This window comes from Punica granatum, chromosome 4, assembly GCF_007655135.1.
Source record: "Punica granatum isolate Tunisia-2019 chromosome 4, ASM765513v2, whole genome shotgun sequence".
Taxonomy (NCBI): Eukaryota; Viridiplantae; Streptophyta; class Magnoliopsida; order Myrtales; family Lythraceae; genus Punica; species Punica granatum.
In genome coordinates, this window is record NC_045130.1 from 7,606,630 (window position 1) to 7,678,718 (window position 72,089).

The 72,089-nt window shown below is 34.5% G+C and overlaps 4 protein-coding genes and 1 long non-coding RNA gene across 7 annotated transcripts; 4 read left to right on the forward strand and 1 right to left on the reverse strand.

The window, feature by feature from the left end:
- The first annotated feature begins 3,303 nt into the window (after positions 1-3,303).
- Positions 3,304-8,451, forward strand: LOC116205522 (polyadenylate-binding protein-interacting protein 11). 3 transcript variants are annotated; one of them, XM_031538152.1, is made up of 11 exons: positions 3,304-3,666; positions 3,782-4,267; positions 5,629-5,730; positions 5,844-5,888; positions 5,966-6,038; positions 6,146-6,258; positions 6,344-6,403; positions 6,500-6,547; positions 7,165-7,233; positions 7,882-7,943; positions 8,040-8,451. In XM_031538152.1, the coding sequence occupies exons 2-11, from the start codon at positions 3,830-3,832 to the stop codon at positions 8,095-8,097; spliced, it is 1,068 nt and encodes a 355-aa protein (XP_031394012.1). In that variant the 5' UTR covers positions 3,304-3,666; positions 3,782-3,829; the 3' UTR covers positions 8,098-8,451. The 3 variants fall into 3 exon arrangements, with proteins under 3 accessions (XP_031394012.1, XP_031394010.1, XP_031394011.1); XM_031538150.1 differs by having other exon boundaries at positions 3,305-3,666; positions 5,626-5,730; XM_031538151.1 differs by having other exon boundaries at positions 3,358-3,666; positions 3,813-4,267; positions 5,626-5,730.
- Positions 8,452-10,337: 1,886 nt separating this feature from the next.
- LOC116203069 (alcohol dehydrogenase-like 4) lies at positions 10,338-18,786 on the reverse strand. Its single transcript, XM_031534735.1, has 10 exons — positions 18,667-18,786; positions 18,385-18,521; positions 18,256-18,305; positions 17,810-18,141; positions 17,580-17,662; positions 16,018-16,093; positions 14,752-14,813; positions 14,287-14,382; positions 10,944-11,105; positions 10,338-10,659 (listed from the first exon to the last, which is right to left on the reverse strand). Exons 1-10 carry the CDS (start codon positions 18,689-18,691, stop codon positions 10,549-10,551), a joined length of 1,134 nt encoding a protein of 377 aa, XP_031390595.1. The 5' UTR covers positions 18,692-18,786; the 3' UTR covers positions 10,338-10,548.
- Positions 18,787-27,319: 8,533 nt separating this feature from the next.
- On the forward strand, positions 27,320-28,447 carry LOC116202797. The gene has a single exon (XM_031534411.1). It carries the CDS (start codon positions 27,547-27,549, stop codon positions 28,219-28,221), a length of 675 nt encoding a protein of 224 aa, XP_031390271.1. The 5' UTR covers positions 27,320-27,546; the 3' UTR covers positions 28,222-28,447.
- Positions 28,448-41,081: 12,634 nt separating this feature from the next.
- LOC116206100 lies at positions 41,082-42,160 on the forward strand. Its single transcript, XR_004156636.1, has 3 exons — positions 41,082-41,199; positions 41,269-41,651; positions 41,999-42,160. It is a non-coding gene; the product is annotated as an uncharacterized LOC116206100 (long non-coding RNA).
- Positions 42,161-54,999: 12,839 nt separating this feature from the next.
- On the forward strand, positions 55,000-57,698 carry LOC116202604 (NAC domain-containing protein 12-like). The gene is made up of 3 exons (XM_031534205.1): positions 55,000-55,611; positions 55,735-56,003; positions 56,637-57,698. The coding sequence occupies exons 1-3, from the start codon at positions 55,440-55,442 to the stop codon at positions 57,438-57,440; spliced, it is 1,245 nt and encodes a 414-aa protein (XP_031390065.1). The 5' UTR covers positions 55,000-55,439; the 3' UTR covers positions 57,441-57,698.
- The last annotated feature ends 14,391 nt before the right edge of the window (positions 57,699-72,089 follow it).

Below are 72,089 nucleotides of genomic sequence, written 5' to 3' on the forward strand. Positions count from 1 at the left end.
TTGCCCCAAGAACATCCTAAACACCATAGGAGACCTATATGGGAGGAAATAGGTAAGAGCCTTGCCCTTCTCCATCAACACATAACTCTACTCTAGGGTTGATCCACCAGATTGGCTCGAAACCTTTAGGATACGTTTGGTCGTCGAGTTTAGGATAGGGATTGGAATGGGATGAGAGAAGATTTTAAATCATATAGGTTTATATTATCTTGATTAAGTGTTTGAAATATATCATGGTTTACTATTGAAACATACCATGGTTTGAGATCGAGATAAATAAGAGAAATGATCTTTTTATCCTATAATTTAATATTTTTGAATTTTTTAAATAAAAAATCAAAAAAAAAAAAAAGCTCAGTTCAATCCTACCTTATACCAAATCCAAGCCCAATCGTAGTGTGTCCAAACATATGATAGGGATTTTCAAAATCCCATCCCACTTGTCATCCCGACCACCAAACATGGCCTCAGTGTTAGTAATATGTCTTAGAGCCTGATTTATGTATTTGGATAATTCCTTTTATGACAATAAAATTTATTCTATTATTCGTACATTGTCTATATTTATTAGAATAAAGTCCTTAAGATATTTTGAATACTTCATTATTAAGAGTTAAGAATATGAATGACAAAATAATTCGGTAAGAATATCTTTAAACTATTCACGATCGTATGAGACTTAACTGAACATTATTTCTCCAGATAGATCGTCACATTTGTCTGTTTTTATGATTAGTATACAAATACTAATGAAGATGGAGTAGTGAGTCTCATGCTATCTGATAACTGTTATCATGACAGATATGCGGATACTTAAATGATAAGTAATCGAACGTGACGTGCATATAATATTCATACGGTAATTTACTAATGTCAATGAATGTTATCTGGATCGTATTAGTGTATATAGTCCCTTAGACCTGAGATAGAATGCTATCTCAAGTATAGGTGATTAGGATTTGCTACTGCTAATATATTTGTGCTAAGCATGAGTATTCGGCAGATAGTTGTGCCAGTTAGTTATACTCGGAGTTAGGTATCCGATCAAGACGGGATTCGCTAATTTGAATAACAGGAAAAATGTCATATGGATATGGGTTTTGTTCTGGATCGAGAAATCCTCGCCTGGGGTAGATAGATTCGAATAGAAAAGAGTTTCTGTTCAAGTACTACAGATCTAAGAATGAAATTAAAGAGTCCATATAATCGGCTATAGAGTTTGGCATTTAGCGTAACTTTGGTTAGATCGGGATCTTGTAGTGAAATGGCATATACGATCAGAGGTTCATCAGAATGTTTCAATTATACATTCGTCATCATTTGGATTGTCACGATATGCTGATAGGTGTCACTCGTGAACTTTGGGAACCAATGACATTTGGGAATTATACGTTTGGTTACAGAAAGATTTCTGGTAGTGTCAAATGAATTGATACTATAATCCCATTGCCATTTGATGATGAACCTAATTAGTCACACACATTGAGCGTGTTTAAACCGAGAAAAGAATTAATTATAATTAAGGAAGTTAATTAGGAATTGATTATCAAACGAGGCTTGCAATGTGGTTGCAAGAGAGCTAGCACATCCTGAAGCCAAGTTTAATATCAAGGATAAATCTAAATACGATAGTTTCCTTATTTGAAGAGTTTTTATAAATAAATTGTCTATTGATGGAAATTTGTATCAAGAACTTGTTTGCTCTGTCTTTCTTACAACAAGGGCAAGTCATTGGATGACTTAAGTGTGAGGACTCATTTATGATTTATTAATTAATGTGAATTAATTAATAATTGCATTTTAGTCCCTAAAGTAAAGATATATATATATAGATATGTTCTTATGGATAACCCCATTAATGCAATCGATCATCAACCGATATTAGAGAGAAAGAGAAAAGGTTTCGACTGAGGCAATCAACAAGCAATTCAGTCGCACAAATCCCAAGGCCGATCGAAGTTCTTTTCGGTTCCGGTTCGGCGTTTTGGTGTTGTCTTTGACATCCTTGAAGAGATCATTTTCATTCTGTGACAATCCATTCGAGATCGATGACCTAAATCGGAGTGTACGGGTCGAGAAGAGTCTAATCTCGGTGGAGACGTGCTCGTGTGGATGAACTAGAGACCGGACATTTGGACGGTTAGTTTGATTGACTCGAATCAATAAGGTTAGTATAAAAGTCTAAACTTTTATTGTAGATTCGATATGTGATGTTGTCTATTCGTTTACAAGGTGATTCTTATGTCAAGATATGACCTTGAAGTTTTCGATTAAAACGAGCACTCGATAAAAATTTGATTTTTACTGTAATTAACTTTTTCGCTGCGCACGTGTTCGGTTTTCTAACACTCAGACGATGAGGAAAGACATGCCAAATTCGACTCGAAAATTATAGATTATTGAGGGTTGGAATTTTTATAGGAATATTAAATATAGTGCAAGTTATATATGGTAATTGGACCCATCATCTTATCAATTCGTGTTTTTGTGTTAGTTATCAACCCAAGTTACCCAACTACTCGTAAGTTGAATGAAAATTGTACAGTGATCAACTCATTAGATCCCATTTGCCAAAGAGAGTGAAGAGACGTGCTCAATCGCACCTGAGAGAAGGTAAAAAGGAAGACAATAGCAAGGAGGAGGAAACGAGGCACTTGATGCGCCAGTTAGAAGCTGGTCGCGCCGATGCAAAAGGCATAGGTGAAAAAATAAGAGTAAATTATACTGAGCATCACGAATTTTTAATTTTTTTTCACGAAACAGTACATTATGTTTCAATTTCACCAAATAATGCGAATTTTTTGAACTTTATATAATGTAACGTCAACCTTCCGTAAAAAATTATAATAGAAAAATGACTTGACACCAATTGTGTAACACCCTTTCATATGTGGAAGGCAAAATCGTGTTAGGCAATGTCAACTTTAAAATCTTATATCTGAACATGCAAAAATGGTTAGAAAACGTGCTATTTGCTGCTATATTCGCGATAGGAGTGACATTTGCAATTGGTCACTTCCTACACGAATAAGGTGTCGTATCGGATTTTCGTATCATACTTTACGGGAGGTTGCCATTATGCTAAATATGGTTTTAAAAAAAATTGAAATCTTCGTACTGTTTAATAAGATGAAGACACATTGCAATATCACATAAAAAAAGGTTAAAAAATAGAAGAAGAAGTGCTTTACGAGGTAATTTGCCCGAAGTAAGACCCTTTAGTTGCCGAAAATGCCCTCACTAAATTTGGCAGAAGTACTGCCAGTTATTAGGTGCCACGTGGAGAGTGGCGCATGCGTATCTCTGGTCCGCAGGAGTACGTGGTGATTTCCACGTACAGTGGCAGGGCAGAGGTAGCTGTTTGGTCTGGGGTTTTACAGTGATAGAAGAAGTGGCCAGATTCGAATTCGACGTCGACGACGACGACCGCCACTGCTTCCCCCATTACCATATACGGCAAGTGACAGACACACTCTTCATAGAGAGAGAGAGAGAGAGAGAGCGAAGTCCAAAGACGCAGGAAGAGAGAAGAGCTGAGCAGCAGAACCCAACCCACCCCTCTAATTTTCGACCCTTTTCCGGTACTGTCGACATGTGAAAAAATCTCCCAAGATTCATCCTTTCCTGCTCCTCTCTCCATTACTCTGAAAGCCCAGAAAGGAAGAAGTGAGAATCTCCCTCCTCTACCTCGTTCCTGTTCTTGTTGATTTCTCTTTGTTGGGGAAATGCTAAATTTTTTTATTTTTTTGTTGGGGGGTGTCTTGTGTTTTCGTTGATTCAGCCGCCTGCTGACTTCCGCTGTCGATCGGTAGTTCAAGGTCGCCGAGCCATGGCCATTGTCGAGAACTCCGTGGTGGATTTGGGCAGGGGCTTCGAGAAGGCTCCTCCACCGCAGCTTGACCCGCCCGATCAGGACCAGGCCGCTTACCTCCCGCCGCGCCTGGATCAGCAGCCGCCGCCGCTTTACGGCAACCACCACTCTCTCCAGGCTGGGTCCAACGGCCACCACAACAACCACCACGTTTCTGCCGGTGGCGGAGGGGACAAGGAGAGCAATGGGGGGCAGCTCATGGGCGAGAAGCTGAATGGGGACATGAGGGAGCTGCAGGACCTCTTCTCTAAGCTCAATCCCTGGGCTGAGGAATTCGTTCCCCCCTCGCTCTCCAACAGTAATGGCGTCAACGGGCAGCACTACTCTAGCAACGGCTCCAGTTTGTCTAATGGTGGTCGGAATGGGCAGTTTAATGGTGGAGCCGGAGGGCGTCGGGTATGCGGGTTTTTTATCATCTGCTCGCCTTCTTTTCTTAAGACAAAGCTGTAATCATGTTATATATGCTGTGGTTTAAGTTCGTTTTGTGATTAATAAACCTTAGATCATGTTAGCTTCATAGCAGCTTGTTCTGAGTCAGAGAAAAATGTATTCTTGAGGGACTAACATTTGGGTGTTTGAGTGCCGATGCTGACGACGGGTCTCGTAGCCAGATAATGATGAAACTTTGAGTGTTACTGTTGGGTTTTCTCAAAATGATAAGCCATGTTTGCACTTGATGGGTCTTGGGCGCATGGAGATTCAGAGGAAACTGTTATCAATCAGTACTTATGTGGAAAAAATCTCTAGATAAAGCTTTAAGTGCCGCGTCATTGAAGTGGTAGTTCAGTCTTTAGTAGTTGTGGCTCTATTCTGGGAAATACAAGCTGATACATATGTCTTCCACATTCATTCGTTTGTCTCTTTTATTTATTTCACATGTACTTGTCTTAGCTGTCTAGTCTATCCTGACTGCATTTGGTCCGATCAACTTTGTGAAAGTGAGGTCTTTGGGTAGATGTAAGTTCGGGTTCCAAAAAATTGAGAATGAAATGATCTTTTGAGAGTTCCAAAAATAGCACAATATCAATTTCATCAACTGAGTTTTGTGCTAATTTAATAAAATAATCTAGAAGCCCTCGAGGGGGAGTAATGGTCTTGAGCATATAATGTTGCTATTATATTAACTCCGCATGTTCTTCATCAACACATTTGTGGAGGTGGATAGCAATATATTTCTGAAAGAGATTCAAGTTAGGAAGTCGTGGGTGGCATGACGTATGTTTATATTGATACTGAACATTGCGAAATGTGCTTCTACTGAAACAAATTATCATTTAGCAACTGCACTTGCATTTTTAATCTCAAGAGGGTCATAGTGGATGTGACAACAAAGAGAGATAAATGGGTAAAAGTTAATTAGAGTCACTGATGGAAGATGTTGATAAAAAGAGGTTCTTAAATGTACTTGTGCAAGCTGGTGTAGGAAATATTAATGCTTAATTAATCAAAACGCTCCAAAAATAGGATATTAATATTTGGCAGTCTCCTCTTTTCAGAGATGACACCACAAGAGGAAGAGGTTGATGGAAATCGAAGTTTGGAGAGCAAGAAGACATGATTTAAAATTAATTGATAGAACAACAAATAGATTTTTTTAGCATTGGCTGATTGTGCTCATTTTCCAAGCAGTGACAACAGTTTGGTAACTTTTGAGAGTCTGATTGTTCTCGAAGCATCTGTGATTGCATCCTGTCCATCTTATTGTGATGGCTGCCAATTTTCTGAGACAACATTTGGTGGTTGTCGTGTTGTAGAAGAACTACAATCAAGGGAAACGGAGGGTTAATAGTCGGACAAGTGTGGCCCAGCGAGAAGAAATTATTCGCAGGACAGTATATGTATCTGATATAGATCAACAGGTTTAGATTCAGAACCTATTCTCCGTTACAGGGCTTCCTTCTCTGATATTATTTTTGCGTTTTTCCCTTTGCATTCCAGTCGTGGACTAATACTTATGTCGTGTGGGACATAGGTCACTGAGGAGCAGCTTGCTGCGCTCTTTGTCAATTGTGGTCAGGTAAGTCTCTGCTGATTCTATTAGATGTGTTCAGTTGTTTGAATCCTTATTCTCAAATAATCATTTTTTTTGTGAAGGTCGTTGATTGTCGTATTTGTGGTGACCCTAATTCTGTTCTTCGCTTTGCCTTCATTGAGTTCACTGATGAAGGTTAGTTGGGGCTATATAGGAATCATTGCTGTCATTGTGCATTTGAATTATTCTTTGAAATTAGGTGGTTATTAGCCCCATTGCTTGTTTCTTTTTTCATTGTCCAGATGGTGCAAGGGCTGCTTTAAACTTGTCAGGGACAATGCTCGGGTTCTATCCTGTGAGGGTGCTGCCCTCAAAAACTGCTATTGCTCCAGTTAATCCAACCTTCTTGCCTCGGGTACGAAATTGATACTATTGTATTATGTTAACTTCTCGTTAGTTCTTAGACTCATCTGCACGTGGCCTTGTGTCTTATCTTCCAGAATGAAGATGAGCGGGAAATGTGCACAAGAACCATATACTGTACGAATATTGATAAGAAGGTAAACAAGAATGTTATATAGGAGGGATCTAAAGTCAGGAACACCCTATTGAAGAGTACAATTTCTTACATCCTGCTTCTTGTGCGCTTGGTTCAGGTTACCCTGGCAGATGTCAAGCTTTTCTTTGAATCTCTTTGTGGAGAGGTTTGTTGACTTTACTGGCTCAAATTGTTAATATTCTGTGTCCATCTTATTGCATGTGTGTTTTCTTACTATATATTCCAAAATAGCAAAGGCCCTTCTGAAATTAGTGAAGATAGATAGAAGCAGAAAGTGTTTGGTAAACCTGTTGATCATATGACACCTGAAAAATGTAAAGTTGCTGTCTCACTGATGTTTGTAAAACAATTTTATGCTTGGTATATTTGCAAGGGAAATGAAAAACCTGCTTGAAGTTCTTTCCAGTTGACTAACTGATCGCCATTTTTTTTTTGCCTTTATTTTCTTGCTTAACCGACAAAGGTGAACTATAAAATTTAATGAGCTTTTCTAAAAGGTGTACGGTGTACCTGTAACTGTTTTAACTTTTAAGTATTGCCTGTAGAGATGAAATTAACTTCGAAATTAGGGGGAAAGAAGTATATTTGCTATATGTTTGGCATATTAGGTTGGACAATCTTTGCTAAAACTTTTTCATTCTGTAAATCTGAATATTGTTGGCTAGAGGGTTGAAATTCTTTACAAAATAAAAAGGTTTGCTGAATACGAAGGACTTTAAGTTCATTCCTTCTGAATGTGACTTTGTATTTTCCCTGATGAAGGTCTATCGCCTGAGGTTGCTTGGAGACTATCACCACTCTACTCGTATTGCTTTTGTTGAGTTTGTAATGGTAAGATAACTTCTTTCTATTTTTCTATCTGCATTCAATCTGGACCTCTTTCTTGATTCTTGTAAGTTCATCAAGCTTGGGGGGTTGAAGAATCTGCTGGGTGGAAAGATTTTACGTTAGCTCTTTAACAAGGTTGATACAGTAAAGCTTACAAAGTGTACATTTAGTATTGCTTCGTAAACCTCTCTTTATATGTGTTCTATGATTGACATTAGATGAATCAGTCCCAGCTCTTATGTTAATAATTCTTGGTTCAAATTGAAGATTCCTTGGTGAGGAACAATGCATAGAATTCTCCCATTAGGAAGTACTAAAAGGGGCGTAATCTGTAAAATTAAAGTGAAGCCATCATTGACAGACTTTTCTCTTAGTAAGCACAATCTGAGACAACCCTGACCCAGGGTAATAGGAACTTACCATCTATACTATTCGTTGAGCATAGCCCTGCTAATTGAAATGGAAGAAGTGTCATGCAATTTGAATTGCCATGTCAAATTTTTTCCATGAACGACGATTCCACTTCCTCCTGTTGACATTTCTGATGCAATATTAGTGTATTAATTTTCACCAGCTCTTGCAGTATTTGAACAGATGTATATTACACTAAGTATCTATGATTCAGTCTCTAAAACTTTGTGCTACCTGCAGGCTGAAAGTGCAATCCTTGCTCTCAATTGTAGTGGTGTAGTTCTTGGATCATTGCCTATAAGGTTTGTTCAACTTTTAACTTCATTTTCATAAAATCCATCAAACTTATCATCCATTTATCAATTATTACTTAACGTTTGAATTTGTGGTTCCCTCAGGGTCAGTCCATCGAAAACGCCTGTTCGGCCCCGAGCTCCTCGGCTTCCTATACACTGAATATCAATCTGATCTCTGACTTTCACCTTCGTCTCATATCTCGCTGGCCATACTGAAAGTTCTGTGTAGAAATCTTTGGCTCTCTGTCCGTGGTTGGTTGGTCTCTTATCTTCTCTATTTATATATATATATATATATATATATTATATTTAGACACAAGATAATAGGTTTATGTTGCTTTTGGTCACTCTCTTGCACATATAGAGTTGTGCCGGAAACTTTTGAGGCTCTTGACTTGATAGATTATTATGTATTTACTGCTGATCAACAGTGTGAACTGAACTTGGGGGTACCTTTTGATATGAGAACTTCGACCGCTGATTCCTATTTATGAATAGTCCCTTTTGTTGATCATCGTTTTCGATTCTGCTTCAGTCATATAAAGTCCCGATTCAGCTGTAATTGTCAACTATTTGTATGTGGGATATAGGTTTCAATAGCAGGTCGGTTAGTTATCACTCGGGATGCAGCAAAGCATTTATGCTATGTCCTATATTCTGGAAACCGTGCAGCGATCATGTGCTAGCTAAATTGTTACTCATCCCGGAACATGTCGGTGAATCTTGGCTGTCAACAGATCAAAACGGGGGTTTAGATCCGCATTACAGAAAGAAAGCATGTGATTTAATTACTAAAGTACTACTCGCGTTGCCCATGCAATTATTTTAATGTAGTTTTTATTTATTTATTTTTTCCTGATAACGATGAGTTTATTTTCTGTGGGCCTATGAACACCCATATATCCATGGATTCAGGTAAGTTCATGTGCAAGCACATGTATGGGTGGTTTCACCAAAGGTTACATGCGCAAAGAAGTATTCGAACCTACGGCCCTGTAAATTATTAATAAAGCGTAAGCACGTCTTAACCACTTGTGCTAACTCCTGGGTTAATGTGATATTTTTATAAATTGATACGATGTATCTATGGTAATTTAGACAAGAAAGTTGATAGCTGCTTGGATTGCGGGATAGCAAGAATTAGGGGGTGAATTATGAAAGATTATTAGACAAATTGTGTAATAAAGCAGAGATTCTCCACTATCTCGTATGCATTTCTAAAACACGTAATGTGTCAAAATTTAAAATTACAATTCAATAAAAAAATTTTAAAGCATCTTTTGCATTTTCAAGAGAGTAATTAATTGTTCAATTAACTAATTACAATATAAAATATACTAATAATCCATATATAAAAGTAAAATTGTATTCTATTGTACTAAATGCATTTGCATCAATAGAAAAAAGTTATTAAAATAATATATTAAAAAATTTAAGAGAATTAATTCAATCAAGTCAAGCTCAATTATGAAAACTCAATATCTTCTCGGGTTTTTATAAAAGACCCAATTTAAAAAATAAGTGACAATTAGGAATACTAATAAATAATTATTTAATTGCATATTAACCTAATTTTCATTATTTCTATTTTAAGGATAAAGTTATTGTAATATATGAAAAAATAAAAAATAAATATTTGAAATAAATAAGAATGTCATCAAATTTTATATTTAAGGAATACGTAATCAATTTTATGTGAATATCTATAAGAATATGTATACTATACAATTATTAGATAAATATATAATGCATTGAGACCATTAGTTGGAAAACGAACCATTCAAATAATTAGACTAATTTTATTAATTGATTATCGAATGAACCTTCAAAGTAACTTTGAGTATATTCTATTGTGTTAAAAAGCAAATATTTTTTTTCCAAAATCAGAATAATTGTTATAACAAAGTATATATATGCGTGTTAAAAATGAATATATATATATATATATGTATATATTGAACACCAAATGATATGACCACTACAGAAAAAATTGATGATATACAGAATTTCTAAAATTATAATGATCCTATAAAAGAAAAAATTTATAACAATAAGCTATTAGCTAATAAAAATAAAAATAAAAATTAAAGATAAGGATGTTATAAACAATATTTTAGAAAACAAGTTTATATTCTAATTAGAAAACTCAATATATATGATAAATTTATATTAATAGTTAATTTAAAAAATATATATGATACATATTAATTGATATAGAAATTATTATTATTATTATAATAAGTTTTATTAAAATTATTTGAGATTATCATTTGAATATTAAAAAATTGAAACTGAAAATTGTTATAATTTTGTATAAGAAAATTCATGTTTAAAATTAAATAATTAAAATAAAAATGATATAGAGATATATAAACATAAAATCGTGCAATGCTCGGTTCATTAATTACTAGTAATAAAGTAGTTTACACAATGGATCTCAATTGAAATATCCCTTGACAGGCACCGCTTTTATCTTCCACTGTGAGACTACTCTTATTACATACACGCATACATAGAGTTTTCTAAATGATCACATGGTGTAATAAAAAAAGTTTTTATATACGATAAATTCATCACATCAACTAAACAATTCTTGGGTCCATTGGGCTAATCAGAGTTTAAGAACACATCTCAAGGACTTGCCATCGATCAGGAGCTGAAACGCTTCGTTAATCCTCTCAAAGGGAAGCTCGTGCGTGATGAACTCGTCCAAATTCACAGCCTGAAATCCAAACTCAGGAACACACATGCCACATCAATTATTACAAACATAATATGTAACAACCATGTATCGATAACGTCGTCTATGCATGTAATATATCGTGCCTTGGAGCGAGAATAGTAGAGTTGTTGAACCATACTTCTTGTGGGTTGTTACTAAAATATTGATATGGACGTGGAAGGGCCCTTGGACTTTCAATCATCACATGTTGTGACATCCCAATTATGAATTTATTTGTCATACTTGGATGCGACGTATGGGTGGATATGAAAAGGCGAGATTACCCCTTCCAAGCACTGGGCGGCGAAGCTCGGGAGTTGAGTTTTGCCCTTGAGGCCTCCGAAGATGCAGCCCTTGAGGCTTTGTCCGGAGAAGAGCTCCATCGGGTGGATCGGGAGCGTGTCCGGTTTTGCATGGACTCCCACTAGCACGGTCAAACCCCAACCCTGCATGGTAAATACATCCAATTTATACATATAACCAGCAAAAAAAAAAAAAACACACACACATATTTTTAATAGATCGGGACTCTTTTTCTTTCAGTAAGGTAGATTCGGACTAATTTAGAATCAAGCTGAGTCAATCTATAATGAAAATTAGTCAACCGATTCTTCTTCTTCGGAGTTTCCTATCTAGGTCAAACCCAGCACGGCACAATTCCTCGTGCAACTCGAGCATCATACGTCGTGTCAACTCTTAACTTTTTCTTTTAACTAAGGGGGGTTGGGTGACCGTTATTATAATTTCCAGAGGACATAATCATATGAGTTCGAGTACCATCGCAGAATGTTCAAATTTGAACCGCTGATCTAGTGCTTGAAATTTTGACACGTTACCAACTGAATTACACTTCATTAATTAGTATGCGAAGTCTATTAGACACAAACTCCATTTTTAACTGAACCGAGCAAAAGCTGAAAACTCTAGAGAACTTGAATCCTCTTTTAGACAACTGCAAATATGATCGACACAAATCAATCTGCATCAACATTTTCAGAATTTGCATAAACAATCCAGTGGTTCTCATCTATCAATAGTTTCGCTGCACGCTTGAACAAAAAAAAGGCGCGTATTTAAATATTTAGGTCTTCTAGTCTTTGGCATTTTCGTATTAGACTAATTCCTCGGGCTGGTTTAAGCAAATTCTGTTGAGTTATGGAGTCTGAAGTACTGTGAATTCGGGTCGAGATCAGCGTAGCCCCCCCTTGCTTGGGGGCCCGGGGGCGTAGCCCCCGGCCCATATTGTATTTGGTCCATTGGGAATGTAATTAGGGTTTGTTCCCTTTAAAACAACAGTTTATATCTCTTGTAACCCTAACTAAAAATAGTGGATATACCTGGATTGGCGGCGCCCCCAGACGTAGTCAGAATTACTGACGAACTGGGTAATCAATTCCGTGTGTCACTTTTGCTTTTTCGTTCATATTGTCTTCTACTATCGTATATCAGGCGCAACAAATTCTTCATGAGAAAATAGTTCAACACCAATAGATGTGACATTATTGTATTCTATGACCTCTGAATTTAAAATTAAGATGGCGACCAAAAAACTCTCAAAACTAATTGAGTCAATCTCTTGTTTCCAAGATCAACAAGGTCATACTTCACCAAATTATTTTTTAATTTGACGAATCTTTTTCTTTTTTTCAAAAATAACAAAGTTCACAACAATCGAAGAATATATTAGTTATTATTTAAATAAGCTCAATGATGACCATCCCATAACATACCATGCATTATATCAGCACTAGACTCCTAAATCTGAAGGAAAATCCTTAACCTTTGTTTTGGATCGAAGAAAATGAATGAAATTAGAGAGGAAAAGTTATGAAAATTTCAAAAAATCCTATAAAAACTCATCTTCCCCTCTCTTTCATTTCTTTCCATCCAAGCAAAACTGTTTTATTTTTCCTTAATATCAAAAGATATTTTTCGTTTTCTTAACAGGTTGACCTGCCTTTTGTGTTTAGGGATTTCTCAAGTCAAACTGCCAGGCCAATTATCTTATCCTTGATAATCAAATATTCTCATGGCGAATCAGATGCACAGGGGAAGATTTATGGTGCAATCAGTTGCACGGTGCAATTAAATTTTTAACCGTTCTATGATCAATAAATGATTTATTTATTCATCAATAATTGCAATGAGTAAATAAGCAATTTAGTCCATAACTTTGGAGGGTTACATTACTTGAGTCCCTAGCAAGTTTTTTACATTAATCGAGTTCTTGACTTTTTCAATTTACATCAATATGGTCTTCGATACATCATTTAGGTCCCTATAATTGCATCATTTTAGTCCTTGAGCTTGTCAATTTGCATAAATTTGGCCCACTGTCACATCAGAAGAGTCCTTTTTTTTTACACAAAATACATAAAGAGATTATTTTTGGTACATCAATTAGGTCCTTTTTGATATGATAGTGTTAACTGAGGAGCATCTTACATCTTTTAGATCCTTTATTTTTTTTTTCCATTTTCATCTTTTTTCTTTTCCTTTTTAATAGAAAAAAAAAGAAAAACAGCAGGGGAGCTCGAATGGGGGCTCCCCCTGCCATCGAGCTCCCCCAGAGGTTGTCGGAGGGTCGTTTGTCATTTTGTCTTTTAACTTTTAACTTTTCTTTTTTGGCTATCACGGGGACCTAAGTGATGTAACGAGGACCATATTTATGCAAATCGAAAAAGTCGAGGACTCCATTGATGTAAAAAATTTGTTAGGGACTGAAATGATGCAATCTTCCAAAGTCAGAGACCAAATTACTTATTTACGTTAATTGCAATCAAACGGTTTAAAAAGTGGTTCCAAAAAAAAAAGAAAAAAGATAGCACTATATCCATGCGCACTGTCTAGGTTTATGGGGCGATAATTTTTTTAGTGCATTCACCTTTTTCACCCTTAAGATTGTAAATATTAATAAAAAATAAAAATAAATAATTGATCATACAATGGATGAAAATGTGATTGCACCATACAATAATTGCACCATGAAATTTCCAAAAAAATCCCCTAGCCATCTTGTTGAGAGACTAGACGGACTCACATAATCAATGTGTTCATTAAACCTCTCCTCTTGATTTGTTTGACCATTAATAAATCCTTGTGACCCGGCCCTAAGAGGAACTGTACCTTAGTGGCTTCAACAGTCAATTTTTCATTTTAAACTTATCCCAGCAAGATAAATTTGGCGATGTTATCATGCACGTAGTCTTTATGGGACAGGAAAATTATTTTATGGGTACATATTTTTTGAGCTTTAGAATACATACATCCAAATATAAATTATAAAATTTTTGGTCTTGCAAATTTATGTACTGTCGATTGCTTTACGGTTGGGACAAACAATAAATGAACCAGACAAATTAGATATATACGCATTAATGAACAAGTAGACACATTCAAATAAATCAACCATAAGTTAGAAACATATAGCATGGGATGAAAGGACGTATCAATTAGTGGGCTGAGTATTGGTTCCGGGTCCAGCTATTGAGATGAAATTCATGATTAGGAGAGTTTCATCTTTGATAGACAGATCCATCTCAAATTATATTAGTCAAGATTCATTGAATTTTTGGATATTAAACCAATGTACGGAAAGAAAATAATAAAAAAAATAAAAAGACGTACCATTTGGGTGGACAAGAAGGCTTCCCGGAGAATCTGCAAGTTCCCAGTGCACTCGAAGCTGTAATCTGCACCGCCTCCGGTCAGTTTCTTGACTACCTGCATATATAATTAACCCCTCAAGAACGCTTCTCTTGTCATACAGAAAATTGACTCTCGTGTGTGATCGGCGACAACGAAAGCAACGGATGATATTATGTCCTTTTCGGACGATTAATTCCATCGGGAACACCCGAGTGCGGTTGAATTTATCGTTTTCAAGCTAATTCTGGGACACTTGTTGCAGTGGAGGAAACCTCTCCTCGAAATCATAAGATGACACCGTACCGGAGGCGGCTCGTAATTTTATTATAATGAGAAGCTACGAATAGATAGGTAAGAGGCAATGCAAGTGGGATAGACCGTGCGCACATTAAATCCGTGCGAAGTCCGCCATTTGTACAAAAGAAAAAGGGACATGAAGGTTACCTCGTGGACAGGTTTTTGGAGCTCATTTGGGTTGATGAAGTCCGTGATTCCCATTGCCTTACCTTCACGAGTTAATATTCATATGGACAAGGAATAGTTAGTGTGCGTGAGAGAGAGATTTGTGAAGACATACAAATCGAAGGCCAATTATGTTCTTGTTTCGATGTCAAAAAAAGAGAGAGTCATATTTCGGAAATAAGAAGCGGAATATTTGGATTCAAAAATAATTGATTTTAACTTTAATTTTAACTTTAACTCAACACACTACACAACAAAAATACACATTTTCCAATTCAAAAATTATAACTTTAACTTTAACTCAACACACTACACAACAAAAATACACGTTTCCCAAATCAAATTTATAATCACATCTCATTTATCATTTTCCACAATCAAAATCAAAATCAAAATCAAAGTAACTTTAACTCTGAATCCAAACGGAACAGGTTTTTCTAGGATTACATCCTTCCAGATCAATTTCCCTAGGTTGGTCTAAAGAGGCTATACATTAACCTCCCGATAAGATCTGAACCCGAAAAAATGCAGAATGTAGCGAACTCTCGTTCTTATGGCTAACCGCTAATTCATTGATTTCAGAAAAAAAGATGCACTATAGTAGCTATTTCATCTTGCACCCGAAAAGAACTATAAAATCAAGAAAATAGATCGTACACAATTTATTTATGTATTCTAGTGAAGAATTTTATATGATTATTTCTAGCAAAAGAGAATTTTATGTGATTGAGCAAGTTTTATTATATATGGGACTGTCACTTCACTGATTTTGCTATTTCGTAACTAAGCAAAGCTGCGATTGCGGTTGACTTTCGAATTCCTTGATCCAATACCTAACTTTATATTTAATCAGATCCACCAGCACATGTGTCTTATTAGTTAAATTAATTACCACGATCTTTTCTTCTTCGTCCTTTTTCTTTTTGGGCATTAAAATTATGCCTCGCGAATTTCTATTGAAAAAGAATTAGAATTGATAATACTTATTTGTGAGGTCAATTTGAATTCATATTAATAAGTATATAGTCAAAACATGAATGTCCATAAAATTATGAAAAGGAAACACTGACGGTGACTTCGATCTCCTTATGCGATCATCACGACTCTAATGGTCCACGGTCGATTAAGATTATAGTTTCAGACTTTCAGTTCATGTGACTATACAGAATAATTATCGGTCCATAAAAGTGAAAGTAAAGCATAATGAAAGATCATCTAGAGAAAGAAACCCGAGGAGATGAGAATTACCCTTCTCGAATTTATTGGGGTTTATGTCAACACCTATAATTTGGGATGCCCCTCTGGCTCGGGCTCCTGCTGCAACCTGAAAATTATCAGATTTGTTACAGTGGACATTTCTATTCCATTTTTCACCTGCCAGCTGATGGGGATCTTTTTACTGAAATAGAATACAATTTCACATTAATTCTAGCTAAGCATGGCCCGGGCCAGCTGATGGGGATCTTTTTACTGAAATAGAAGACAATTTCACATTAATTCTTGCTAGGCATGGCCCGGAAAAAAAATGTTAAATTCAGAATTTGATGCAAATTCTTTTCCAAGTATATGCTGTGGTCCGCTCCTGGTCACTAAGATATCTTACACTATAATTGTTACTAGGAAAAGCAACCCAAAAATCATGAACTTTGCCATTATTTTCAATTTTGTCACGATTTTTTTTCTTCCTTTTCTTCTTCTTGTTGTTTTTCTATGCAAATAAAAGCATCAACTGTAGTTTTTTTCCCCCTCCACGTCCCACTCATCCCCCTTTTCCGACTAAAATAGTTGACCTGCCACTAACGGCCACCACGGGGTTAACGGTGATAACCCGCATCATCAATATAATATAAAATAATAAAAAAGAAATTTATTTTAAAGAAATAAAGTGCACGATTTTTGGAGTTATTTCCCTTGTTATTATAAAGCAAATATAGTATATACTATATATTATTGTAGTGACATATGTAGTAGTCACAAAATCACCTAGATATTTTCTTTCCCTAGTGTAGTTGGACTCGGGAGGGTGTGGAATTTTGTAAGTATGATTTTGATTGAATAGATATACCAATATTTTAGAAAAATAAAAAAAAAAAGTCATGCAGAGAGATTTTTGAGGGAGCAATTTTAGCAAAACACCAGAATGTAGAAAATATTGGTTGGCATACATAGTAATCAAAATCAAGGAGATTCCTTTTCCATATAAATATACAGGCATACATATTTTATATATATATATATATATATATATATCCAATATAGGCCGTTATGGCTCCGATAATTTATTTCTGTGAACTGTCCTTCCTGTCTTCGAAATTCAATTCCTCATTGACTAATTTAGATGAAAACAACTTTACGTGGAAACGATCAATCGTAAGTATGTACCCGTATTAACCATTAACCATATAGTGACGAGATATGCCCGTATCTCTAACTCTTGGCCATGGATCAAAGCCAATATGGCATGCTAGTTGGTGAATTTTCATCATTTATAATGTTGGAAACTTGGAATATATTGGCGAAATATGAAATGTGAAAGAAATAATAAGGATATTCAACAATTAATAATAATTCTTTCGGAAATTTGTCTCATTTGTATTAAGCTTGTTTTGTATTATAATAAATATATATAATATGGTACATGCTCTCATTTAAAATCGATAGGTTTTGTTTTTGATTGTTTTTAGTGCACGGGACTACCCGTATTTATTTAAATTTTTGTTAGATTCAGGAGACTTTTATAATAATCGGAAAAAAAAGTAAAAGGAATGGTGTGTATTTGTATATGTAAATTGTCAATTAGTGCGACTTACTGCAAGCCCTACAGCGCCCAATCCAAAGACGGCCACCTTCTGTCCAGCCTGCACGTTGGCCGTAAACCAGACGGCGCCGACGCCTTTCATCATCAAAATCAGACAAACCAACGTTTCCGAAATCAGCAAGCGTTTAGAACACTTTTCTACAACAGTTTTCCAATTTTACTAGAAATTTTTTTGCCGTTTTCTAGAAAATTAAAATGAAAAACAAGAACAAATCCGTATACCGGTGGAGACTCCGCAGCTAAATAAGCTCAACTTCTTGAGGGGCAGACGGGGGTCGAACTTAACGACACAAGAGGAGTCGATAACTGTGTACTCGCTGAAGGTCGATGTGTTGAGGAAATGGTATATCGGCTCACCGCGACCCTTGCTCCAAAACCTAACTTTCCCATCGCTCGGCATCTCTTTCCTCATCGGATCAACCCCAAAGTTCTTACATATGTTCGTGCTCGGGTGATGACAGTAAACACAATCGCCGCATTCTCCATGAAAGATTGGAATCACATGATCCCTCGGTTTCAGATCCGTTACCTCTTCGCCGACGCTCTCAATGACCCTGAAATCACGAGTTGCGAGATTAGAATATCTCTCTAGGACGAATCTTGACGGAAAAATGAGTTATAGCTTTCAAGCAGCTACCAAATGAACATCGCGATGATGATATACGTACCCAGAGGCCTCATGCCCCAAAATTCGAGGATATGCTCTCTGAGATTCATTCTACACGATCAACAATTTTGATATGTCAATATTATGACAATACGATCAAATAACGTGCAATTTATACATAAAGTATCACCTCGCCTTTCCAAGCAGCAAGATCAGTGTGGCATATTGAGGTGAAGAGAATTCTAATCCGGATCTCAGTCCTCTTGGGCGGGTCGACTTGGACCTCTTCTATGACCAAAGGTTGACTCGGACCCCTTGCAACAGCAGCTTCATCCCCGAAAAAAAGAGAACAACGAACAAATTACGTAAACACACGGTGACATCGATACGTGCGTCTCATCAAATTGAAAGTAAAGATTAGGAATTAGAAGAGAGGGATTTTAGGTTCTTTCTCCCCTCTTTGGCTTCTTACCCTTGCAAGTGATAACCTTTCCCATTGCCTGGTTCTCAACCTGTAATTGAATCTAATGTGACCCAAAACTCGAAATGGTATGTTTGCTTATGTAGGGCAAAGAAAATGGCAATACAGTATTATATGGTGCATGCATATGGCAGCAAATTGCGTTTTTTCGGCAATAGAATCTGTCGTATAGCAACTTTCTATTATTGAGAAAACAATTATACTCTATTGAAGGGGATGGGGGCCTATTAATTAATGGGTGATGCTATCATGGTTGGTAGGAAAAATAACCACCGTCGTTGTTTTTCTTATAAGCTGTTGGATTAAATTAAATAAGGTTCAGGCCGTACACTTGTCCCAAATTTTTTAAATTAAAGATTCACCCCTCTATCTTTTAATTTTGAAATTTTCGACCAAGTATCTTCTCGATAATGCCCAATCATGCCGATGAACGGGTTGAAGCTGGTTCAATGTTAACCAAACCAAAATCGATTTGGTTTGGCTTGCGGCCTATACACAGCACACACGCTTTGATTACTAAAACATTGAATTGCCGACCAGTCGGCTCACCCATTTTTGTGACTGGAACAAATTTATGACCAAATAAAATGGAAAGGGTCTGTTAAGCCCCTCAATTTTACTTAAAATCTTCGACGTATTTGGACAAAATCAAACCGTTGAAACAGCGTATGCATCGCCTTTGGACGGTCTTCAACCGACAATTATGATTGCCCGGGAATTTCGTCGATAGTGGTATTGATCAGATTGGTCGAGAAGGGGAGGCAAAAGCAAGCAGAGCAATATTTACCTATATCTCCATCGCATAGTAATGTTGCCAGAGACTCAAGTTGTGGTCTTAAGTCGAAAGGGCAGCTTCGAATAACTTCCGCACCTTTGCCCAATTTTATTTTTATTTTCTCCTTTTAATAAATAAAATTGTTATTTATTCTATTGAAACCGTCGATTTTGGTTCGATTAATATCAAACCAGCTTCGACTCATTGAAGGGTGCGACGGGCGTCGTCAAGAAGATGCATGGTAGAAAAGTTCGAAATTCAAAGATAGAAGAATGAATCTTTAATTTGAAAAAAATTGAGACACGTGTATAATCCAGATCTTATCTAATCCGATTTAATAGCTTAAAAGAAAAACAGCCAGATTAATTAGTACAGTGAAATTTAATGGAGGATAAGATTATCAAAATACCCAATGAACTTCCATCGTAACCGAAAAAAAAATCTAATATCAAAATAATTTATAGGGGATAGGACTTGGGACGACCGGGAAAATGTGTGGTCCCACACATTTATTTTGCGGCAATCTTATCATACCTTTGATAACTCATTCAATTCTAGATAGTAAAAATTATTGTACTCTTTTATTTAAGTTTTTAAATCTCTTTACCGGACTATGAGTCCCTTTTACAATGTAAACGAAAAATAATAAATTTACATATCCGCTAATCTATCTATATATATTAATTTAGTCTATTCTTACGAATTTTTTCCGTTCGCACAATAAGGGCATTTCACATAAACTTATTGGACTCACGAAATTCTTCTATCTCTCATTTGGTGGTGAATCGTCTCTTCGAGTCTCCCCATTAATATAAACTTGGACATTTTTTCTATTTTTTTTTTCCAAATTTTTATAATATATTTACAATTTTATTAGAGATATAAATTAATATAACTACTCCCAATAATTTTTTGTTTATTTCTAATATTTTGTGTTATAAAATTAGTAATATAATCAATATAAATAAACATCCGTGCAACAAGCGGGTTACATGACTAATTAAAAAACAAATTTTACATACACGCTCTAGAGCATGTCTATATATTAGTTTTTTTCTTTTCGGTGAATATATGTTATATATGATCATTTATTGTTCTAGACCCGGTTGTGCTTTTTAACTTCATTTTATCCCAATTTGATCACTATTTAGTGACTGATTGATAGTATGCTGGAAAAAAAAAAGCTTGATTTAAATTACGAGAATATGGTTTAATGATAAAATAAGTTTTTAAGGACTTATTAATTTTGGTCTTATAAGTTTCAAAAATATCGAATCAATCATATATGTTTATTCCATAAGATACTCTTGGTCCGTTTTGTAGTCGGCCGTAATAGAGCTGTTGATATGGACTTGAAGCCGTTAATTTTGTCCACGTGTCAATTTCTTATTTGGCTGAAAAATTTAAAATTTAAAATTTAAAAGAAAAATAATAATAAATTAAAAATGGGGAAAAAGACTAGATCGGGGACTCCTCTTCCGGCCGACGAGAGAGAGGGGTGGCTGGAAGTGGAGCCTCCGATCGGTCCCTCTCTCTCTCTCTCTCTTTTAATTATTATTTATTATTTATTTTAAATTTCAAATTCTTCCGTCGATTAGAAATTGAGACGTTGAGACAATTAACGATGTCAAGTTCACATTAGCAGTATGGCAATTACAAAATGGATCAAAAGCGTCTTATGAGCAAACATATAAGACTGATTCGACACTTTTAAAACTTATAAAATCAAAATTAATAGAGGCAAAAAATTCGACACTTTTAAATTATTAGGTTTCCATTCTACTGTACCAGAAAAAAAAGTCGAGTGTATATATGAAAGTATCTTCTGGAAGTCCCCATTGATTTATCGGTGTCTATTCCAAAGGGTGCAAATGTCATACGCACAAAGGAGATATATATAACGGCCTTCATCTCGCAAGCTGAGATGAGGCATTTAATACTCTTCCGAACCGTTAATGTATGCATGCATATAGTTAGGTATTTTGAAATCGATTGATCCCATTGACTTCCCGAAATCTTATGACTGGATCAGCAAATTCGATGAATAGTTTTATTGTGACAAAAAATTATTTTTTTTTGGCTGGACAATTAATTAAAATTAGGTCACCAAATTTAATGCAACCATCCACCAATTAATCGTCTATATCTTGTTCGCTTTCACGGATTTCTTTTTCAGATTTAATTAGTTAATTAATTAATTAATTAATTATTATATATTTCCATAATTAACATTTTTTTTAAATTCTAAGCATCCGTTATAATTTATTTGTTTCCTTTTTCTCGGTATGCATAATCGGAGTATTAGGAAATCAGATTAATCCTATTTCAAATTAGGTCGGCTCATTAAAAAAATCAAATCTCTCATAATCGTCAATTTTCTCTATTTACAAGCACTATTAAAATTCTCGCCACTACTGAGAGAAATTTCTGAGGAACATATCCTTTGAAAAACTTTCCTCGATAATTCATCGGAAATCCATTGGAAAAACTTTCCGGCAGATTTCCGAGAGATTTCCGACTGATTCAAACCTAACAATTTTGTTTTCCACATCATTCATTAATATTTTTGATTTTTTTATTATGTAAGTGGACTTTCTTTCATTAAATCAGCGTCTGCTAGTCAATAAGTTCCGAAAATATCCTAATCATATGTGTATATTAAAATCAGTGACATTAATATATATATCCTCTTCTCACCTATGACTAAATTGTACTCCTCTCCTTGTGATAATTGTTAAAGGACAGTTAAGAATATATTTGGTATTAGAGTTGAGTTGAATTTTAGTTTTAATTGATTTGTAATGATTGTGTTGTTGACTTATAAGAAAAAATGTGAAAAATTAATGAATAGTTGAAATTAAGTAATGATTGTGTTATTGAATTGTGAAAAAAGTAATGAATAGTTGAGAGAATTTAGTATTAAAAATTTTATTGTTGAATTGAAGATAAGTGGAGTTGAGTTAAAAAAAATTTTAAATTTAAACACACCATAACCCTGTTCGTAACAAAATTGGCATTCCACTTACTCTTGAAAAAAAGGAAAAATAAATTCAAAATTCTCTATTGCCCATATTGGCTTAATATAAAAAGCTCTTAAGGACCTCAATCTTCAGTTGTTTGTTCAATTTAGACCTAATTCAATTTTTTATTCAGGATTATCCTCAACGTATCACGGTTAATCCACTTTGGTCTTGCCGTTTAATAGTCATGGGTATACCTTCGCCCATTACTATTAAAGCCTTCGATTATCTATGGTAGTGGTATAGCTGTCGGTCAGAACACTCCCTTGACGAGGAAAGGTCTAAGGTGCAATTACTTTGAAAGTGGTTGTATCATATATGTAAGTAAATTATTAAAATTTGTAGTAAAGTAACTCAATAATAAGTAAATTACACTTCTTTTGAATAAGTTACAAGTATTTTAAAAAATTAATTGGGATAAATTACTCAAATTCTTAGTAAATTATTTATGTTTGAAGTAAAATTCATGGTTCTCGAAGAGTTTGTACTTACAATGCTAGTGAATCACAAGGATTTTGAGATAACTTATATGGCTTTGTTTGGGAATGGAGTGAAATCAAATTTAATTCTATTCCAATTATAAATAATTATATTTATTTGAAATTGTAATGATTGTATTGTTGAATAATGAAAAAAATGAGAAAAAGTAATGAATAGTTGAGAAAATTTTGTATTAAAAATTGAATTGAATGGTTAAAAAAATAAAAAAATTAATAATTGTATTATTGAATTGAAAATAAGTGGAGTTAAGTGAAATAGAGTTTTTAAAAAAAAACCTTCAAAACTAAACATGCCCTTAAACTTTTAGTAAACTACTCGAGTGTACTTTGTCACCATTTTTAGTAATTGCACTTTAGAATCTCCCCTTAACAGTGGTGTCCCAGACTAGGACATCGAAGATTTGTCTTGGTGATGGAGGCCTCCACACTGCCCGAGGATATTAGATGTTGAAGTGGCCGGTCGCATCTTCACTACGGTTGATGACGATCACTTGTGTTGAATCACAACTTTTCTATATAAATTTGCTAATATGGAATTTTTTTATGAGTAATAAAACAAATTTCAAAATTAAGAAATTTTAGAATTATAGAAAACGAGAACAAGGAATGAGAGAGCGAATGGCTTTGCCACCACATCGGCAGGGTAGCAGGGAAGCCCTAGTTGACAGTGATCACTACGAGGGAAGGGGTGGTTGAGAGTGCGGAAGGGCAGGGACGAATTTAGAAATTTTGTTTAAGAGGGACGAAGTTCAAAAAAATTTTGTATCGTAAAGTCAATGGGCCAAAAAATGATAATTTTATTGAAAAATTGATAAACTCGACAATTTCTAATAGAAATTTCATAATTTTTCCCGAATCCATTAGGGGAAGGGGTAGGGGACCGCCCCCCGCGCCCCCTCTAAATCCATCCCTGTGGAGGGGTAGGGGCTCACTGACCGCTAGCTCACACTCAAAATCGCTTTGAGCTTTAGTGAAAAGTTGTAGTTATTGAATATTTTTACATTACGTTTGATAACGAAATTAAGTTTAATTTAATTTGATTTAGTTTGATTTGAGAAGATGAAGACAAAACCAATTAGAAAAAATATGCGAGAGAATTTAAAGAAGAAGATAAAAAAGTAATGATTGTGTTGTTGATAATTGAAGAAAAAATGTTGAAATTGAAGAAAATGTCTTAAATAGTTGAAATAATTTAGTATTAAAAATTAATTGTAATATTATATAAGAAAAACTAAAAGAGAAAATTTGACAAAAAAATAAAAAAGTAATAATTGTGTTCTTGAATTGTGAGAAAACTGAAGTTAAATTTAGTTTTATTAACAAACATACTAACAGTTTTTGTCGTTTTCTTTAAAAGAATTTATTAGAAAAAATAATTGTATTGCAGTAGCTCGTTCATATAGACAAATTCAAGACTAATCAAGGGGCATCATATCGTGCGAAAAAAGGCACCAAGATCATTACATGGGGACACGGCCAAGATCATTACAGCAAAGGGCACCATGTCGTGCAAGACCATCCGCTCTACTGATGGAATGCTGTTATTGATGATATTTTTTTCATTGAGGAGTTAAAGATTATGTTAAAAAAAATTTTGATTGTAACACTTCATTCAAAAGGGCCTACTATACTTAGAATATTTTTTTTATTAATTTTTTGATGTGAGATTATAACTCTCAACATAAGCATCCCATCGGATGTTCTTTCCGATTGCTGCAAACATATCTGCTCAAAGCTGCGGCGATGTGCGACCGTCGAAGGACGGGGGCCTCATAATTACGAAAGTAAAATAGCATTCCTCTTTTAACCACACAAAAAAAAAAAAAAACATTCCTTTGTTTCAGAAGGAAGAAAGTGAGCAGCAGAGGCAAAAATTTCTCTTTAATAGGCCCAAAAAACAGCAGAGGCCGAGCACGAAATCCAAAGTATTGATCCTCTTTGAAGTAAGAGTGCCATCCTCGGCCCATATCTAATGGGCAACTGGGCGTGCCCAGGGAATTACTTTTGTGGGACAAATCCAATGCATAACTGCGGTTAGAAATATAGATTTAATATTTAAAAAATAGCTGGTTTGCCAGATAACATCTTATTTTGGTAAATTCGGTAGTTATATTTTGGGTACGATATCGATTTCTTGTTTGAACTTTCATTAAGGTTATATATATAGATAGGTGAGTCGTATTATATAATCTCTCGAATTACTCATTCAATGATATTATTTACTCCGTGCATGCTTTTAGTCTATGAACAACCACATTTATCCCACTTTATATCTTGACTCTCCTTCTATGTCAAATTTCTTCAATAACTTCGATGACTCAATGTATTCATGCTTATTGGCTCAATAGATTAATCGCAGGGTTGAGGACAACCCTCACGCTCTTTCATGGCATGAGCGGAGGCTGAGGGTGTTGTTGGGCACCGTGTCAATGGATTGTGCCCGTCTCAATTATGGAAAAAGTCTTATGTATAAAGATATATTACGTAACATTATGTCACAAGACTCAATAAACAATATTTTTTTTTCTGTTACATATTTGATATCATTTGCGTTCTTCGTAGAATTCTTATTGGATATCATTTTTGCGTTTTTTAGTAAGAAAAATTTGTTTTTATTAGGTCCTCAATTACATGGAATTCCCATGAAAATTACGCAATCTAATTATTGCTATCAGCCACATTCTCAATCTCCCGAGGCTGAAAATCCAAATATGAGTCTCAGTTTCTTGGTAAAACAAGTCGGCGGTAATGGCCGATATATGCTCTGGGTCGTCACCAGTCCATATTCTTATTGAAATAGGGAAAATTGCATAGCTATATACACACACACATATATAAATAAAATGCCTCTAGTCCAAAAGGGTAGAAAAAGGTGAACCCCCCCCAAGTTTCCGCGGTTTCCCACCTCCACTTGTTTGCTCCTTTCTCTTTGCCGACAGCATCATCCCTCTCTCCTTTGCATGTAACCAATAGATTTAGAAAGACCAAAAACTAATGATTGCATGTTAATGCTACGACCTCTTGTTGTTTGTGACGGTTTTCTAGGTTTTTAGATAGCCACCCTAGTTAGGATGGCATCAATAAGCATGCTGAGTGGGATTTCTAGACCGTGATAATTGTCATTGTGGAATTTGGGGTGGAGGAAGAGAATTCGTATTCGGTTTTTACGGTGAGATATATATTTGAGATATCTCAATTGTTACAAAAGTTCGGTATAAATTTTATATGATATCATAATAAATTTTAAAAGTTCGTATGAATTTATGTCACTAAATTTAATGTTGAGAGTAGTCAATATGCGCCTTATATATGTTAATTTAAGTATGGAATTCGTGGCCGAGCACGGAAAAAGAAACCTAAATCATGATCGGTTATTGAGGACGAGTGTTTAATATATTTCCATAGAAGAGAGCTGATGTAAAGGAACCAAAGTTCGTTAAAGACAATACACTTCAGTAAAGAGAAAGTGAAGAGCTCCATACTGCATTATTGACTGGGGGGATTTTTGACTGGGTCCATGCATTAAAGTACTACCTTCAACATCAACTGATTTTCTTTTTCTTGTATGTATATCCTCCCTCCATGGCTATGAGCATGGACTTTTTGTATCAAAGTATGAGCTTGTGTGCACCTCGAACAATCCATCCTTCTAAACTAGTAAAAAGCAAGGCATTCACTCTCAGCGTAGGGGATTCACAAGAGTAATCCTGTGGCCTGACCGCAAGGTGATTTGAACCTCAACGAGGCATGTAAATTAAGTATGTATTAAACATAACTTTGATCCTTTCACTCAAGTGATTAAGCCATCTTAAAAGGATTTTCTTATGTTAAATTAATATATATATAACTTATATGGCTTAATCTCTTAGTGAGTCACACATCATTTTTTCTCAAAGACAAAAGTATAAGTTATTCGAGAAAAGGAGAATGATGCAATTGCACACATCCTCGACTAAAAATAAGAAAATCTTGATTTGCTTCTCGAGCGAAACTTCTTGAACCCTTATTTATCCTTTTATGTTCCTTTTATTAGGTCGATGAGTTTCTCTGATAGTACAAAAAATAGTAAGTGGTTTTATTATTATTATTATTATTTTGTTTAAAAATTGATTATACTCGCATAGATTGCTTATACGGTCAAAGACTCTTAAGACATGCAACCTCATCAAAGGCTTTATAATGCTTAATATTATTATTTTTCCTAATTTAAAATGTTTTGTCGCTTATATCACCTATTAGTGGCTCCTTCAAACATCAACCGTCGTGCATTCACAGCTGGACCACTTCATGATAAAACATAAACAACACCAACACACATACTTACACTTGCAAGTATGTCCCCCTCTTGCTCACTTTAATATTTAGAATAGAGGAAGGAAGGAAGCTTTGGAGAAGAATCCCACCGACGCCCGGGCCACTTTACTAATATATACAATGTCCCCTCCAAGATCTTTCCCTTCGCAATATGCCCTTCTCTTTAAAGAAAACAACCCTCTCATTCCTCAGTCCTTTAACCCTTCTTATCTAATTAGATAGAGAAACATTCACAGATTATTATTTGGAAATTCATTTGCTCATGGGAAATTGCCTCTTTGGAGGCTTGGGGCCGGAGGCCGACCAAGGTGGAGGAGGAGGAGGAGGAGGGTTGGCCAAAGTAATCACGTCGAACGGCGGTGTGATGGAGTTCTATGCCCCGATCACTGCAGGATCCATCACCGACGAGTTTCCAGACCACAGAATCTTCCGCACCCACGACCTCTTCTGGAAGCCGCTCCCTCACCATGAAGACCTCGTGGCAGGAGAGTCTTATTACTTGCTCCCTTTCAGTAGCCATTCAGGTTCCATTGGTGCTAGTAAGTGCGGCCAAGTCGTGAGAGAAGGCCACGTCCGGTCCAACAGCATTCCTGCGGCCTCTGGGGTCCCGCCCTACAGGATGTCTGTGGAGTACCGGGGCACACTGAAGCGCACATACACAGATGTCTTCTCCAGGTACGGTAATAGTGGCAACGACGGGGGCAGGATGTGGAAAGTGAGGCTTGTGATAAGCCCGGAGCAGTTGCTAGAGATACTGTCGCACGAGGCCCGCACCCAGGAGCTGATAGAGAGCATGAGGGCAGTGGCAAAATGTGGGGCTGGGGGAGGGCCAATAGGCGTGCTGTCCTCGTCTTCCGGGGGTTTCTCCGACCAGTGGAGCCTCTCGAGCAGCAGGAATGCTTCATCCAAGACCGATGGCTTAGTAGTGGATATATGATGCTAGAAAGATTACAGGATATATATTATCCCCTTCTTTCCGACTCTCTTCCTCTACAAGAAGCCGGAGGTTTACCATAGAGCAAATTATGATCGTAGCTTAGCCAGCAACATATTAGGCATAGTCTCATATAAGACACAGGATAATCCAAAATTTGTATCTGTTTCTTGTGCAAAACAAGGTTGTCGAACGTGGTACGTACAAATTTTCAGCTTTGCAATTGTAACTATAACCCTCAATTGATGCCAGCCATATATATATATATATATATTCACGTTCCCTTGAATAGAGCAATCTATATCTATATATATAGTAATTCACAGTACTTTCAACGAGAGCCTCTGATTCATTTGTTGAGAAGATTTCATATAAGCGTTCTCGGTAAATAAAGAGCTAACGGTTTATTGTCTCTTCACGTTCCCCCGTTGACTTTTCTTATTTTTACTCTAATATCTTCATTTATCTAGAAATTAATGAGTTTGAATTTCTCAAAAAAAAATTTCAATAAATTTCCAATATGCTTACACGTCTCCTTAAAGTACAAGTACTCGTGCAACGCGTGGGATGAATGACTAGTTAATGAACAATTTTGCTAGATAAACGTTCTTTCTCGTTTAACATTGTATGGAAAAAATACAATATATTAGGTAAAATTCGGGCTGTCGCACTACCAAATTGCAAGAATGGGATCGATTTTCGGTCACACATTTTTTCATTGAAGAGCGGTAAACTATTCTGCTGGTTCCATTTGGTAGTGGTGCCATAACCCAGAATTATCGTCGTCCAGTTTCATGTTTAATTTGGAATAAGAGATCGACATACTGATTTGATCTTCTGCCTGTATTTGCTGAGATTAAAAACAAATAACCCAGAAATGCGTCTTAAGAGTATGTTTTGATTCTGTTTATGATGGGGGGCCTGGAGGCATTAAATCAGAGAAGGTGACTTACAGAAGTAAGGATGCTGGGAGGTGGGAGCCCAGATGGGCATTGGGTTGGGCCGAAATTTGATTGGGGCCGCTTCTGGACCTAATTCAAAAGCAGATCCAATTCCTAAATGGGCCTGGGCTGAGCCCAAATGTTTAATAAGATTTGGATTGGAGGTCTCCGACTCCAAATCCAGTTATATAGTTTCAGAAGGATCTACCCCGACCCCAAGTCTCAATCCAAGATTCTTCAGATTTCTAGATCCATATTCAAAGTCTATCTGGTGATATTGGTGGTAAGGCAATCAATTTATTCCTGCAAATCGCCTCGAGATCGAGCATAAATGGCTTTAACTTGTACTGAAAGATGGATTTGTCAAGTCGCATACGAAGCTGGGCCAAATAACACCTAAGTCCTACTAACAAAGAGCTAAAAGGAGGGAGAGATGGGAAGAGGATGAGTGATAGGGGTAAAGGGAAGGAGAGCGACGAGGTGAACGTAAGTTACTTTTCAATTTTGTTAAATTTTCACCTGATCACATCCAATAATAAAACTTAATCTTTGAAAAATCTGTCATCACGGGGTAGTGCGTGGCTTTTCCCACCTATCCTTATATATCACGTGTGCTTGAACATCTAAAGTTAGGTACTATCTGTCCTTAAACACGTATTCTCAAACACTGATCACGAGGTGGGAAATCTTTGGCACACACTCGGTTTCCACTGATAACAAGGTGGGTATCTCTGCTACACTAGGATTAAGGGAACTAACATACAATGAGGCTCCTCTTGGCAATTCTCCGTTTAAGGTTAGCACCGGCAACAGGAAGATTGAGTTCTTTTAATTTTTACACCAAAAAGTATAATTATTTATGATTTTTTTTCCATGTAAAATTAGTATTATACCCCGCTGAAAAAAAATATTTTTGTACTATCGATGTTAAGTTATGTTTTTTTCCTTGCTAGATGAAAATCCTAGCTCCGTTCCCGACGCGATGCGAGCCTATAAAAACGTATAAAACGTACTCTAAACTTATTTAATATTCAGTGAATCTATAAGCGGTAAAGTTTATATCTAATATAAAAATTAAGTTAATAGAGGGTGGAATTCATCTCCTTTAATTTATATTCCCAAATTTTTTAAATAACGTGGAACAACTCATCTCAATATATTTTGTCATATATAACTAGTTAGGTAACTCTATTATAATTTTTGTATATAACAAAATTATTGACATATATAATTACGAATTGGACCGCATGTGATCTTCATGGATCAACTCTCAAGTTCTAAGTTAATTTAGTTCATAGATCAAGACTTTAGATGCATGTATATTCCGCTCTACCGGCCACCGGGTGAATGCATTGGACTAGGACTTCTGCATCGAATAAGTAGGTATTGCTGATTGCTCATGAATTTGTATGAACCCTAATTGCCTCTGATAATTAAGCCTGTATGGGCCATCCCAAAAGATTTGATGGTTTGTAATTTAGTTCATAGACCAAGACTATGCATGTATATTCTGCTCTTCTGGCCACCGGGTGAATGCATCGGACTAGGACTTCTGCATCGAATAAGTAGGTATGGCTGATTGCTCATAAAAGTGTGTGAAAGCTAATTGCCTCTGATAATTAAGCATGTATGGGCCATCCCAAAAGACTTGATGGTTTGTAATTTAGTTCTTTCCATTCGTTTATATAATATTGCACATTTCCCTGCATGGCCATGAGCTAAAAATGAAAGAAAACGACATCCTATCCGCAATGACGACCCCAAAGATGCCTCTCTGTGGTTAAATTGGCAAGTAGATTGTGATGGTCTCCTCGATCTGTCAGAATTCCGAAACGTGAGCTGTGCAATCAAATTTGCTCGTGATGACTTTTCCTAGATTTTATATTTTTAATTTTTTTTTCAGTTACGATGAAAACTTATGAGTATAGTATAATGAAATAAAAATACAAATAATTAATAAAAAGTCACAGATAGTTCCACCAAATATTGAACCTAGAATCTCTTGGTTAATAAGCGATGACGTTCGCTATTACTTCACATCCTTTTTTATTATATTTTTTAATTTTTACAGTAGTGAAACTTTTAAATGTTTAATCGGTCAATCGAATGAATAGACAATTATTTAACATCAACACATTACGCGGTAAATTTTTATCAATTTTTGCATAAGAGAAAATAGATGATTAAAACATATGACAATATAGATTGAAAAGGTAAGTTGGAAACTATACATTTGACCAGTAGACATAATAAACTCTATAAATTGTGAGTGAGATATTGTGAAGGAGCTATGGTGTTGGAAAAGTTATAGTTCGTAAAAAGAATGATGGAAAAAGAAAATTTCTTGTCTTGATAAATAATTAAAGTACGTCAAATATGGCACAAAAATTATTATAAAAATTAGAAAATGTGGAGTTGAAAATTTTATAATTTGAATTATATGACGTATTCTCTTTTCGCTTCCCAACTTTTATGTATCAAAATTGACGTGTCTTGAGTGGCTGCACATATTTATTCTTCGTCTAAATCTTGTCGCCTTTTTTCTTCAAATAATTATCAAAAATTTGTAAAAAATGGTGCCTATGTATATGTTAAGAGTATTTTTAAAATGGAAAATCATTGTTGTTTTATGCTTGACATTGTTTTTCCTTTCAGCTCAATTAAATTGTGAACCTAAAGAAGTCTCTATATTCATCCGTTATTTTTATGTTTCCAATTAATTAGTTCATTATTAACAAGCTTTTTGAAAGTAAAAGCATTGAGAAGTTTTTATTATTCCAAGTTGAAAAGGATATGTGTACTAGGATTATAAAGCTCTCAATAATATAAGCTTTAACTTTTGAAGGGACATTTTGAAAAAGATAGAGAGCTTTATACAGAATAAATACAAAATATAAATGAAGATCTTTGAGAGATTTCCTAAATGCATTCCATCTTTTTGTGTTTAATTTCACTTGTAGATAACATAAAGTTGAGGTAAAATTTTTTTTATACAAGAAGTCATTAAATTAGCCATTTTACCCGTATATTGTGCAAGATTATTATTCACAAAAATTTACATATTTTATTTTTTAACTAGATCTTTAAAGACATTAGTTACCACATAATTGCAGGATTAAATTTCAAAATATTAAGTTATACATTTTACATAAAAAATACTTTTTTATATAGAAAACTATATTATTCACTTAAAAAGCACTAGTTTATATATTTTATAAATAAGATTAGTGAAATCACATGAATAAAATTATTTTAATTAAAACCTTTTAGTTTCTAAAATAAAATCTTAATTTTCAATATAGAAAATTACTCCATTCATTCTGTGAACAATAAAAACTAAATTTACTCCATTCATTCTATGAATAATAAATTTTTTTAGAATTTTTTTAGAATTTTCAAGTTTATTTAATATTAATATAGAATTAGTAATAGTTTTTGGATATTCCAAAACCTCCTTACAATTTCAACTATGTAAGTAATTACTTGAGTAGAAAATTTTAGAAAAGCATTTCAACTGTCTTTTTAAATTGAAGAATCCAGTTATAGTTTCAAGAATATAATTAAACATTTATAGAATTAAAATCGGAAATATAAAATATATCTATAATTGAATTCATAAAGATAATTTTATTCCTAAATTGTATGATTTTTTAGATCAGTGTACTTGTATTATTTTTTTATTCTTGAGTTTATTTAATATTGGCATAAAAAAGTTTAATATTTTTATGAACTTTTAAATAAATAAGTTCTTTTGACGTCATTTTTAATTTCTAAGTGTATTTAATATTGTATAAATTTTTAAATCAATTTATTTACTTGCATTAAAGAGGTTAGAGAAGATGCCATGTGACGGAAAATTTAGAGAAGTAAAAAATGACACATGGTGAAATCTGGTGAACCCAAAGATGACACTTTGTGAAACCACATTCATCATTATTTTACATCTTGACATTATATATTATATTAAGCTTTTATCATAACAAAAATTCAAGGTCTGTGCAATTTGGCATCATGACTATTATGTGAGATAATATATGGTACCTAAATGATGCATCTTACATCGCCTTTGGATTGCTTATAATGCTTTTAGTAGACCGCGTATAGGAGATAGTAGGATTTCTCAAATCCTTATCTTTTATTTTAGAATAACTAGGATATGACATAATAATAATTATTAATAATTAAGAAAAAATTATGAATAGATAACGGGATAGGATAATATTCAGCCTGTAAAGAGCAAAATTTCCCTTCACATTTTTGCTAATTACAAATTTTCCTATTGAAATAGGGCATGAAAGTCATCAATAGAGGCAGCGGCGGGGGGCCCTATGCAACCAACCACCCCTTCTGCGAGGTCGCTGGCCATTTCGCTTGAGGTGGTGGTGACACATTAGGCCATCACAGTCTGAATTTTATTCTACTTCTCTCTCTTGCGGATAGAAAAAAAGGGAGAAAGAGTGGGTGGTGGCGGCCTAAAGGCAGCCACTATCATACCAATTTGTTGAGAATATTAATCCCACATAGAAAAAACGAATAAAAAAATCATTAGTTTATATGAGGTTTAGGTACTACCATTTATCAGTTTGAACTTTTAAGTGGAAATGGGATTGAGCCCATATAAGCCCAATGAAAATTTAATAAAATTTTCACTTGTGCCTACACAGACTTGAGCCCATCTGCAATCCAAAAGCTTAAGCTGATAGATTGATGGAACCAAATCTCATATAAGCTTGTGGTTTCTTTCTCAATTTTTTCATGTGGGATAATGTATCTTAATACCCGTTCTCACATAGCAACGTGTAGTCCAACACGTGCCACGTGCCCTTAAACACTCTCCCTTAACAATTGACCACGAGCCGGACATCATCTTCCGTGCTCGTGCAATGGGAGACAAATATCAAACTAGCCTCGAGCTCTACACTCGGGCCTAACTAGAGGTGCACCTTTAGCTACCTCGGAACTGGACCATGCCACTCTTGGGCCCGATTAACATGAAGCGCACTCTTGACTGCCTCGAAACTAAATATGGCGTGGTGTGAGCTCACATGATACCAAATTTTCACTTGAGCCTACACAAACTTGAGCTCATCTGCAACCCAAAATCTTAAGCTGATATGTTGCTGGACCCAAGTCTCATATGAGCTTGTGGTTTCTTTCTCAATTTTTCCATGTGGAATAACGTATCTCAACACAATTGATGTCGCCGACCACGTCCTAGGTTGTTTGGCGAGCTTGGTTGGGGCGATGGTGGCCAGGGTTGGGTGATGATGTAGGAGCCAATTCCGGGATCAAAGGGCTCGATATCGACCAACATTGCGCTAAGTGAAATTGCCGATGACCTCGTTGAGGCAATGGTGGGCGGCTAGACCATCCTATATAGATCCAGATGCTTGAGATTCTCTGATCTTGATCAAATACATCGACCCAATGCCATCTCGGTCAAGTTCGCAAAGCAAAATTGATTTCGATCAAAGCCGTAGGGCCTCTACAGAGCTCTATCTATTAAGGTTGAAGTTGCCGGTTTGGACTGATTTCGGTCAAGGTCTTGGATCTTGACGGAGCCCAAACCGGTCTCAATTCAAACACGTCTAGTATATACTGAATTGTACTAAAATAAAATGGGGCATATTGTTCATTCCATGGTATTTTCGGCACAGCTCTTCTAGGTTACTCCCAACCCAAGAATATAGAAGTAATTCGTAGCATCAAAATCCCATCATTCCCTGCTTTGATATCCAACCCTATCTCAACGTCCAAATATGGCCTTAGGTTGTATTTGGTGGTTGGGATATAGATTTCGAAATCTTTATCCCACATTTAGTGTCGATAGGATAAGGATAAGGATTGAGATAAAATGAATATAATTATTAAGAGACTAATCCCAGATAGGAATTGGGATAAGGGTAGATTGAGATTAATATTTATATCGAAAGATAAAAATGCCCCTATCCTAATATCAAATTTACCAAAAATACCATTACATTTTTATTTATTTATTTATTTTTGCGTTGAAGCCAGAAGATCGAGAGGGGCGATAGTGGCCAATCTCTGGTCACCCTAGTGAGGTCGCCAATGACCTCGTCTGGCCAACCTGTGGCTGGAATCGGGCCACCATTGCCGGGAAAATCGCCCCCATCTCTCTCTCTAGGGTAGCTGGCAACCCCGCTAGGCACTGTGGCCGAAATTGGGCCACCACCGCCCGACACAGTCTGGTTCGATTGTGTTCTTCTTTTTTTATTTTAATTACAAAAAATAATTTAATTTTGAGAAAATTTTCTGAAATTGTTAATATAAGGGCACATTCGTCCTTTTGGTTTCATATTCCAATCTCGAATCTAAATGTAACCTAAACACCAGATTGGGACATTAAATATGAGTGAGATTGTAAATCTCAGCTCATAGCCTAGCGCTTTTCTTTCTCTTGAGCTTCGACTTCGTTTGAGGGAAAAAAAGAGAGAGTAAATGTGTAAATAAGGAGACTTCAATTATTTGTACTGCAATTTAACAGAACTTTCGGATCTTATTAGCTTAGAATAGCTAAGAGATGTTCACCCAAAATAAATAACTAAGAAGATTTCCTTTCAATTTTGACGTGCATCCCCTACATATTCAATCAAGACAAGACGGAGCTTGTGGTTAGGGGATCATAGATGTTGCTTCAATCTATATTGTCGTCGCACAAAAACCCTTGATTTCAAGCCAGACGTGACTTGGTGTTAATTGATTTTCGCATCAATCAAAATGATATTTTTTTAACCCAAAAATCATTAGCAAGTCTACATCTATACGGACAAGAAACTATTGCATATTCTGCAATAGTAGTTCCGTAGAATTCAATGTCCCCGAATGCGTGTCCAGGTCAAGATCTTCTATCGCTTGATTCCTCCTATGTCTAGCAAATTAGGTCAATAATTTGTCCGCAGAGAATAGATAATGGGAAAGAGCGTCTATGGTGCAGGGGATTTTCCGTACGCCAATTTCTTTTTTCTTTAATAGCATATATTATGAGTCTCTCTTTTATACTCAGAGCTAGAGGAACAAAAAAAAAGCTGCAACGATCATAACTCATTACTTTAATATGTGTCAATCCAAACTGCAAAGGTAAACTAACAAAAAACTGCAACGATCATAACTCATTACTTTAGTATGCATCAATCAAAAGTGAACCAACAATATGTTGGTCGAGTAATGAGCAAGATTGAGTCCCCTGACGAGGAAAAACAAGATCAAATACCAAAAAATGTATTTATTTAAAGGAAAAGTAATTTTAGATATTATATTATCGAAAGTCGAAACTGATATCTCTCACAATTTTACTTTAAGAAAAATTGCAAAGATTTACTATAATTTATTTTTCAAAATAAACATCCTACTCCACTCCACTCTATTCTTCACTCAATTCAATAATATAATAATTTTTTTTATTTTTTATTTTATTTAATAATAAATTTTTAATCATACTTTTTTCTAATCATCATTACAATCAATTTAATAAAAATTCCCAATCCATATATATATATATATATATACACACTATTTTCTCTTCCAAATTCTCACATATATTTTTTTCTAATCATTATTATAATTAATTTTTTAATAATAAATTATCTCAACTATTTTGTCATATATGGATGAAGTAGAATGGAATAGAATCCTAACTCCGAAATCGAAGGAAGCCGAAAACTGTCTCTCATCTTTCGTTGGGACAAGATGTCCAATAATATGTAGGGGAGGAAAAAGAAAAAAAGAAGATCAATAATTGTTAATGAAATACAAGGGCAATCTTTCTTTAATATAAGTAAAACTGTTGCTTCCGTAGAATTAAGCTACCTCGGACACGTGTTCCTTTTTTTGTCCTTTCTTCATTCTAACCCTTTCTTTTCTTCCTTTTTAGATTTACCCAACAATTTTGATTATTTTTCGTTTTTATCCCTTCTTTTGATTTCTTCTTTTATCCTTCTATACATTAATTAACTAAAACAATTCACATTCTACGAAAGTGGAGTAAAGTATTGTTTTAATACTCACGTGAATTTTTTAATCAAAATGATGCCATAAGCAACTTTTATCTTTATAAATTTGTATAGAAATAACCGTGAACAGGATGTTATGGGAGTATTAGAATATCTCTCCAATTTGATGTTTCTGGTTCTAATCAATCCCTTAATTATTTAATCTACATTTTGTTTTTTGTTTAGCAAACCATTATTACTATTAGATCGTTCTCTCTCCATATATAATATTTAAAAGACTGAACTAATATATATAAGATGCCAATTAATCAATCTTAGAAAATTAATATATATGATTTAATAAAATGAGTTAATTCCTTTTTTGGCAAGTATATAATGAGTTAATTTCATTAAATTTATATATAAATTCAAGTACCACTATACTTATCCTATGGAATTTTTTTCTTGTTAAACTTTATTAATTTGTTTTAACATTTATGTCATTTTTCTTTGTTCCATGTACTTTCCTATATTCGTGTACGATTTTCGAGAGAAATTAGCTAAACTTAAATGTTATTTATGAATAAATATTGGCAATATTATATGTAATATAAATAGATATGATATATTTATATATCAAAAATTAATCTTTCCAATATTACAAAATGAGACCTCTGGCATATGTATAATTCTTACCCTTCCATGTAGAAATGATTAATAAATATTTTTAAAATTTGGTTTATGCTTTTGCGTTTTTATTCTTATCATATCATATCGTTTGATTAAGTTTATCATTTTTTTCTCCACATTTATATGTTCATTAAATTAAGAAAGTTATAAAATTAAGGGGTTTTTATCTAAAATAGCTCATGGTTTGTTCGTTTTGTCAAATCTATTATATGCTTTTTTTTGTCAAATCTATCCCATGGTTTACTTTTTGCATCAAATCTATCCCGGCGTTATCTTTTCCGTTAACATCAAACGGCTGTGCTGACGTGGCACGTGGAGAGATAGTAGGCCACACTTGCCACGTAGGCGCCACGTCGGCACGGCCGTTAGATGTCGACGGAAAAGATAACGCCGGGATAGATTTGATGCAAAAAGTAAATCATGGGATAGATTTGACAAAAAAAAGCATAGGATAGATTTGACAAAACGGACAAACTATGGGCCATTTTAGGTAAATACCCCTAAAATTAAAATGCTCTATTTATTTTAAGATAAATGACACTTTATTAATTTGTCTATATATTCCTTTCCAATATTTCTAATATCCTTTCTCACATTTTAGTCATGCGAAAAAATTATCATTGATTGAAAATATTTTCGGAGAACCCCCCGACATCACGCGGCTCCTTCCTAGTACACAAACATCTCTTGTCCCATATCAAATTCTTCTAAAACCCTAAAACCCTAATTCTTCTAAAGCCTCGTGTCTCTTTTCCTTTTTTAATTTTTTCCCTCTTTATCAAGCTAATTTTCCTTTTTCTTTTATTTTCTTATTTTTACACTAACCATCTATCTTTTACAATATGCAGAAAAAGTCCCTAAACAAGCTATTATTAAATAAGAAAAAAAGGAGCAGATTTTTTTATTTAGAAAATAATGTTATATGAATAATTCTAAGTTTTTTTTAGTTACAAGAGTGAATATTTATAATTTAGGTAGCTCTTAGTTAATACTTATACATGCATGATTATCTAACCGATTTATAATCGTTATGGAGGTTGTGTCTCTCCCTTTTTCTCTCCCATAAAATTTACATTCATATCATTCTTTTGTTATCTTATACTTTCTGCTCTTAAAGAAAATAGTATGAACAAAACTTTGTTTATGTGATTGGTAACCAATACTATTGCATGATGGGCTATAAACTAAAACTCTTGTTACTAAACTTAATATATGTAACAAAACTAATTAATGATTAACTCAAATATATGATGCATATTAATTGAAGCAATTGGTTTCAAATCATTATTATAATAATTAACTTACTCTAATTTGTACAAAAACTATTGGAGATTATTATTTTTTAATATTTTTTAGTAGAAAGATAGTGTTTCAAAATTAATAATTACAATAAAAATGATATAGAGATTTATAAAGACACCCAAACAACGTACGGGATAAAAGGATTAGTGTAGACGAGACAAAATAAAGTGAAAAAGAGCACATCTTGACATCTGTCATGTTGCCAGCTTTCGATAGAGATTCGCAAGCGAACCTTCCACGTGGAAAATTTCAATGTGAAGCACTTCAATTCAATTTGGGATCGACCAGAGATTAAAAAAAAAAAAAAGAAGAAGAAGAAAGAAAAATCCCTCTTCAGTCAATGTCCCATTACGCGTGGGCAGAGTTGTTACATGCGAAATTCCACGGTTCAACTTCTACATCGTTTATAGTCTGATCAACATTAAATCAATGTGTGTGTGATCGTACATTGAAGCGTTGATCTGATGGTCTCGAAGGGTGAGGAAGTATTAAGCAGTCGAACAAAGGGCGAGGAAGTATTAATTAAGCTGTCGAACATGATAATTTCTTAAAAGATGAGTTGTCATCATTTAATAATAATTGCTCCCCTGTACAGGCACTTTTGAATTTAGAAAAGCAGCTTTTATATATGAAGATTCCGCTCGGGGAAGCAGTTCACTGTGTTTAGATGATTTGAGGGGAAATTGTTTTGCCATTTCCGTGTAATATGTATTGGCAATGTTAAATCAATCACCTTTTGTCCATTCTCTTGATGAGCCAGGGATCCCCTTTATCACCTCTCCTATTAATGTTTGACACCAAATATCATTGCAGAAAACCTATTTCCCCGTCCAACTTTAGCATTAGGAATCCAGATAAGATCTTCAAACCGCATCATGATTCGCCTCTTCATAATGTGAGCATCACTTTGACGACGTTGTCTGTGCGATATTGATCAACCTAAGCAAAATATATATTGTCACACAGTGCAACAAGACAACTAGGTCGTGATATTGGAATTTATCATGAATTGTTAAATTAAAGTATCCTTTCAAAAGTAATTTGTCGGGGTGTCTAATTAAGCTTTTTCTTCTTTGGGAGAGGATGATGAGTTAAGGAAGATGATAAAATATTGTTAGATTCTTCAATATGCACTTTAAAATGCGCCTAATCATATTTAAATTATATAACACACACAAAACTTTGAAAAATTGTAAAATTGTAATTTGTTAATTAGATATGTCAATCTTTCTAATCTTCTAACAAACCAAGTGCTTAGATTCATCGCCCCGTTGGAGGATGGAAGAGATCAAACTTTAAAAACATTTTTCTGCGAAAAGAAACAACATAAATGCAAGTTGCATGCTTTCTCAATAAACCGAGATTATTGTAGTCTTAAAGCTGCTGCCATTTTTGAAGAGAGAGTTTGAGTTATCTGGCCCCAATTGATATTTTACGATTATTGTAGTCTTATGGTTAGCTGCTATGACGAATGTTGGTATATATGATGATCGATCGGTGAGAGAGTTTGAGTGATCTGCCCCCGTTTCTTAATTATATATTCGTTCTATTTAAAGAAAGCCAGTAAAGGTGTCACGATGCACATTTTCATGTATTTCACATGGCATCCTTTTATTGGTCATTTCAACCATTTTTCAATTGTTATGTGCAACATAATTTGAATATTTACAATCGTTGCAGTCCTTTTAGTTCGATTTGATATCTTGCTTTTTCAAATTTCTGTTTCCTTTTATATGTGGTTGATCAATTCAGCACTTAAGTTTTGTTTATGTATAAAATTTTGCTAGGATGCCTCCAATAGAAACAAAGAGAATCGAGCTAAGTTGGACTTGAGTCATCGTTGTGGCACTAAATCATTTGCCAGACTTGAAGCGGAAATGGTAATAACATAATACTATAATTAATTTACTTACCTTTACATATTTCTATTTAATTGACACATCTTATTTGCATGAATTTAGATAACTAATTATCAATGTACATTTGGACAGACTGAAGAAAAGAATGGAGTGCCACCAAATGCTCCAGAATTTTGGAAACCAACGCATCACAGATCGGATGAAACTTGGGTCAAGCAACGAGCTGAACAGATAATGGTTAGTGTATATATCGAAAAATATCAAATTCATTTTGATTGCTAATCTAATTATAACTAATAAATGCAGGAAAAATTGCAAGAAGTACAAAACCAAGAAGATGAGAGCATTTCTTTAAATTTGGAGGAGAATCTTGCCCGCGTTCTTCCACCACGATCGGGATATTAGCTTGGATGTGGATGGGGTCCTAAGCCTAAAAATAGCTGCGTATCAAGGCTGAATAGGTCTACTCAGGAAGCAAGAGAGCATAACGTCCTATTAGAAAAACGAGTTCAAGAGCTAGAAGCACAATTAGAGCAACAAACTTCTCAAATGCGGGAAACAGAAGCACGAATTGAAGAGCGCATCAAGGCTCAAGTTGAGGCTAATATCGCAGCCTACTTTGAGCGTTTGCACACAATGGCTCGATCTTCCCCAAATTCATCCTAGCTAGCCGAAGCACCTCCCCTCTTGTAAGTACTCAAACAAAATATTTCGATTTATAGTGTTTTCACGAAGATCCCTTTTTTTATTGGTAGGAAATATAGCATGATAATTGTTAGCACTAAAGGTCAAGTTATATAAGCATCCATTAGATCCAACTGAACTGATGGCATGGACGACTTACACCTAGAACCTGTTATCCTAATCTAGTTGTGCATTTGCATAGATTATACAGTATAGATATTTTTCCATGGTCTATATACACAAGATGTGCCAGGAAGCTCATCACGAAACCGTTTAAGATCTTGAAGGTTCTAGATGAGCTTCAAATGAGTGCTTTATATAGTTTATATTGATCTTGTTCTTTCATGTGCAGGATCTCAAAATCAAGTTTACAAGATCCAACCACGTTGGAGTTGCTCGTACATCGCTCTTTCATATTGTTATTGTATTTGCCATTGTTTCTTTTATGTTGCTTTATGTAGTTAACTTTAGGGTGATGTAAATATTTCCTTTTTTTATGTATTCTATATGAATGTTGGACCTAAAGGCTTTATCTATATATTATATATTTAATTTCATCTTACTGTACATTGTGCCTTTCTTGTAGAATGATATACTATACTGGTAAAATTCAATTTCACAGAAAAATTAAACTCCTCGTCATTAATAGGACATGAAAATTAGTGACAGAAAACTACGGGCACAGAATTTACTGTGAGTGACTTTATTCTTTTGGCAACTAAAGTTAAACAATGATTATTCATAAAATTTTACGGTCATAAATCCATGGACCTCCCTTACTAACCTAAAAGAAAAAAAAATTATATGTCAATCGAATTTGAATCCTCATTTGTTGTTCTTTCCTCAATTTCTTCCTTTATATTTTAACTTCATTTAATTAAGTGAGTCCTTATTACTTCATGACTTTTCTACTCAAACCTTCCATTTCACCAACCCTAACTTGTGAATTTACTCATATTATTTGTTGAGAGTTTAGAATACCACAGCGAAAAGTTGAGAAGAATCTAATCGGTTTATAAGATAATAAGTATCATGACCCATCGATTTAATTTTTTGAATTGAAAACAGACTCAACTGTTTATAGATTCAGTGAAAATTTTATATTATTCAAATCATTAAATCCCACCGTCTCATGGTCATGTGATTGTAGGTGGTTTTTCTGATTCAATTAGACTTCATACTTCCCGAAAATATATGCATCGGCAAGGAAAAAAGTTCTAAGAGTTCATATATATTCAACTAAACAAACTGTACGATCCAATTAGTAATCAATCCTTATATTTTCTTCATTGGTTGAAAATGATACATATACATATATATATATATATATATCTTTTATTGGCTCAGTTAGATAAGTAACTTTAATTGAATGATAGTTTGCACTACACTCTCTCATTTAATTGTCTTTAATTACCACTGAACACGTGAATCTACGAATTCATGGTATTGTCAACCCGATGACAATTAAAATCATATACAGCACCATACGGCATGACTCTCATATATCTTCACCAGATAACATATTAGGCTCCCCTGTAGTTGACATGAATGTTCCTTTGTTTATTTTATATTTCTTTCTTCTTTCCTGCTACTTTTTGTCTAGCTTAATTTGTCCAATTTCATCTTTGCCGGTTCTCTTTTTTTCACTTTGGTTACATTAAATATTTACTCCTTCCAGAAAGACTGCTCTTGGACATTATCTCATTTTTTTTTCCTGGTTCTGATGGATTAATGTTGCGCGTTTCCACGCTGCCACGAGTTACACATGAAGCAACAACTCTAATCATAAGTCCGACCTATTCCATTTTAGAAATTTCTCCTTTTTTATTTTCTCATTTCACATCATACATAATTATTTCAATTTACGCGTTCACATAACTCATATTAAACGAATACTAATCCCATGATCTCCGAGTTTTGGAAAACTCAAGGGCTACATTCTCTACAAAACTACTCAGAGAAAGCGTCTTTCCCCCCCCCTTTTTACCTCGATAAGTAATGGGGATTTCATCAATAGAAAAAAAAAAGAGAGGATAGATATACGATGCTCAACGAAATAATAACAAGAATAAAAATAGTAGGGATCCATAGAGTACAACTAGGAATTAATGAAACTGGTCCCATTATGGGACCAACGAGTGGGGATCTTTTCCCCAACAGCAGCTGGTTTCTTTTTTTCTTTTTAATTTCCATTTTTAGATCTTTTCATTCTTTTTTTGAATTCCTTATTTTTGTTTGGTATTTTCTACTTTGATATGAACAAGGTAGAAGGTAATTCGGCCGACTCGTTGGGCCAAATAATCCGATTATTACTGTCGGACCAGTTATTTTCTGAAATATATTTTCCCCAACTTTTATCTAGAAAAATTAACAAAAATTTTGTATAATAAATTAATAAAAAATTTTGTATCAAAAGCATATAAATTAGAATATATGCAATATTCAATTCAAATTTTAGGTTGCGAGTGAGGAACCTTTCCCCACTCTCACGTATTTCGTTTATTTTCTTTTTTGTTTTAATTTCTTCCTTTGGCCAAGTGTTTTTTAAAACCCGACCCACAAGGTAGCAGGTAATACTAGTGAACCCATGGTGAAATGACTCGATAATTATGTTCAGACCAAATAATCCAAATAGGTTTGTTTTTGAAAATATATAGTTATACGTATACCCTGTACTTTATTTTTCTTTACGAATAGCAATTATATCTTCTTTTAATCCATATTAGTTATTTCCATTGACATTTTCCCCCTCAATAGTAGATCTTTTAAGAAATTATACTAGTTATACATGTATTTTTTTTGTGTTACAGGTAATACTTTTTATTCATAAAAAATCCAAAGACAAAAATTGATTTCGTTGTTAATTTATTTTTCATAAATTTATAAAATATGAATATTTTCATTTTCTTAAACTACATCATGTTTTCCTTTACTTAATATTATTTGCAAAATTTCAAAGCTTATACGTGCCACTCTTTTTAAAAACAAAACTATAAGCTTTATAACCAAAAGGCAACCCTGTTAACGCATTTAAAACATATTTTAAAAAATAAAATTAATGATTCATAAATGATAATAGAATATGTCTACAATTGAGTTAATCTAAAACTCATATTTATAAATTAAGAAGAAAAATATGGAGATATAAGATGAATGAGTTCCATCGTTTGTCCAATTAAAATTTTAGATTGAACAGACCACGGTAAGATTTATCCCCCACTATGAACTCTTATAAAAAAAAAAGAACAGAGAGAGAGAATAGACTCAACTAAACTGGCATGACTAATTACAATAAATTCTAATAGATATAAAAGTCATAAATTCAAGTCTAGTGTAAATAAAAAATTCAATGAAAATAATGATTAAATAATAATCATAGCGTTAACATATCTAGAAAATTTTATAAATTTGAATAAGCCTACGTAAAAAAGCACGTTTAAAGATTGTATAAAATTATAGATATAATTGTGTCTTTTTATTGGAGTAAAAAATTGAAATAGTCTAGACATAAAAAACTGTTTAGATTTCATAATAAGAATTAGTGTCATCTAATATGTAAAATCTTTGTAGCTGTAAAAGAACAGTCTGGAACAACATGTAAATCGTTACACTAAAAATAATACCAACATATTATATTTTATCGGTCGTTTTGTATAGTTGATTGTTTCTAATATTTAAATTTAAATTATAGAGACCTATTAAATATAATAATTTTAGTTATTCTATTATGAGGAATTTATTCTTCATGTGCCCATGAATGTGCGCACCCGAATTTCGTCTCGTCGGGGCATGCATGCGCGCGCCTATGCAACGGGGCTTGGGAGTGTCCACCTTTCCGGGGACGTGCGACGGACGCACGTGAGAAGGAGTCGCCACTTGCCATTTTACGACCCGAAAGTCGAAGGCCGGCAAGTTACCCAGGTCTAGGGGTATGGGGTACACCTAAGATGCTAAGGCAATGGTCTGTACGGAACCAAAAATGCCAAATTCGGAGGTTCTATTACGTGTGGGCCTATATCCCACACGCCCTTTCGGTACTCTAACTTGTCTAGGCTTGCCATTTTAATTTAATTACCGCTTAATTAAGTTCCGCTCATCTTATGCGTTTTGACACCATAAATTCGAAAAAACATTCTGACCGCCCACTCTCCGACTAGGATTTTACATGAATATATGTATAATATAAAACCTTACATTGTTCTCTCAAATAAATAAAAGACAAGCTATAATGACTAAACCCTGATCGATTCGCATTCGGCCATGATTTCACTCATGATCACCGTATAGTTTTGGAAAAAAGACCGAAAATTAAATTAAATGCGCACTCGGTGTATAGGGGTATTGGACCCCGTGATCGATGGTTATGGGCATTGGACCCAGTGTGAATCGAGTCCTAAGGGATCAGGCTCGATCCGCATAACAATCAAGTGCAAAAGATGTAACAAACAAGCTCAAATAAGCAATCAATGGGGTTTTGTTATCGCCGAATTTACGTGAATTAACTGATTATTAACCGAGGTATCTTGACATACAAATCCTACCTTAAAACAAACAAAAAGGGTGATAGATAGGGTATGTAGTATCCGGCATTATTTTAACGGACTCGACAGACGTGATGTACATAGTCAAGTCTCGAATGTGTGGGTTGTTTTTAGATTATTCTGTATCGCGACAATATGATTTTTACAGATTAAGAGTATTTTCACCTAAAACCCAAAACCTAAACCTCTGTTTGACTATTGCCCATGTTTGATTTTAAGCCGAGTTTGAGATTAATCTGTTTTTCCATGTTTTGACCAATTCTATGCACAAACCTACGCTAGGATTACGGCAGAATAAGAAACGGTAATCATGCCCTTGAATCGGTATATATGTGTGTGCATGAAAATCAAGATTACGTTGTACGTATCTCGGTGCTTTTGAAATTGTGAATTTTGAAAAGGGCATGACTAACAGTTCTTGAACTATCGACGCGATTACAAATTATTAATCAATTCGTGCAATCCATTTAAGGAAATCAAGTGATTTAATTTAGCCAAATTTAACGTCCCGATTATCCCGTATGTAGAATTTTAGGTTAATTAAAAACTTGTCGAATGCTTTAGTCTATGGATTTCGAGCCGTCGAGATAGCCATTAGTTGACCGCCCGATAAACTCTAATTTCCGACATGGTCACATTGTATATAATTACAAAAATGAAATATTTAAATGGGGCACATACATTGTCGGTGGGTGATCCAAGTAGAAAAGGGTAGGATATTTTTGGAAAATGTCCAGGGGACTGAATTGAACGATTTTAAAAGAGCAGGGACTGATTTGAAAATTCTAAAAAAAAATTGGGGACTGATTTGAAAATTCTAAAAAATTGGGGACTGTGTAAAAAAATTACTGAAAATGTCCTAGGACTTATTTGAAATGAATTTGAAAATCGTACTGATCTGAAAACAAAAAAATGGCCCTAGGACTAAAATGAAACAACTTGGAAAGTTCCTTGGGATGCTTGAACAATTCTGGAAAATCCAGGACTGATTGGAAAATAGTAAAATGACTGGACTTGATTGAAAAGAATTTTTGAAATTCGGGGCAGATCTGAAAAGGGTGAAAATGGTCCAGGGACTAAACTGAAACAATTTGAAAAGTTCTTTGGGATTCTTAAAAAAAATTCTGAAATATCCAAGGACTGATTGGAAAATAGTAAAATGACCAGGACTTGATTGAAAATAATTTTGAAATTCGGGGCAGATCTTAAAAAAATAAAATGCGTCCTCTGGACTGAAATGTGACAAAATAGAAAGTTTGTAAAATCGAATTCGGGACAAATCCGATCACCCACGCGACCCAAGAACGCTCATTTCACATTATATTCATCAAGCAAGCAGTAATATTCAGGAAAGGAGCCCTAATCATGCCACTAAGTCGAGAATTTACCTAATCCGGAAAGTTGAGGGGCTTCTCTGTAAAAATAAAAAAATCGCCGGATGGATCGAGTCGAATCGGATCGGATCGCCCGCCCGAAGGAGAAACCGCCCGGGAGAGACGCTGGGCCGAACTGGGGAGTTGGGCCGAATGGGCCGAACTTCTGGGCTGGACCTGCGAAACAAGGAAATGGGCCGAGGCCCGTTAGCGAGGAACGGCCTGGATCGGGGGCGGCGGCGGCGAGGCTGCGGGCGGCGGTTCTCGCCCCTGGATGCCGCGACGACGGCACGAGAGGGCTCGGGAGATGGCCCTTGGCACCACTTGGACTGCGCGGTGTCCAATTTGGACTTCGCCGGTGTCGAGACGGCCGGAATCGAGGGGAAAGGTCGCGTTTTCCGGCGAGAGTTTCCGAAATCTCCGATCTTCAAATCGGCCAAATCGAGAGCCAATTTCCCGTTTTTTTCTTCTGGGCTTTGTTCCTCCCCATCCCAATTGTTTTTGTCCATTTAATTGCAATTTTTTCCCCTTTTCCGTTAAGATTTCGGCCGATTTGGAGAAAATCGCGGAAAACCGCGATTTGGGGGTTCTTCGGGCCGGCAGGGATCGCGGGCAACCGGCGAGCGCTGCCCGGCCTGCCCGACCTTTTTTTTTTTAAATTAGGGCCGGCGGGTCATGGGCAGCCGATCAACGCTGCCCGGACTTGCCCGAAATTTTTCTTTTTTTTTCTCCTTTATTTATTTATTATTATTATTAATTAATTTTTTTTAAAAGTGATAAATTGGAAAATGATAATTTTGTCCCCATGGAGTCGATGGACCGAAATTGGGTGCTGATATTCCAAACCCATTAAGATATTAATAAATAAGTGGGTATAAGAAAGAATGATTTTTGATATTACATATAATTAAAAAATCATTTGAGACAGTTTCTCATTCATGGTGAATCGTGGGCATATTTCCTAGCAGAAATATAAAACGGTGAAAAAACACTTAAACAATAAGATTGGTTCTATATATATGGTTCAAAAACATACACACACATAGATATTCCCTCCAATGATTGCATTTGTTTAACTTTGCTTCTGTATATAGGTTGGTTTTGATATAGACTTGGTACATTTTTTTGTTCTTTTCCTATGGTTTGTGGGTAAAGGGAATTCAAATTCAGTTCTTTAACTAATTATCAATCGTTCTCCAAGTCCACTCTACATTGAGGGATACATAGAAAAATGGCAAACTTCCTCGCTTGGCCATAACCGATCATGACATCCGAAGAAGATATCAGTATTCACAGCGCCATGACTTTGGAGAGCTTGCTTCTCATGCAAACTTTAACCTCTCCTACCAGAAATTAATTAATGACATATATTAATTAAAAAATTATTAAATAATATATATTTTTTGCCAAAACAATTGAACATCATTGAATTACTATTTTCTCTTGCAATTTTCCTCGTAACTTGTTACGATCAACCCGATGTACGTCATTCTCTGGCCAAAAGTCGGAAGTGTGCCAAGCAAAGTTTCCATTCTTTGGAATTTTTCATCTTCCGAGTCCTTTAATTTAATAATTGACCTACAACTTTCCGAAGCTAATTAATGAAAAATCAATGTGGAAATTGGAAAAAAGTGCGTCGGTGTTTTGTAAAATGATACGAGGATGATCTTTGAATCGTGTAATTAACTATATGTAATTACAAGAAAAAGTAACACGTATACACGTAATCTTGCAATTATATTTACGTTTTCTCTGACAATATATGCGTATGTACTCGCTCACAGTTTGGTCTCATCACTTCAACTTTTGTCTACCTGCCGTCTAACCAAATATAAATATTTGAGTTTTTTTTTTAGAAAAGAAAGCTATTGACATAGTATAAGGGAATAAAATCCTAATAAAGGGACACACGAAATCTTATTATGAGAATTCGAAATCTCTAAATTACCAGACGAGTGCTTGTGCTAGCACCACAATCCCTTTTAGTTTTAGGTTTAATTAATTTTTTATTTTAAAGACGAATAATGTATAAGTGAGACAATCATATTATATTAAGTTCCAACCTTGCAATTCCATAAACAATGTCATTAAGTAGTTCATTTTGATAATTAGATTGACCGCAGTGATACTGCCTTGTACGATGAATTTCCTATGTTGTAGGGATACTCTTAAATCTAAGTAAGACGAGGGGTGAGATGTCCGTAATGCAATTTTTCTTAAAGGTGGTTGCGCCGTCAATTTTCAGCCAAAAAGACATGATTAGGCATGGGGAAATTGGAGAACAATGGTCATGATTACGGCCAAGACGACATATATATAGAGACCTACATAACGATATTTGTGGTCATGTTGGGTTCTATCGATAGTGCTTCCGTTATATGTGCGTGTGTAATGTATAGGTAATTAATATGCTGCAAGTGGGATTGTAATAAAGTACAATAATTATATATATATATATATAATTGTGTATTTTAGGTGTGAGTAAAATCAATTAATAAAATTATAATGTCCGATCACGTATGCAAAACCATCATTAGGGCCTCTTATATGGAGTTTGTTGTAGTGACCTAGGTTGTTAGAGGATCTTGACAAACGACGACGTTGGACTTATATGTATAGTCGGTATCTGATTTTACGTTTTGCTTCTTTTCTTATTTTTCTTTAAAAAAAAATTTGGACTACGCCCAGGTGTGTCATCTTACGTAAGTAAGTCCAAAAAAGAATGAAAAATCAGTGGTGGATATTATATTTTTTATATTCACCCGCATTAGGGTTTCGACTCCGTATTTCAAAACAAAAGAAAAAAATTACACAGTACGAGTATTATTTTCTTATTTGAGAGGAAACTTTAAAATAAAATAAAAAGTTTCTTGAAATTAGGAGAATAAATAAGTTTATAATAAGGGCAAATATTATAAAAAATTTGAAGTGTTATAATATTAAATATTTGCTTAAATATATACACATATTTATGTCATGAGCCCGGCCATACTTATTCTTTTTTTCCTCTTTTCTTTATGGAGATGATAAGACAAACATAAATATAGCGAGATCAGTTTCATTTTCCTTAGTACGTTATAATATCCTGAAATCATGTTTGGAAGGAAGTAACCTCCGTATTTTTCATGGAAATGGGACCACTTTATGCTATTATATGTCAACATATTATTCTGCATGTGAAGTTGAGGACTCATTCGTTGCCGAATGTAAGACGCAAGTTAATTGGTTCAATATATGCTTGGGCTCTTGGTTTGATTAACTCTCAATGTATAAACTATTAGCTGGCTTTGGATCTAATTTTCGGATACATCTACTTCCTGTTTTGTTTGGTTCTCTGGGTGAGGAGCTATGCTCTCTCTCTCTCTTTCTCTCTCTCTCTCTCTCTCTCTCTCTCTCTCTATATATATATATGTTTTTTTGGTTAGTCTTAATAAAATTTCACTAATATTAAAAAAAAAAGGAAATACCTCCGGAAATCAAGTTTGGTTTATAAGAAGGAAGCCTGATTGGTACTTTTTATGTTGTTTGATGACATATGTGTTGGAAGAAGCCAACCTTATGGGTTTAAGGTATCATTTAGAATTCTAATTATAAAAATATAGGCATATGTCTCGATCACAAGAGCTGCTTGAAAAAAATCAATTTTAATTCACAGAAGGTCTTCGGAATCATAAAAATTCATTAAAAAAAAAAGAAGTTGCAAAAAATAGCATGAAGAGAGCATGAAAAACGACATTAAGTAGAGATATATAGTCAAACTCTCCAATTCATTACAGAATGAAACAGAGTTCAACTAATAAATATGTCTTTGAATATTCGAGGGAGGATGTGTCTTATTGGTCCAGCTTTATTGTGTTCGCACAGATATATTAAGTAAAGTTGCACTAATTATAGCACACATATAACATCAGCAGGGCGTATCAATCACTACACTTAGTTAATTTAATTGCCTTTAAATTAAAACGAAAAAACTTTATCACTCCATACCCCTTGGAAAAAAAGGAAATATAATTAAAATTATCCCAAGATAATAAATTAAAAAGGGACAACGCTTGTCGAAAATAACGCGACGAGGAAGAACTTAATTAAAATAACTAATGCCACATTAGCTACGTGCTTAATACTATTATATATTTTTTTGGAAATTTATTCACGATATCTCTTATCTACAAATCATTATAGAATTATTAAGAATTTTTCCAAAATATTACTTTGTGACCGAAATAAATTTATGTGGAAATTGACAAATTGATTTGTCAACAGCTGATTTGTTAACTGTAAATAATGAATTCACCATGCGATTCATTCATCTATTTTTTAATGACAATAAGAGGCGGCAAGTAAGATACCAAAAGGATCAGAAGGATCCATGAAAGAAGCAAGTAAGACAATAAATCAATATAAAATAAGTAGAACGTTACCATCATTCAGAGCAAAAGAAAAAAAAAAAAAAGAACGTTACAATCAGTCCTATCGAGAAGGGTACAGATTTACTCACTCTCGGTGCGAATGATGAGGTTATCGGTTTGGTTTCTCGTACGTAGCATTTGCTAAACCTTTTTCCCCTTCTTAACTCTTCTATCCCGTTTTACAGCGAGACCTAAAAATAAGTTAAAAATTAATTAAGACGCAAATCATTTAGTGTCACCTATGACGTGAAAATCAATGAAATAACTCATCTAATTTTTTAGTGACAAAAGACAAATAAGTAAGAAAATGCTTAATACTCGACAATTATTTTTATTCTGCCCATGTGATCGTTATGTTTAAGCCGACCGGGCATTTCAGTATTGATTCATTATATTGTTATGTTGTTCATTGAAGGTCCAAGATAGCTTCTATCAATTCTTTTAAAAAAAAGAAAAAAAGAAAATAGCTTCTATTTTTATGCTTCGAATTTTGTATTTTTCTGGGACTTTTGTTTTTTGGGTACTTGGCACGTGCTTTTCTCTCTGTTTCTCTTGTCAGGTGTCTGTATAGTTTCAGTACCAATCACCTCCTCAGCCATTGTTATCTTGTGTGTTTTGCCGGCCCTCCCTAATTTTCGAGAAAATCTTATATATAATGGGTATTATATGACGTTATAAAAATTTATAATCATCCGTAAAGATGTATTGAAGAACTACTAACTTATTATTTTGATCACGTGGGACAGTAGTTATACGAAAGAAGACATTTCTCCTAATTTCTAGACCACTTTGTTGACAATTACGTACTGTAAGTCACCCTAATTTTGACTTTCATGGTTGGGACGATGCTGTAATGACCCTCCTTGAAAATTCTGTAGGGCCTGCCCGTAGGACCACATGCAGCACAACTACTAGGCAAAAAGGTAAATCATTGTTTAATCCTTAACATTATATAATTCACCTTTTTAAGCATAAAGTTCACCCCACTTATTATAGCAAGGCCCCTATATGTATATAGTTAGCAGCTTGCGTGCTTTACTCACGGTGCTTCTTTTGGAATATCAACATACTCGTTTTCATGTGATATCTCACACAATAATTCCATTAAAAGAAAGTATTATACCTATTATAGTTTTAAGAGTACGTTGTCCGGAGCATAAGGGAGCGGTTTTGTGAGCTCATTATGTTGTTTACTTCTTTGAGATATTTACAGTGATTATGTACCGCATTAGCATTCCTTAACTGTTTAAGAAAAACGTCGATCAATTACCAAAGAGAGAATAGTCCGAAGGCTCTTGTGGTGAATGCAAAGTTCTTAAAAGGGCAAATCTTAATCATCCCTTTCTTCATTGTTTTGTTATCCTTCTAGACGATCAGGTCATCACTTCTAGACCATTAGATAATAACTGACTCCCACCTGCACTAACCTCCATGTCACCAGTGTTATCTGACGGTCCGGAGAATGTTTGGCAACAATACCTTCAGCAATCTACGTTAGAATATCACTCACTGATCGTGTACTTCACGTTTGTATATATAGAGTACCTGCTTTGGCATGCAAAAAACATGCACACACACACACACACATATATATATATATATGTAAAAGAAAACTCAAGAATCAAGAGAGTGTGAGGCAAAATAGCCATAGGCCACCTACATATATATATATTCTAGCCCTTTCTTTGTTATGATTTGAGCCTTCAAAGTGTAAGAGAAAATATAATGATATATTCTGTGAAACAACATACACAGTCAATCCGCACCTGGAATTTCAAAAAAATAATTGACTTATTGTACGTACGAGCCTATAAGTTAATAAATCTCAAGATTACAGGAACCAGATTTGAATATATCCTATGTAGCAAATTATCGAGCTTAGGGAATCTTGTAATCAATTCTTCAAACAAAGAAGATAGGTTGAGAGAGAGAGAGAGAGAGAGAGAGAGAAGCTCATCATGTCTTTCTTCTACAAAGGGAGGGGGAGGGGGACCTTGAAAGCTCAGTGTCTCCGACCCCATCATTCTCTCTCTCCATTGCCCTTGTTGTCGTTGGAGGGTGGTGGTTGCACAAGTAAAACGAGCTTACTGAGATTATTACCAGGTGATATGAAAGAGTGTGGAAATTAATACAGAAAAAATAAAAAAAGAAATTATAAGGGAAGAATATATCTATAAGAAGGGAATAAAGGATGAGATTCTTTAGGGGGATAGTGGGGGTTTCTCGGGTTGTTTTCAAATAGATTTTAAGGTCGGCTGTCATAGTTTTCGGATGGGGGCTTGCCCCCCTCTCCCATTCCCTCTGTCACTTGCCTCTCTAACGCCATTTCGGTGGTCCAATATTCAATCCGGTGGGCTCCACGCTCCTCACTCTACATTGTATATATCCACAAATAATAATAATATATATTCCACTTGAGGTTTGAAGTGCAGGTATCCTTTCTTATATGTACATGCATGCATATCTTTAGTAGAAAGACTTCAACGATCGACATTGTCTACTCATATGCATGCCATATAGCTAGTAGTCTAGTCCCAAATGCATGAGTCCTTGAAAATGCCGCTTGGTTTCTACGTTGATCTTCCCTGAATCTTAAGTTCGGGATTCGCTCTTCGATGACTGAAAGGAATCGTCATATCTTGCACTCACAGAATTTAATTTAATTCTAATCTTCGTAATACGAGCCACTGTCCTCATTTTTGACCAAAAAGAAATGCGCCAAGGTACATATACTATACTTTAATGTGGAGCCATGTTTACGAAGGTCTCTCAAAAAAGACATAAATTTCATAGGAATGACAACTTCGTAAATAGGTATTTGGTACAGTAGTCACAGTTGGTCCCTAATTAACGATCCTGCATATATTCAACATTCTACATATCAAGCTACTACTAATTTCTTATACGACGTGTATGTAACTGTAGTTCTTCCTCACGCTTATCTTGTCTTTTCTCTCTCTCTCTCTCTCTCTATATATATATATAGTTCTCAATCTATGTCTATAGTTTGAGGTGGTTGGGTCTTCTCGAAGCAGAGGACCCACAATAAGTCTGCACTAATGGGCAACATGATACCATAACTTTTTCATGCAATTCTCTGGACCCCTATTCCTCTGTCCTACCACCATTATAAATTATCATGGCTTGCATTACCCTTTACGCACTTCCCGCCAGTCCCCCCCTTCCTCTCTTTCTCTCTTTCTTCTTCTTCTTCTTCTTCCATTCCCCTCTCTCTCTCTCTCTGCCGCCCTCCTCAGCTTTATCATTTTCTTCCTCTCACCTTCTCTTATTCTTCTAATCCCTACCATCTTCCCTTGTCAAGCAGCCTTTTTCTTTTCCAATGTTATTTCTCTTTTCCATTTAGCCTGGTACAACTTTGGAAATATCGTGGCCTGGCCGGCGAAAGTAGCTACCCTGACAAAAGCTAGCTATTACCGGCCCTAACTGCTCTTTCTTGCTCGCCAGGCGATATGAATCTATCGATAAATGGGCAGTCTCAGGTTCCTCCCGGCTTCAGGTTCCACCCGACAGAAGAGGAACTTCTCCACTACTACCTGAGGAAGAAGGTCGCGTATGAGAAGATAGACCTTGATGTGATCCGCGAGGTCGATCTCAATAAGCTTGAGCCGTGGGATATCCAAGGTACATACGGCATCGGAGCTAATTAATAAGTTAGCTTGAACTTGTTCACCCACGCATCTTCATTTTCTCTCTTAAGCATTAATTCTGATTATCATCTACACAAACGTACGTACTATGATGCAGAGAAATGTAGAATTGGGTCTACACCCCAAAACGATTGGTACTTTTTCAGTCACAAGGACAAGAAATATCCAACAGGGACAAGGACGAATCGAGCGACGGCTGCTGGGTTCTGGAAGGCCACCGGCCGTGACAAGATCATATACAGTGGATGCAGACGGATCGGGTTGAGGAAAACTTTAGTCTTCTACAAAGGCAGAGCCCCACATGGCCTAAAGTCGGATTGGATTATGCATGAGTATCGGCTCGATGACAACAACCAGGAGCCGAACGTAAGCCTTACAACATTCACCTTAAAGCAAAATAACTCAGCATGGAATACAATTGATGAGTCCAAACCCAGATTAATCCTTATGTCAAATATATTTCAAAAGCCTAACTGAGACATTCGCCTTCTGGTATTTTGCATAATAAAGATATGCCAAGACGTACGTCGCTTATGATTTTGTCTTTTGCCAAAAGTCTCCGGAAAAAATCCTACCCATATAAAGAAAGTCTCCTTAGAAGGAAGGAAAAAAAAAAGGAGTCGAGACAGAGTCATGTACTGCCGAAAAAAAAAAAGAAGCCACCCAAAAAAAAAGGGAGAGGGAGTCATTGAGATTAGTAGTCGAATGAATTTCAGCCACATCAATGACCTTTATCACCTTTTTTTTTGTCAAAATTCTATCATGTTTACATACATTCTTTCGATGTTTGTTTAGATGTCTGGAAAATAATCGGAATCATCGGTTTAATAGTTAAAAAACTAATCTTTATTCGGACATGCAACCTTCAATTTTCGTTCACTACTCTTTACAAACAGTTGCTGAAAACCCAACACTAGAGTTTAATGTCGCTAGCTCTTGTTTGTTTGTCGATAAATATGCCAATACTTCCTCACCTGCTAATGGGTTCATCAAATTCAGGGTCTTGCTTCGCCTGTTGATGTGAATATGCCTGAAGAAGGTTGGGTCGTCTGCCGGGTGTTCAAGAAGAAAAATTACCAGAAAGCCCTCGACAGCCCACGGAGTGCGTCCACTGCCGCCTCGATGGACTCGAAGATCCAGATGTTGTGCTCTGCCGGCAACCAAGCAGGTGTCCTCGACCAGATACTCTCCTACATGGGAAGAACATCCTGTAAGGTCGAGAACGAGACAAGCTTAAACCCCAAACATCCCGAAAGAAATTACAACAACATCGTCGACAACGGTAACAGTAATGGTAACAACAACAATAATAACAAGCAGTACCAGTTCCCACCAGGCGACGCCCTTCACCAAGAGAGGTTCATGCATCTCCCGGGACTCGACAGTCCGACCATGCCACCTCCTCCTCCCATCTCGAGCAGTTCGTCTCATTTTGACCAATACCAGCCGTTCGAAGAGCTGATGCTTCCCGAGGCAGAGCCAGCAGCTTCCTCGGACGCCGCCACCCCGGACAACTCCGAGCCGCTGCCGGGGCCAGTTGGGCTGAGTGACTGGGCAGCCCTGGACCGGCTTGTGGCCTCACAGCTCAACGGCCACGACGAGCAGACCGAGCCGGCAAGACAGTTCTGCTGCTTCGGGGACGACCTTCATGAGCTCCATCAGGTACGGCTGAACCGGGGGAACAATAATAATCAGGGCTTGCAGATGTTTGGCTGCGAGAGTGATTTCTTCTGGAGCGGCTTCACGGGGAAGTCTTCGTCGTCGTCGTCATCATCAGACCCATTACGCCACTTGTCGGTATAACGGAAGTAATAATTAATGAAATTCCAGATATTCATACCAAATTAATAATAAATATATAGCGCTTTCCAACAAAAGGCCCACTGTACCTAGAGATACTTGAAAGATTAATATATATACACGTAGAATATATTAATCGAATAATAAATAGTAATTGTAGTTATAATTCTCCGGTGACATGCATGTTTTAAGTTGTTGTGGCCTTGTCAACACATTGCTGATTTTTCTTAATAAAAACATCTTTATTTTTTCCGTACCCAATAATTCCCATTTTTGGTCTCATCTATCTCAGAGATAGGGATATCTGTCATTCTATATTACAATACATATCCATCATCCGTATATATAAAACCCTAATCTTTATTACCAGTAGGACCAGATATGTCTACACATTCATCGAAATACAAAGGCGGAATGCCAACAAGTTTATTGCTCCATTAATATCGCATTGACAATTAGCCGATAAAGTAAATTAACACACATACTCGTGTATATATATATAAATACCGAGAATTTCACAAATATATTTAATATTTTTTTAAAATTTAAAATTGAAAAAATCTTTTTCAAAGAAAGCTATAAAAAATCGAGAAAATAATGACCAGTCTCACAAATCTAGATGTTTATATTTTTAAAAATTAAAACTTTTTCTTTCAAAAAAAACTAAAATATGGAAAAAAATTTCATTAAAAAACTGAGCGTTCTGAAACTATTTGATTGCGCACACCACATTCCCACTATATATATATATATAGATTTGTCTCCGACTATATGTGTTAATTATGTGAATAAATTAACACACATTAAGACTCATACTCACAAACATATATATGTATATATATATATAAATGAAGGGGTCATGGTGTAGTGATACAAAACTCTGACTTGAACCAAGATGTCCTAAGCTAGATCTTCGTCAGTGGGACTTTTCCTTTATTTCGCTTTAACTCATATTCTTGTACTAGGCCAATAGACGTGCCTTTTGACTGAAAAAAGAATATATATATATATATACACACATATGACAAGTTACTTTTCTAGCCACCGTCCCACAAATGTACGTAGGTTTTTACATAAGTCTAATAGAACCAGTTGCCCTTGGGATCATGCGATGCAAAACAAGCAAAAGTACAAGTTACCATGAATTTATCCCGGATATCAGTGTGATCTATCACATAGAGGTCTACGAGGTTCGAGAAACATGGATCCAAAGATTCCAAATACTCCACTGCAGGCCGTATGACACTAATACATAGGATGTACCTACGCTAGCTCGTATGATCACACTAACAGATGTACATACGCTAGCTTGTAACGTGATTGTGTCGCACTACTTTCAATTCGATTGTGTTTCTTGAAAGTAGTTCAAAGCAGATTTTTGCCTCGGTTTGTGATTTGATGACATAGTTTTCAAACTTCTATTTATTAGTATGTGCACTTTTGATTGTGACTAAGTATCCATCATATGGCTTAACCTCTTCTAGTGTTAACTACGTGGGTGAACGTCTTTGGTCCCGTTCTTTCCCCCCTCTGGTTGAAGATGGCCGGAAGTGTAAGGACTTTATAAGTGATATAACGAATGGGAAAACAATAAGAGGACAGACGTCGCTTCGTATATGTTGGTTCCATATCGATGTGATGACTGGTGATGAGTACCACTTTGGCGAGCTTTCTCCTTAGTACGCCATTAGCTTTGTTTTTGGAGGATCGGATAAAGGCGTCAAATCTTGATTAATTTCTTGATGCAATCATGTCTCCCATGTCTAAAGGTCTCCCTCGAATTCGTTAACTCCATTGACAAGCTTGGGAAAGCTAATCATGGCGGATTGGTGACTTTATTAATTGATGGGGTTATGGAACACCACTCTGGGGCCTCAGACATTCCCCCACAGACACAAAAATAAATTAATAATTGCCATGTGGTTTGGTCGCACCAGTAGGATGTCATTCCAGATGCATCAAATAACAAATTCGTTTGGTTACAAGAAAAACCCATAATGCTAATGAGATAAAATAGAAATCTTAATCCTAATAGCTAATAAGAGGGTATAATAGTCTCACCATAATAATTAAACTCGTAACCTCTTAGTTAGCAGGTGAGAGTATGCGCGATTGAACTACACCCCCATTCTTTGTATCAATTAGCAACTTTATTTACAAAATATATTAATAATAATGATAATGTTTTGTTATTGTGGCACGACGATCGAAGATGAAACTGATCTCGATCTTTATAAGAGATTTGGGAAAGGGGAAAAACAAGAAAGGAAAAAGGCCAATTCTTCCTTTTCGAAAATTTAATTTCTCGTATTTAATTTTTAATTTATTAATCTCTTTATTGGCTGTTTGTTAATGTTTGCCACGAGTATCACAGAACAAAAAACTGTTGCTTGTCTTGTTGCCCTTTGGAACTAAATTCAAGATTCTTTTCCCCTTAATTGGGTCAGAGAAGATTTTGGATGTGCTTTCTAATTATTTGATGTGGGTATTGTTTGAAAAGGAATAGAGGAAATTGATGGAGTAACTCACCGTGAGGTCGACTACAGTATCGTGATCATGATATGATAAATTCGGTAATCTCTGTACATATTAGCATACATCACGACAAGCCGGCTTTGCGTGCTAGACTTAATTGATATGGTGCATCATTAGGACGCTTTTCATATCTTTCAGGTCCCTTTATTAAGTTGTAATTTTAATACAGTTAACATAGCAAGAGGAATTTTTCAACCATTGCAACGTTTGGTGGGAGATGTTCTTTATATATAAGTGTTAACCTGTTGATTGACGATAAGCGTAAGACTACAAAGCTGTCTATATTACTCAGATTGGAAGTTTGATGGAAGTTGATCAATTTAGTTCATATGAACAAAATAGAAGGAATATAGTTAAGTCACTTACAGGGAAAGGAGAATTGAACTACTTCGCTGTAAACAATAAGCGGTTGGCAATAAATTAAAATATTATATTTTTTCATCCTACCCAAAAATAAAAGTTATTTTTCATTTCGGTTTCTGTCCTTTAGACCTCTTGGGATGAGAGGTCAAAAAAGGATCAATTACACGTATAGTCCAAATACCGTTATCATGAAGGCTATTCCTCCATGCAGCTATCAAATCTATGGAGAATTTTTCTTTTTCATAATTTCCTTCACCGAAGGAAAGGGTCTTATACGTCACAATTAATATTGTCAAGATTGCGATTCTAACACGTAAACTCGTTTGTTTTTACGATTTCATTGGCCATGGTGAGCAAAAATGGATCAAAATCAGAAGTTTGGTTGGAATCGGATGGAAACGCAGATTCGCTTGGTGAAATCGGTAGAATCGAATGCATTTGACCATTTTCACGGTTCTGCCCAATTGCTGAAATGATGCATTTTGGGGCAATTTCCAATTACTCTAATTTATTTTATTTTTACGGAAAAAAAAAAGGAAAGTGAAATCAGAACTCTGAAAATTTTAATAGAATATTAGGATTATGCGATTCGATTTTATAGACTCTCGACCGCTTGTATGTATGTTCACAACTATTGGAAAAATTATATATTTAATCCTTTAGGTTAAGTTACTTTTATGTTTTAGTCATTTTCTAATTTTTTTATCGTTTATATCATATATCTTTGAATATTTTTCTATTTTAGTCATTTTCCTTTTTTTTTGTTACGTTTTCATCCAATACATTTGATTACTTTTCCGTTTTCATCATTTTATCAAATTTTTTATTAGAAAAAATTTTAATTTTAGTCATCAACCTTTTCTACATTCTAAGTCCTTTTTTGGTTTAATTTTTTCATAATACTAGTGAATTTACACATCCGTTGCACGTGAAATCTTATTTGATAAGATTAAAATACATAATACTTGAACGACATAACATATTCTTGTAGAAGGATACAAGAATTAATGGGACCCAAGATGTTCAAGATTTCAAATCAAGAAAACTCTTTTAAAATATATATATTATAAATAAATTAATAGTATCTCATTTTAAATAGATTTGTGATATTTCCAGTTAGAAATATGTTCTTACTTTAATTATAAATAAAATAAAATAAAATAGTTAATAATATCTATGAGGGTTGGTAACAAAAAAAAAGTAAAAATTTTACCATGCTTATTATTTCTATTGTGAGTTTTTTTAATTGCATGAAAAATTACAAATTATGAGTTTCGTATCACATTTAGCATGCCATAAATTTTCGGTCAATTTTAATGAATTTTTCTAACATGACACTAACATAGTAGACATGGCACAAGAAAATCTACCAAGTGGACCCATGAGTATTTAAACATTAAATTCAAAATAAAAATTATTAAAAGTAACTAATAATATTCACAAAAAATATTTCATGTAATTTAGTAAAATAAATAAATAATAATAATTTGAATGGAAACATATATATTTTTATATATTGATGATAGCATTTTTATATGTCTATCATAAAGAGTTATATACAAAATTAACATACTAATGACAAATCACTATATCTATGTATATGCATCAGTTTTTTTACAATTTTACGAAATTATTCCCATTATTTTTTACTCTATTGAAGAAAAAAATTAAAACTGCATGTAAGAATAAAACTATAAAATTGCTCAAATTTTAAACTCATTTATCTTATCTTGCTTCTCCATCAATTCACACGTGGTCACCTTCCACTCTGCTTTTTACTTATTTCTCTTCAACCCCACTCTATCTCTATCTCAACCTAAGTTATTTTTCTTTTCTTTCACTAATTTTTTTTTAAAAAATTTATCCCAATTTTTTTAATTTATTTTAGTAATGACACAACTATTTAGAATTACAAATGGTATATAATTATGAAAATATAGAGGCAACGTTTTAAACCATTTTTTCCATACTACGCGTGGCACTGATGCATAATCTAGTGTATGAATAATAAAAATTTGATAAGCACGATTAAAATAATAGAAATGATTTTTTAAAAAGATGAAATTAATGCAATTAAAAATAATTTATTTCAAGGAAATATTTCCAGCTAATATATTTTTCTTACTTGATCTTTCATTTCAATAGAATATCCTAAAGAAGAAATAGAGAGGTGAATTCAAATTCTCAATAAAAGTCTACAAAATAATTAATAGAAATATTATTTCCACAAATAGTCTTGCAATGGCACCCATAACTTAAAATTCAAAAAAAACCCTACCCAAATCAATCAAAAAATTCCGAAACCTAAAGACCTTAAGGGTCGGGTTTAAGTTTTAAAGAAAGAAAATTGGAATGAAGTTTATCGGACCCGATTTTATGTATATATAAATTTGTTTTAGTAATTCATATTATATATTATAATTTAGACTTGATAAATAAAGTAAGAAAACAAACAATACACTTTAGGTCCCACCTGAGGCACAATAGTAAATTTAATTTCAGTTGTAAACTGATAAGTTATATTGATAATCGATATCATATTTACATTGGAAGCAACTTGTCTCTCCATTTTTATACACGTACCCTTCAGGAGAAAAAAAAATGAAAATTTGCCTAGAGCACGTCAATGGAAGACATTGAACAACATGGGGACTCTACGCTTCTGCAACATTGTTAGCAAGTGGTAGTGGCAGGCACTAAAGTGACAATGGATAAAACGGTGGCCGATGTCTGTTGACATAAAAAAAAAGGAATAAAAATAGGGAGAGAAGAAAAAACATGAGATAAGAGAAAATAAAATAAAATAAAAAAGAAATTAGTGATATAGTATCTACTTTCTCTGAAACTCTTCTCTTTCTTTCTTATTCTCCCAAATGCACACTTTTGTATCCATAGAATCCTATAAAAAATTTAATTGGGACTTTGAAACAAATTACCCATGTCATAATGTTTTAAATATTTTTTAAAAATAAATTAATATAAATTTTGAAAACTTCGTCAAAAAATTGTTTGAATTTGTTCAGTATTTTCGAAAGAATTAATCACAAGGTATATGTCAGCAACTCATTAGAAATATCCATTTATAAAATAATTTTTAAAAATTTCTACTATAAATTTTGAAAATTCATCGATACAAATGTAAATAGGAAAACCGTGAGCGTTGAATAAAAAAGTTATTTCATATTTGATACGTTCATCGGGGTGAATATTATAGGAAAAAACATGCTAGGCAGTTTTTATATTGTAAAAGTATGAAAGAGTGCCTTGAAATCGAAAGGTCACGAGAAAGAATATAAATTGGTTTTTAAAACTTAAAAATAAATAAATAAAAGGATTATGGTAGAAGAAGAGTATGTGGAAACTTTTTTCCCACGATTAGCAAAGTCAAAGAATAAGAATAATTAAAAGGAGAAGTAATTAAAAATTGAAAGAGAAAATAGAAAAAATTACAAATGTAAATAAGAAAGGGGAAAGAGGAACTTTGAGCATTAAATGGAGAAAGTTATTTCCTGTTTGATGCATTCGTCAAAGTGAATAATTATGATAAAGAACATATTAGGTAGTTTTTTTATAGTGAAGAAGTATGAAATGATGCATTGAAATCGAAAGGTCGTGAGAAACCGTACATATAAGTTAGTTTTTCTATTAAAATGAATGAAAGAATGCCATGCTATTGAAAAGATGAGATGTTTAGTAGTATTCATATTATTTGAGTAAATGGTAAAATAATAATATTATTAATTTACCAAGGGTAAAAATGAAAAAAAAGTTAAAGAAACACTTTGGGAATGGTCATACTTTAGAAGATATAGGCAAAGTTTAAATCAACTATGGTAATATATGAGGTAACGCATGTTGAGAATGAGTGATGAATAGAGAGTCGAAATTGTGTGAGAAAATGTCATACTAGAAGAGCACACCAACAGTGAATCTACGAGGAAAATGTACGAAAAGACGGAAAAAAAATTCATGAATGATACAAGTAACTTTTGAACAAAAATTGAGGAAACAAGAAGTTTTAAAAAACAATCACGTAATTCATATCGATAAGATAAACAATGTATGAACTTGTTGGGACAACAGACATTGAAAACGAATATATGATGCAATGAAATTTTAAAACTATAAATCGTTATGAAGTAATAATAAAATAAATATACTTGTAATGATGGGCTAACTCCGTTGAGAGATATGTAAGGCAACAAAACGTCAAAAATGAGCAATGAATATAAATAGTATATATATATATATATATATATTGAGAATGTGCGACTAAAAGTCACGGGCCGAAAAGTGAGAGAAAAAGTCACGAGAGTATAACTGCATTTTTGAAATATTGAAAACTTGAGAAACTTATCATACTTTTATATATAGTATAGATTAAACATTATGTTTCTTATAATTCTAGTGCTCAATTTTCCATAAAAATATCACTCGACATTTTTGAAATAAGAAATTAATTTTTTAATTTCAAAAATAAAATAAAAATAATTTTAAATAATAAAAGAAAAATCGTAAACAAAGTGAGGACAAGCGTTTAAGTCGTAAGCAATCTTGGCAAGGGCGGTGGCGATTGGCATTGGTAGCATTAGTACTCGAATTTGCGAGCAAAAAATATGAAAAAATATAAGAAAAATAGAGGTGATTGTGCCTCGATAGTCACCACCCACTTTTGTGAGGTTGGATATAACCTCGATAGCCACCACCCACTAAGCAAGGACTTGGTAATCTCGATGGAAGTGATGTCATAAAGTGCAATGATGGGTGTGATTTTGAAGAGAGTCATTAATAGATCTATAGGCATGGACCTAAGGTGACCTCCCATTTGGTGGTGGTGCCCACCGTCATCTCCTATTGCTGCCTCTCTCCCTCTCAAGTTATCATCCTCTTTTTAATAGTTAGTACCACTCGAGTTTAGGTTACCAATACCTCAAGCTTTGCGTAGTTCCACAAACTTCATGTTATTATTTTAATTGTTATCAATTTATTTTTATAATTTTGAAGAAAATAATTTTTATTTCAAGATATGTCATGTCGATTTTATTTACAAAGATAGAGTGATAGAACTATGAGGAATAAGAAGTTTAATGTTGAAGCAAAATTAAGCCAAAAAAAAAGAATTAAGACAAAAGAAATATCAACCAAAGGTTGAGGACCAAAATTAAAATTTTCCTACTAATTATTTTGATAAAAGGGAAACAAAAAGTTGTCACATGTATTGAATGAAATCAAACCAAAAAAAAGAAAAAATGATTAAAATAGAAAAGTATCAAAGGTATATGATGTAAACGATAAAAAAATAAAAAATGATTAAAACATAAAAGTAATCAGATATAAAGGACCAAATGTATAGTTTTCCCCACAACTGTTTAATATGTATTTTTTTTTGGTTGCATAACTATTTAATATGTATATCATTGCATACATAACTGAATAAATATAACAAATTGATTTTGGCACAAGTTTAATGCCTTTAAATTACTAGCTGCCAATAATTAATTAAAAGGTCCCCACCTTAATGAATTAATTCCTGGAAGTGAGGTGACATGTAATATATAAATATAAATATACAACCCAGCAAAAATAAATATATAAATGCCCAAGGAATATCCTGTCGAAAAAAAATATATATACAAGGAATAATTAATTAATGGGGATTGGGACTCCTTTCATGAGCTGGTAGCTGTGGCGTACTTCCAAGATCAAGAGATGACATATATGAGACCGCTTCATGCAATATTCCTGGACAAAACTTAACATCGTTTTCAGGAGAATGTTTTCGTGTTTGACCGTGAAATTATATATCCCTAGCAGCGTGCACTGCTCGACTGCCACATAAATAATATATGTCTCTTGTGTGTTAAGTACGACCATTTTGGTGGTTTATGCCAATTGCCAAGTTTCAAATCTGATAATTATTATATGTGTAACCCACAGGTTATAAACGTTGCCGATGTACTCACTACATGGAAGGATTTAACGTAAGTCAAGTTTTGTCATCATGCTTGCAATTCTTATGTATCGGAACTCTTTTTGCTGTCTATCAAGTGCGTCTCTATACCTACGGACATATGTTCCGAAATTTTGAATGATGACAGCCGTAGTTATGGGCCTTTACTAGAATGTTTTTGGTAGAAGCCTTTCCCAGATTATTAAACATGCATGCATGTTGTTTCTGGTTTAGACTGCCATTCGATATACGCACAACTCGAGTGGCTACTATATCTAATTAAGTTTCACACGTGGCATGTATGCTCCTCTCTCTCTATATATATATATATAAGATACATAATAGCTAGGGAATATAAAAATAAATGAAAATAAATCACATATCAAGCATGCCATTTGTATAAGAGTTGTGAATTTATGCTCATTAATGACATGGGGTGACTTTTTTTTTTGTCATATTTGGGGAGGTTTATAAATTTAGTACAAGGATATATAATATTTAACGAAGAAAGTTTCATCACAAAAATTAAATTCGAAACCTTTATATTATTGGTGAAGATGCTCTCCCTACACTAGCCCCTTTCTCAATACCATGTGGTCATGACGTAAAAGATAAGCGATAGATATGATCTTGTATATTAGCTGTGGTTCAAGCAAGCTGACAAACTTGATTTACAGCATGCTCTCTCTTTTTAATCTAAAGGAATTCAATGAATATCATTTGAAGCAGGAAGAGCTATTATATAAACACGTTCAAAAAACCGAATTACGATATCAAGAGCTCTATATATAGATTGCGCTGGACTTCTCCAACAAACATACATAGTCAACATGTATATGCCGTGAGATCAAATCAACAAATTATAACATGCCTTCAGTCAAGTTACTCATTGAATTCCACAAAATGTACGACAAAATTGTTCAGACAAGAACTCAATACACCGTGAGAAAACATTGGCATTGATAGGGATTTAAAAAAAATACACTGAGCCTGAGCTTAGCATTTTTTTTTTTAACTTTATGAGATAAGGTTCCACTTACTCATAAGCGTCCTTTATACTCAGAGAAAATATAATTCAAATTGTTATATATAGTGAAATGAGATCCTGTAATAAATTGCTCCTAATATGAAATTCTATTGTCAAGGAAGGTAGCGCAGTAGCTCATGCCTTCGTCTAGTAATCAAGAAATTCCAGCTTCGATACTCGTGATGGAACTACCCGTGCCCCTTGAAATTTTTATGTCATTGTATTAAACCTATTAACCTCCCTTGTAAAAAAAAAAAAGAAAAAAAAATTTCTATTACGTCCTAATATTTGGCCCCAAAAGCAAAAAATTCTTCTAATGATTTTGATTTTGTCCTTAGCCTCAGTGGCCATTTTCTTATAAATAAACGATACGCCATTTTCGTAGTTACGCTGGAATTAACTCAATTTTACATGTCACTTTTTAAAATATTGTGCTGGTGGAACCAATTTTGCGTATCAGATTAAATTAGGCGCATGTCACGTGCCACAGGGTTTGTAAGAATCGAAATTATTAGTGAAATTTAATTTACTTGACATTCATCGAGATATTTCTTATTTTATCAAGAAATACTTTTATTTTATCTTCGGGATTTAAGTGTCATGATTTGGGAAAAAGTCATTTTTAGTGCTCAATATTCGGTTACTTTTATTTCCATCTCAAACCTTTTCTTTTATTCGATATGGTCCTTAATGTTTCATATTTTCTTCATTTATTCCTATAGTTCAATTTTCCATAAAAAACTAACTTTTCCATCCAAAAATATTATTCAAATTTATTTATATAAAAAAATTTAAAAAATATATTTTATGAAAATGGTAGATCAAATGAGGGAAGGGAGCTGAGTGGGGGCAGTCAGAGCCTTATCGAAGGTCACCACTGTCCCGACTCCCGATAACATCGTTGGGGAATCCTCCAATGCCAACAACAACCTCCAAGTTGGAGTGGTGGCCATCAGCAAGGTCCCCTCCATCGAGAGATTCCAATCGAAACTACATATCTCAATTCCGAAGAGGGGAGCCTCCTAGGAGGTCACCTCTCCCCCTTCAAGGTCATTGTTATCCTTTGGGGTCTCCAGAGAGCTCGGAGGGGGAGGAAGCCTCGCTGGCGGCCATCGCTCCGCCTTCAAGGTTGTCAACGGCCGTAGAGGCCACTGATGCCCTCACCATGTTAGTGTGCTGCTAGCGAGACCCCCACCACCTCATTCCCATTTCCTTCTAGGTTCCCAATTCTTCTTTTTTCAATAATTTTTATTTTTCATATTTCAAAATTCAAAATAATTTTTGAGAATCTTTTTGATGGAAAACTTGACGGAAAAACTGAAGCGAACAAAAGATGTAAACATAAGGAAAAAATTGAACCTAAAAAAATTAGGACTAAAGGAAAAGTAACACAAGATTGAGGATCAAATAGCTAAAATTAAAATCACTAAAGAAAGGAGGTTAGTGCAGTGCTTCAGTTCGTCCAATAAGTCTCTATTGTAATCCAAAATAATTGATAAAACTAAGTGTTAACTCATGTATTATATGGGAATTTTTAACGTGAATATGAGGTCGATTTTATATTGTCGGGATAATAAGAATATTATAATAAGATAAAAAAAGTACAAACATTATATATAAATACACACAAATAGATAATCATATGCATTCGGAGAGTGCGGGCAAGTGGATTGGAGTCAGGATGGATGGGGAAATTTTAAGAGAGAGAGGCAGTCGACAAACTTACTTTATCTGCTTAGTTGGTGAGGGATAGCTCTATTTATGACTTTTTGCATGAAAATAATTAAAGTATACAACGAACTTTTTATATTTCAAAGACGCCTTTTTATGGTCTCTACTAGTAACTTTTCGTTTTTCAAGAAAGAATCTTAATGTGTACAAATAAGGTGGGCTAATCAGAGATAATTCATTATTTTTTTGAGTAAATAATAATTCGTTATTTTTAATCCAATTAAAAAATGACACATTTAACTAAACGAAGACCGATCATAAAATAGGTAAATTCGCGAATTTCTCTTGAAGAATTAAATTCTTCGAAAATTCCAAAAAACGATAAATCACGAGCTGAAGGTTTTGAAAAAGTGTGTAGCGCTTTATCATAAATGCGTCTCAATTTATATATATATTACAAATAATTTAAAAATTTATAGATTTATACAAAAATTTATAGATTTATAGAAAATTTAGAATAAAGTGAACAAATTATGGAGCATTAAGGACCATATCAAATAAGAAAAAGGTTTGGGACGGAAATAAAAAGTGACCGAATGTTGAGAATTAAAAATGACTTTTTCTCAAATCATAACACTTCAAATTGCGAAGAGAGAATAAAAGTTTTTTAGAAAATAAAATTATTTTCTCGATAAATTAAGCAATGTCTCCATAAACGTCAATTAAATTACATATCATTTATAATTTCGATCCTTACACACCCTGCGATACATGACATGCGCCTAGTTTACTCTGATACGCAACATTGGCTCCGGCAATACAAATATTTTAAGAAGTGACATGTAAAAGTTTGGTTCATTCCATTTCCAGCGTAATTATGAAAATTGATTGAGTGGTGGTTACAATTCATTTTAATAGCAAAATGTATAACGTGTGTTTATTTCCCCCCTTTATTGGTACAGATGTCCTTTTATTCCTACCACACATTCACACGGACCAAAAGAGATACTACCGGTTTGCCTTTTTCTTGATGGAATTAGTAATTGTTGATTCGATCTACATACCAATCTTAAGCTGAAATTCAGGTTTGAATATGGAATGTTACTTTTGTCTGTTTAGAAAAATTTAACCATCCTTATTGCCAACACATTCTTTTTAGTGGTACGAAATCTTATCCCCCATTTATAATTCATGCATTCACAAAATGTCTAAATCTAATGGTTCATTTCTGTATACTTATTCTTTGGACATAGCTTTATGTGAAAAGGAAGTATAGGAATAATTATAAGAGGATACATTTCTTTCCGGGCTCGAAATAGATGTAAGTATAAATTAAGACCCGTCAACCAAAAAATATCAAGTTAGGTACATGTGGGGTCACTCGATAATTCGGACCAAGAGTTACATCAAGGTGTGAAAACAAATTTTTTCTAAATTATCATGGCTAAAGTGCTAAAATCACGAAGATTTTCTTCGCCCGTGGAAATAAACTGATTCCGGTAATTATAGAAAAATCTTGAAAACCGCGGCTTTATTTTTGGGGTGAATAACAATATGGCAATTTAGGTCCATTGGCAATTTAAAGGAAACGTGAAATTTTTTTTTTTGGCATAAAAGCTCACCATAAATGTGCCTTGGCAGCTGAACTATGCTTTGCATTTTATCCATCCCAACATATCAAGCAAATTGCATTGCAATACAAACCTTTTCTCTATATTTAGAAGAAGGCCCAAGGGGTGAAGCTTTCTGTATCTGAATAGTGATCTAGAAGCTACTTCATCAGTCGATGTGAAGGTAACCCATGAAACGCCACTCGATCCCATTATCGAGATTCCAAAATATATGCTATATTCCGTTAAAGAGTTTTGTTACAAGCAAGGTAGATATGCCGAAAATTCCAAGGAGATTTACAAAGGGATGGTTTTCCAATTGCATTGAATGAGCAAAGTATGTCCCTCCCAGCTGGCCAACTAGCTCAGCCGGTTTTGCCATTAGACTACTTCTTAGTTTGCGTATTGACCTGATTAGGAGAGCCTATGGCTGGGGCCTGGTCAAGATGGCTATATCTCAAGGTGCTTGTCCTCCTAGTCCTAGCCCGAGGTCTACATTCAACTCACCTCGCACTCCTGCTTCCTGCCACGCGCTAATCCAAGTTGGGACTTGTCACTAGGATTGGAGAAATGTTTCATGACATTCTTTTTTCTTTTTTTTTTTTCTTTCGATTTTAAGGGAGACCTTTATATTGCATTATATATTCCAAGATTAAGCCCAATTCAGGGCAAAAAGTGATTTCAGTCCACTATGTCCATCTAAATATGGCCTTTTATGATTTCTGGCCCAAGTGAATTGAATTGGACCAGAGAATTAATGGGTCCAATTTAAGAGCTTGCATTATCCAAATCCAAAGGAGAAAGAAGAGGAGAAAGAAGAGGAGGAAGAAACAGCCCTTACCTTTAGCAAATATGGGCCGAATAATTTTGTATTTCTTTCCTTTTTCTTTTTTTGGGTTAATCTAATATTATTTGGTCAGACAAATTTATAGAACAGTGACCGGTGAAACTTGAAGACCTGTAGGACAACTTCTGTTCTGCAATAACGGCATGTTTATTTTCACAATCAAAATCACTTTGATTTTAATTTTAATTTTAACTTTAACTTTAACTTAACACATTACACAATAAAAATACACATTTCCTAAGTCAAAAATTTTAACTTTAACTTTAACTCAACACACTACGCAACAAAAATACACGTTTTTCAAGTTAAATTTATAATCTCGTCATTTTTCACAATCAAAATCAATGTTACTTTAACTCTGAATCAAAGTCATTTCTCATTGGTCATTGTTCATTTACTTTGATTGCATTCCTTCTCAATCTCAAATGGTGGGAGGAAAAAAGACATGATAACCCAAAATAATTAAAAATATATATATGCAACAAGATGTAAATAAAATAAAGTACCAAGAATAGTAAAGACTAGAGCCTTCAATATAAATTACTTTTTTTTTATTATAAAGGAAACATACGTACTTAATTATAAATTAAAAAAATTAAAGAAAAAGATATTATAAATTTTACTGATTAGAATAGAATTTGAGATTTAT

Bases quoted from the DNA above. Each gene is read 5' to 3' on its own strand.
- LOC116205522 (XM_031538150.1), top strand. From the start codon at position 3,830: ATGGCCATTGTCGAGAACTCCGTGGTGGATTTGGGCAGGGGCTTCGAG. The intron at 5,889-5,965 runs GTAAGTCTCTGC...TTTTTTGTGAAG, and splicing joins TCTTTGTCAATTGTGGTCAG to GTCGTTGATTGTCGTATTTG. The intron at 6,259-6,343 runs GTACGAAATTGA...CTTATCTTCCAG, and splicing joins ATCCAACCTTCTTGCCTCGG to AATGAAGATGAGCGGGAAAT.
- LOC116203069 (XM_031534735.1), bottom strand. From the start codon at position 18,691: ATGGGAAAGGTTATCACTTGCAAGG. The intron at 18,522-18,666 runs GTAAGAAGCCAA...TCGGGGATGAAG, and splicing joins AAAGGTTATCACTTGCAAGG to CTGCTGTTGCAAGGGGTCCG. The intron at 17,663-17,809 runs GTATACGGATTT...TGATGATGAAAG, and splicing joins TAGCTGCGGAGTCTCCACCG to GCGTCGGCGCCGTCTGGTTT.
- LOC116202797 (XM_031534411.1), top strand. From the start codon at position 27,547: ATGGGAAATTGCCTCTTTGGAGGCTTGGGGCCGGAGGCCGACCAAGGT.
- LOC116202604 (XM_031534205.1), top strand. From the start codon at position 55,440: ATGAATCTATCGATAAATGGGCAGTCTCAGGTTCCTCCCGGCTTCAGG. The intron at 55,612-55,734 runs GTACATACGGCA...ACTATGATGCAG, and splicing joins TGAGCCGTGGGATATCCAAG to AGAAATGTAGAATTGGGTCT. The intron at 56,004-56,636 runs GTAAGCCTTACA...CATCAAATTCAG, and splicing joins ACAACAACCAGGAGCCGAAC to GGTCTTGCTTCGCCTGTTGA.